This window comes from Bos javanicus, chromosome 1 (assembly GCF_032452875.1).
Source record: "Bos javanicus breed banteng chromosome 1, ARS-OSU_banteng_1.0, whole genome shotgun sequence".
In the NCBI taxonomy this organism is placed as follows: domain Eukaryota; kingdom Metazoa; phylum Chordata; class Mammalia; order Artiodactyla; family Bovidae; genus Bos; species Bos javanicus.
The window spans coordinates 35,683,770-35,755,858 of record NC_083868.1 but is presented as its reverse complement, the minus strand read 5'-3'; the positions used below and the strand labels follow the sequence as shown (position 1 = coordinate 35,755,858).

The window sequence follows — 72,089 nt, the reverse complement described above, 5'->3', positions numbered from 1 at the left end:
TTACCAAGTGAAAGAAGCCAATGTGAAAAATCTACATACTGTATGAATCCAAACACCTGTCATTCTGAAAAGACAGAACTATGCAGATCAGTGGGTCCAGGGGTTAGGAGGAAGGGAAGAATGATAGGCCGAGCAAGGGGAGGATTTTTAGAGCAGTGAAATTATTCTGTATTATTCTGCAATAGTTGATACACGTCATTAAACATTTGTTCAAGCTAGTAGAAGACACAGGGGTGAATGTTTGTATAAACTGTGGACTTTGGGTGATAATGGTGTATCATTATCAGTTGTAACAAATCAGTTACAATATATCAGTTCATCAGTTGTAACAAATACATCACTCTGGTGCAAGATATTGATATTGAGGAGGACTGTACATATGTGCAATGGCACCCCACTCCAGTACTTTTGCCTGGAAAATCCCATGGATGGAGGAGCCTGGTAGGCTGCAGTCCATGGGGTCTCGAAGAGTTGGACACGACTGAGCGACTTCACTTTCACTTTTCACTTTCATGCATTGGAGAAGGAAATGGCAACCCACTCCAGTGTTCTTGCCTGGAGAATCCTAGGGATGGGGAAGCCTGGTGGGCTGCCGTCTATGGGGTCGCACAGAGTCGGACACGACTGAAGCGACTTAGCAGCAGCAGCAGCAGCAGTACATATGTGGCTGCAGAGCGCATACAAGAACCTTTAGTACTTTCTGCTCCACTTTGCTGTGAACCTAAAAGTATCCTTTAAAAAATCTTTTGTCTTTATAGCAATTTGAGACTGTTTTCAAGAACTTTAAAAATATCATAAGGCAAACTCATAATTCCATTTCTAAGAACCCATCCTAAAGGAGGGATATTCAAAACAAGCCTACAGATAAATTATAAAAATGCATTGTGTAAAAAAAGTATTTTGGACAAAGAGTTAATTGCATTGTTATGTGTGTGTGTGTGTGTGTGTGTGTATATCACTAGTGGTAAAGACCTGCCTGCCAATGCAGGAGACATAAGAGATGTAGGTTCGATCCCTGGGTTGGGAATATCCCTTGGAGGAGGGCATGGCAGCCCACTCCAGTATTCTTGCCTGGAGAATCCCATGGACAGAGGAGCCTGATGGGCTACAGTCCATAGGATCGCAAAGAGTTGGACATGACTGAAGCGACTTGACACACACATATAGAAGTGAAAAGCAAAAAGCAATACAAACAACAAAGAAATAATAAAGATGTAGACAACTGGGCTAAATTGTAATAGATTTATACAGTTCAAGAATCAGCAAAAGGAAAACTATTTACAAAAGCTGATTTTAAAATCTGATAAATTAATAATTTACAGTGCTAAATAAAGATTACAACAGGAACATCTATATCTTGGCTATACACAATTTTAACTCTAACAGTGTGGTTCCACTTCACAGCACAAATAGTCAAAAATTAATAAATCATTATTAAATAAATGATGTGTAAAATTGCAATTTTAGAATATTAGGTAGCATGGCAAATACTGGTGAAGTTCTTTGTTGCTGTTCCAGGCAAGCTTTACAGTAACCCTCTTTATTATTGGGTTGATATAATTTACTAACATATTCCAATGACCTAAACTATAGAAAAATTGTTAGGAGAAATTTTGAAGTGCTATTCTTTCTAAATACCATTTACTTTAATTTTTTAACTAAATTTTCTTAGCAAATTCTCTTCATAAAATTTTTCTTAAATTTTTAAAAATTAAAATGTATTTCAAATACATTTTTGTAAGTGTGAAGTCTAAAAATTACAAGAATTCTGCAAGAGTAAAATAAATACTTGTAACCTTCAAGAAAATAAATACTTGATATTTATTTACTTAAATAAATCAAGTAAAATAAATACTTGATTACTTGTAACCTTCTTCTCTCATTAGTGAAGACTAATGGAACTTAAAAGAGAATTCAGAATGAAAAATATGTCATTTTTAGAATAAATATTTTTCACACAATATCTAATGAACTTTTTTTCTACAAAATAATTGGTTAATGACAAAGCATTCAAATTTCAATTTTTGAAAGCATATTCTCATCAACATTAATATAAATTTGGCACAAAGCAACCAATTCCAAGTTAAACATTCCATGATATAAAATTTCAAAAAAAGTCAAATGGAGCATAAGTTCCTGCTAATGTCAATAATATCTATGTTTGTCAGGTTACATCTCATCCCTATATCATCCCTAGTATACATTCTAAAGATAGTATTGCATTCATTTATTTATATGTAGAAACCATGATCATTGTGAAATTGTCATACAGATAATTATCATCAAAACAATTATTTATAGTATTTTTTTTTCCATAGTCTTATAATATCAATATATTTTGTGTGGAAAGTTTATGCCCAGTGAAGGTTCTGGAGCAGAATGGCTAAGATCAGAGTATCTGGCAGAATTAAGCTTAGTGAGAATGGTACAGATCTCACAAAGATGCTGTGAAATTTGCTGACATAACTGTGGAAAGTGACTAGAACAGTGTTGCCATCTAGTAAGCTCACTAAGTGGGTACATCCGGTTGAGCAAATTGAAATCAAGGAAGAGATACTGTCATTTATGTTCATCTTGTCTACAAATGACTCCAACTGTAATATTTTATCATTTCCTATTTATGATATAGGAAAAGTTCAATTGTTCTTACAGTTTTTCAGGATTGCACTGCCTATGAATCAGTAGTCAGTAATATAGTCATTCTCACATTTAGTCTTCTATGCTTCTTTTTAAAGAGTCTGCTTCTTAAAATTGTGTCCTGTACTTTTATATTATTTTTCAGATTTAATGAAGTTATCAGAAAAAAGGAAAAAAAAATCTCATACATATAAATTTGTCATTGTGTTCGTAGCAAAGAGGCACCCAGTATCTTTCAATTCATTGCAGCATTATTTCTTTGAGGGACAGTTTTTTATTAAGTTCTTGATTCCTTTCTAAAAGATCTGAATCACTGAAGTTGTCAAATTGAGTTTCAGATTTCTCCTTTGCCTTCATTCCCTACCCAAGAACCAGCTTCCCCTCTTGGGCATGGATTGTGTTTGGGTAAGAAGGAAGACTGTCCAGATTGATAAAGCAATACCCCTGGGAAAAGATGATTAACATGTATAAAGGGATTTCCCTGCAGTATAAATACCAGCATGCGCTCTCTTGGTGCTTCAGAGCCTCCCTGATGTATATATGCAGGTAGTGAGATTTGAAACGGCCCTTTGAGATTGTAATATAATAAAACTGACTTTGAGGAGTGGCACCTCTTCTCCGTTTCTATTCTTTTGTGGGAATGAGTTGCCAACCTTTTACTTCGACTGATACCTTTATACCTCTGAATTCTGAGTCTTCTGCAACTCTGCCTCTGATAATGCATCCCAGTGCTGCGGAGTGCCTACCGGTCTCCAACCACGCCACCAACGTGATGTCCACAGGTACTAACTTCAATAACAGTCTACATGCGGCTGCGCCTTAAGATGTCAGGATGGGTGCTTTGAATCTTGTTAGTTTAGAATCTCATTTTTAAAAAAATTTTAATGTGTATTAAGTTAAATATTCAGGATATTAAAGAAGACAAAATGCCTAAGAAAATATTCAAGAAATATTAGTAAGTGTAGTAATTTCAAGTATTGTTGATTTTATTATAAAACCTGTCTTCTATACAAGTAAACAGTGAGTCTGAAAACCACTCTATGCAAACATGTATGGATAAAGAGTAAAACTAAAGAAATAGTGTAAAATAATTTAAAAGGTGATTTTTTTTCCTCTTAGAGATTTATTTGGTTTTTAGATTACATTTACTACCATGTCTAAAAAATGCCGTACACCTCTGAGTAAACACAACTGAATGATTCCTGATACCAACAACAGTGGGTTTCAAAGAATAAAATAATTAGATGTTTAAATACACTTTATTCAGATGGTAAAGAATCTCCCTACAATGCAGGAGACCCAGGTCTGATCCCTGGGTCAGGAAGATCCCATGGAGAAGGGAATGGCAACCCACTCCACTATTTTTGCCTGGGGAAGTCCAAGGACAGAGGAGCCTGGCAGCTTACAGTCCATGGGGTTGCAAAGAGTCGGACACAACTGAACGACTAACACTTTCACTTTAAATACACTTAACTTCTTTAGAATAATTAAAAACTCAGAAACCAAGTCTAGAGGCAATATAATATTTATTTGTTTATTTTTAAAACTTTTTATTTTATATTGGAGTATAGCCGGTTAACAATGTTGTGATATTTTCAGATGGACAGCAGAGGAATTCAGCCATACATACACTATATCCTTTTTTACCCAAACTCCCCTCCCATCTAGGCTAGAGGCAATATAATATTTAGAATCCATGAACTGATTTGAATCTTTTCAAGATTTAGTTCTGAAGAGATTTCAACCTTTAATCAAGTTTTTATATTTTCTTATATAACTTTCTTAGATGAAAATTAAAATTAATTCAAATATATTGTCTCAAACACAACCAAGCAAATAAATATGTTTTGTTAATGTGTCTAATTTTTACTCAGTAACAAAGGGTTTTGATTAATAAACAATGTCTTGGGTAAATGTCTGTTTAATAGCACTTTTCACTTGTAAAGCAATCTAAATATGAGCTAAATTTTATAAATTTAAAAATCAATTTGAGTTGACACATTTATATGCCAATTTAAAATATTTTAGCCTTATATTTTGTTAAAATTAAGCAGCTTTGAAAGTTATATGTAAGTTTGGTATTAATCTTTAACAGAATTTTCAAATATCTAAAGATCATATTATCTAGATTTGGGGAAAATTATTAATGTAGAGATGTTTTTTATCTACTGAAGAGTCTCAGAATTTAATTAAACATATACTGATGCAAATATCCTCAAACATGGTTTTAAAAAAAAGTAATAAAGTATTTTTATGAAGAGGTGTGGTATAAATAAATTTAAACAATTATCACATATTGTTGTATTCTTCAGTCGCTAAGTCTGAACTCTGCAACTCTTTGCAACCCCATGGACTGCAGCATGCCAGACTTCCCTGTCCTTCACTATCTCCTGGACTCTTCCCATACAATTATCACATAGCTAATTGTGTATTTTAAATAATGGACATTTAAATAGATTGAGAATGAGAAGGATAATGCATTTTTGCATAATATACTGTATGTGGATAGTATTTGGCTAGAATAAAAATTGGAATTGAGGTTAAAATTAAGCAGGTTTAAGCTCAAAACCCTATTTATTTAAAAAAAATAAAAGTAAATAAATAATGTATCTAGTAAATTAGCTTGTCATTTATATGACTTCCCCAAATCAGCAAAACAAAAGGATTTAAACCTTGGAGGTAAAAAAATTCATAATTAGTAACAATGTCCTAAATGGCTATTGTTATTGTTTTAAATAGCAATAGCATTGATTTTATAATTTCTCCATCAAATTGTAACCGTATATATCTAATTGTCTAGGTAAAGAATTAGAAATGATTTTAATGAGAGGGAAATGGCAACCCACTCCAGTGTTTTTGCCTGGAGAATCCCAGGGACGGGGAGCCTGGTGGGCTGCTGTCTATGGGGTCACACAGAGTTGGACATGACTGAAGCGACTTAGCAGCAGCAGCAGCATAATGAGAGGAGCAGTTGGATATTCAATGCGTTTCATGTTTCTTTAATTTTGGAATGCATAGAAATTATTATAACACAAAATTATTTCAGTTCTATGTGTCAGTTGTAAAATGAAAATTTATACAGATACTTTAAAATATTAAAAATGAGTTATAGTTAGAGAAAATGTTTTACTTTATGTCTTTAATTGATAGACTATATATTTTCAAAAAGGACTATAAATCTCTTCTAATATCTCATATTATTCAAGAAGATACAATTATATTTTTGAAAATCCACCACTCTATTGAGGACATAATGGGAAAAAGTAGAAAATAAGATATAAAAGAAAACATTGATTAGTGATTTTATTGTTAGTAGTTCATTGTTATTCATGTTGAAAGCTTGATAGAAGTTAAGTAATTCAAATTTAATTTCAAAATACACCTTAATTCAATGATACTTGTAGCTATTTATAAATGAAGTTAAGTTATATGCTGGACTCAACCTTTATAAACCTCTAGTTACTCAGTGATCAATGAATTTATTTTTTGACCAGCTTCATCATTAGAATTGTTCAATTAATTGTGTGCATGCAGAAAATCTACAAGCTCATGGTTTCAATACCAGCCTAAATACATTGCACATTGTCACAGAGTTTTTGTAAGCCTCTGAATTTAATGGAGTTTTATGATCATACCCAATAAAAGGCTAGTGGCTCTGCCACTTCCTCTTTGATGGAAGAAATTTGTTAGGTGAATGAGCAGAAGTAAAAGTAAAGACCCATGAAGAGTTGATTTCTGTATTCATTGCTCCAGCAAAAGACAATTTTATAGTACCATGTTATACGAGAATTTTAAGAGACTATTCTCTGGTCAGTTCTTTGCAAAGTCTACATTGGGTGACACCTGCAAGAAAACTGCAGCTTCCAGTTGTGTGCGTGTGCTCAGTCACTCAGTCATGTCCGACACTTGGCAACCTCATGGACTGTAGCCCACCAAGGTTAAAACTGGTCAGTCACGCCAACCCAGAACACTGGATATAATTAATGAAGGCTCTAGTCCACTGTGATGATTCATGAACTCGTTACTTGGGAAAAATGTCAACCCCTAGTTTTAGCATACTCATCAGAGAACTGCCCCCAAATGAGAACAAATTATTGGCATATAACTTTAAGAATAGCATAAATGTGTACATTTGAAATGAAACGAATGTGTCTTGAATCCTCATACATTTTCTTACCAGTCCCGTCTATTTTGTCTTTGATCCAAACTCCTAAATGTTTGTGCACATGTTTTGTGGTGACAATGCTGGGAAACACAGCAACAGGACTTCATTATTCTGTTCCTTCCTGTCATTATGGAAACCAGTCATCGACCTATGGCGTGATGGCAGGTAAGAAAAATTGTCTTTACATGTAAGATTGAGTTTGGGGATGCTTGGATGCATTTTCTGGGTCGAAGGGAATCTTGACCAGAGTGTATCATGAAATTCAGATCTCCTAACCTTAGAAATTGCTGCTAAATCCACCACTTACTATAATGGTCCCTGATCTGTAACGCCTTCAGAGATCATAATAGTTATACCTGATCACTGCTGTTCTCCACATGCCTGAAATGAACTGCTATGCTTCTTAACGCCTGTGTTTGCTTTGTATGATTTTTATTCTAATTCTCTGTTGCCAAACTGCGAATTGTCACTTGGTTATGCCATTGGTGGGCTTGCCTCCAGTAATAATAAGGTAGCTGCTAGCCTTATGTAACTATTTAAATTTAAAAGTAAATTAACTAAAATAAGGTCAGATTTAAAATTCCTCAGTTGCCAACAGTGAGCAAGTCAGCAAAAGCTTTAAATGACTTCATTGCCCGCCTCCATACCAACAGGGTTAATGATTATGAGGTACGGAACTTAATAGTCATCATTTCCCTTGAGATTTTGGCTGTTCCTTCAGTTCCTGAATTTAAAATAAAACAGGAAAGTGCTTAATAATCTTTTGTGGCTACCAAAGCAGATAGACTAACTTATAGAGCATATTCCTCATCACAGTAGTTCTTTTGGCCATTTGGTCTGTAAAGATAAATAAGACATTGAAGGCTAAGAGAGATTTGCAGCAGCTTTAGCCTAGTTGAATCCTTGGCAGCCCTGTCTGAGATGCTCTGAGTCTTGGATAAGATTGAAATAGTATAAGTTACATACTTATTTCCCTCTGGATAAAGAAAGCATCACTATATCAAGATAAACTATCTTGTTTGCTGACACTTAAATGAAAGTATTGTTAGCAACTTTCTTAAGGGAAAGAAAATCTGACCTAAGAGATCCACTCATCACAAAATTTATGACTTAATTTTAGACCATGGCTATACAGTAATTTTTTTGTGCACAGAAATTATTTAGAAATCTCAATCTTTTATATTTATTTCTGCAGCAAGAAATAATTTCAGTGACAATAAACTACTACCAATGTTCTATGTGAAAAATATAAACATGTGTGTGTGCATGCTCGTGTAATAGTTGTTATCCAAGTAGGTAATTAAAAAATCAAACATATATTTATGCCTATAAATTTGAAATTAAATTGAACAAAGAATTTAGTTCACCAACCTTTAATTTCTAAAAATTTCTCAAATTTACACTAAATAAAACATTAAAACTTTAAAATAATATATTCTAGAACAAATTAGCTTTTCCTACATTCTGTTAGAGAGCATTCTGAATAAACTTATATCCTCACCTTTATGATGAAGTGAAAACTGATGTTCTTAATGGTTACCTTTAAATCTTAATGTCTCTCTTCAATAATTAAAAAATAAGGAAAGTCATATTTTTCTTCCTCTGCGAAAACGGACCGTTTATGATTCGTGTACTTAGCTGTTAATCAGTATCCATGGTTAATGAGAGGATCTCTCGTTGAAGATGAACTACTTTCATTATAGAAATAGTAGAACAATGTGCATTTAGCCACTAGCGGTGCCGCTCAAATGCTTTCTGTGGCCTCCACCACACTTGGATTACAGAGACAAGAAATGATGAGCTTATAGACATGTGCTGCTCTTTCTTGGAGGAGAGAGTCCTTGCTGTTCTTCACAGTAGTTCCCAGGAGCCCACATGCAACTTAAGTCATCTCTGCACCCAGCAAGGGGCAGCAATGAGTGGAGGTTAGTGCTCAGACCAAACACTGTGAGATGATTTTTACTACTACCTCCCTCCCACCAGATCTAGGTAGAAGCTGCTGAGTTCACAGCTGGCCTGAGAAACTTGACTTCCTTCCTGTTTCCAGGGTTGCAGGTAACAAGCCCAGGTTCACGCTGAGAGTCCACAGGCAACTCAGGTTGTGCTGGTCCAAGTTTCCTCAGCAGGCCCTCAGCAAACTTTCATCTCCATTAGAAGTTAAAAAGGAGAGGTCTTTGGAAAAACCTTTTAAAATGATTCAAAGCCCAGGTTGGTGATAATAATGAAAAAAATGGATGTCCTAAGCTTTGGAGGTATTGCTGTAGTCTTAAACCAAAATTACATATATTTTGTCGCTGAAAGAAAAATTCACCATGTCAAGCATAAAGATTATATTTGAATATTTTTGAGAGGGAGATCATTAAAATGTGATGTGCTTTGTAATTTGTTACAATGTCACTATTTTGACATATATTCAGTATTAGCCTTTGCATCATGGCAGATTTAATCTCAGAGAATCTGAACCTTTCTGCTGTCATCCCCAGAGAAGCTACACAAATTGAGTCATAAAACACAGGGATTCAGAATATTCAGGAATTCAGAAAAGGTTTAAAATACACAAGAGAAACCTGGTAATGTCATTTGAATTTTCTGAGAAGTCTCAGGCGTTCATCAAATCAGCCACTTCCACACAATCCACAGAAGCGTCTAATCACCAACAACGAAGGTTCATTGTCACATACTCCATATAAAAGTGAAGCTGCACAAAGAGCAATATTTCAAAGGGTGTGAAATTGCTTTATTTGAATATGGTTATTTTATCCCTATACTCTGATGCTTATATGTAGTCTGAGCATTTCATTAAATTAATAACTCACTGGAAAGCAAGAGCTACAGCTCGTATTTTAAGCTAAGGTTTGTAGGAAGGATTCTAATCATTAGATGAATCCTCTGTGCCTCATAGTCCAGGTGTGGGAATATCAAAGAGAATGATTGGTGTGGTGAAATGAATTAGCCACACCAGGAACTAATTACAAACCTCGTTCAAGTTAGCTTCTCAAAGTGTTAGTCTCTTCACATCCAAGTTGTGATGGGTACCATACATAGCTCTATCTGAGTTGAGTTGTGGCAGCTTTCCACCAACTTAGCCTGGTTTTCTCCTTGATCTTCTCTTCAGATACATTCATAGTTAAATTTCTTCTTCTGTTTCTTCTCTCCTAAGTACTTAAATAATTCAACAGCCTGCAGGATGGATAATAGGAAACAGAGAATTACAAATACTATTCAAAAATCTCTTCTAGATAAACACAAAAGAAAACTAATAACAAAAACCTTTCAAAATTCTGATTTCTGGGTATACAAGGTGGTGTCTGTTCTCATTTGTAAAGCTGGGTGAAAGTTGGAAAACAAACTTAATGAGCTGTGTACCTTGCCCACCGTCCTGTGTGAACTGGGCTAATCAGCTACATGGTAATGATTGCTAAACCCAGCAAGGTTATGTGTTTTAATGGCCACCCAAGGTGTGCAGTAAGAGTCCTTGATTAAAAATTGATCTTAAGAGGAAAGCAAAATAGCTGATGTTGGAAAATTATTCAAGGAGATGAATGCTCTTTTTTAATGAGATGTGGATAATAAGAATAAAAGATGAATATAGCTAAAAAGTGTCTTTTCCACCTGGGCTAGGACAAGAGGTACCAGAAATATGTTTCACATTTACATAGGAAAACAGTCTACTTTGGAGGCCATCTCTTCATTCTTAAATTGTCTTTTTTCTATTTCCTTTTTTGTTTTATTTAGTTTTATTTTTTGCCTCACTTATTCTGGATGTGTTGACACTAAGGGAAGGAGTAATTCTGACCATCTTTTGCCTCTGGATCATGAAAGGCGCCTGTAGTAGCATGGACACTGTGTATTATTCCTTAAATTATGTAGCATCTGTCTCAACTTCACAACTCAAAAGCAGCTACAGGCAATCTGTAAACAAATGGCCATGGCTGTGCTCCAAATCAACCTAATTTACAGAACTAGGCAGAAGACCTGTTTATATGTGGATAGGATGTAGCAATGCACAAAAGAGAAAAAAAATCACAATTCAAATTTATGATTTGTTTCACATTGTCATGCATGAACGTAAAAAAAGAAAATAAATGGAAATATTTAAATGAACTGTGCTGTGCATCTCTACAGCAAGGTGGGGGTATTTTACTATGTCCTTCTTCCCCTGTTTGTTCTTTTAAAGCTTCTAGCTCACAACCTCAGAGATGTTGTCAGTTAGCAGCTGTCTGAGCCACGTGCTGCAGAAAAGCAGTGTGCCCTGTATCATGGGACCTTGAACAGGTGCCCGTAAGGCATGCTGGACCTCAGCTCCCCATCTTCTGCTTTTAAAGACTTAATCTCTGTTCCTCTCCCTCCTCTGCCGTCCAGAAGTCCATGCAGAGCAGTTCAGAGAGGCTATGGTGGATTAATCTGCAGGGTGAAAATCCATCTTGGACTGTAAAGAATGTACAAACCTTTCCAAGCTATTTAGGTGTGCACTTGTTCTAGGCTTATAGACAAGTTTGGTTTATCAGTGTTTTGGAAAATATTCATGAAACTTCTGTGGCACACAACTTCCTGCATCTTTTCTCTCCGTGCTCAAACCCCGACTTCTTAATATTCCAGGCTTTAGAAAAACCTTTTAAAATACCTTGTCACATATACCATACCAATCAATCCCCATTTTCTCCCAAATACAGGATCATATAATAGAAATCAGTTTGTCTGACCATGCTTGTGACTGTCCCAAATTTCTGTTTAACATTAGTTTCAGGAAAACTGTGTCCCTGTGGATAATTGTGGATACTTTCAGTTAATGAAAAATAACGCAGCACACATCGTGTTTTCCTTCCTCCTCTAGATGCCAAACTTTTGAACATGGTATTTCTTGTGCACTCTTTATGGACTCATGTTCAAATTGATTTTCTAAATGTCCATTTCTCCAGAGTATTTATAATGTATACACTAGCTTTAAATTTTTCCATAAATAGAGATGGCACACTTCCAATATTTTTGTAAATATTTATAAAACTTTTGTTTGAAAGCATTTGTTTAATGTGGCCAAATATATTTAAGATGCAGAATCTTTGAGTCATCTGATTTCCCTGAGTACAGATTACCTGAAAAATGAACTGATTATTGATGTGGCTTATTGTGGTGTTCACAGGGCTTCACTTCTAGTTTCAATTGTATAGTGAATTCATCTTAGCACCCAAGGAACGTTATTTGTTTTTATATGAATTTTAAATTGTGGATAAAAAAATACACACTTTTTTCTCTGAAAATAAAACAAAAGTCCTTAGATAAATATTAAGTAAATGTTAACATAAAGGTGATAAATTTTTTTATATATTAGTATTTTACTTAACTAGTAGAAATCTAAAACTAACATTAGGCCAAAAATGAGCTTTGTTAAAATGTAACAAACATTAAAAAAATTGAATTTTGTAATAAATTAAAAATTGATAAAATTGCTTTTTAAAATGGTATCTGGTCTATTCAATGTACCACCCACTAAAGCAAAAAGTGGATGATTAACAATAACAACAAAAAACTGGATAGTTTTGATTTTTGAAAGTAATATGAATTGCTTTAGACAGAAATAGTTTCTTTTGTACATTTTTTATATCCATGAAACAGCTATACTTATTTTATGATATTTTGCTTAATTTCTCACTTGTATGTATTTTGTTTCAGAAAAATAATAGTCTACTGGATAGGGGTACACTTCAAAATTATATTTTCTCATATAAATAATATGAGCCAACAACTTACTGACTTGCAATATTCTTTGCTCATTACATATTGATATATTAATTTAAGATTTATATATTCTGGCAAAATACACTATTACTCATGTCTGATTTCTGACTGTATTTATAGAGAAATTATAAATAGCATAAAACTGATGTATTTTTTAGTAAGTTTCTAAGAATGATTACTGCCTATTTTCTATAGTCATTTATATTTAATTTATACTCATAAGAAAAATGATTAATTATTGAATATTTTATTTATATCAAAATGTCTTGGTTATACCCATGTCATTTAATATAAAGTGAAATCCTTATGAATAAAAATGTAATATACTGCTGAAGAAAACAGAAATAAAATGTGTGGGAATTTGGCTTATACCATCCTGTCACCAATACTCCCTGACTGAGATTCTCTCTTCTTTCCAAATGAAGAATGAAATCTAGAAGCAATTAAACAATTAAATCATGTAGTTTTTTGAGATTTCTCATTTAACTAACTCAATGGATTCAGTGCTTCATCATTTATGAGGGATTATGTATCATATCTCGGAGAAGGAAATGACAACTCCAGTATTCTTGCCTGGAGAATCCCAGGGACAGAGGAGCCTGTTGGGCTGCTGTCCGTGGGGTCGCACAGAGTCAGACACGACTGAAGCGACTTAGCAGCAGCAGCAGCAGCATGTATCATATCTAGAATTGCACCCTTCCTTTACACTTAACTTTTTCTTCTTAAATAGTAATCAAGAAATGATTCCATCATAGTATATTTTGCAAGAATCTTGTTGCTGACCTTCTAATAGATCTTTAAAAGTTACTTTTTGTCGACATCCATCATTACCATTAAATCTATTTAAACCTTATTAATGTATTTTTTGTTCTCATAATTTTCGTTTTACTTGCCTTTACTAAATTAAGCATTTACTGATAAAACATTGGATTTCTTAATGCTGTAAAATCAATTTTTCAATGCTATGAAAATTTCCCAGCATAGCACTTAACATACACCTTGATTATAATTAAGAAAATATACATTCTGGTAGAGTTGAACCTCAGATTCACAATAACAAATGAAAAGATTTTTGTTTGTTTGTTTTTGGGGAGCCATGCTGAATTCCATAACCAGGAATCAAACCCATGCCCTCTATACTGGAAGGATGAAGTCTTAACCACTGGACTGCTATGGAAGTCTTTTAAGAGAAAAACAATGATGGAAAACACACTTTTTTGAAATTTGCTTATTTCTATTTAAATTATTCGCAAGTCCCTGGTTCTTTCCTTTGGCTTTGCATTATCTTTGTTTCCGCTGCTCCCAGGAAGGTGGAAAAAAATGATCCCATTTATACTAAGCTACACTGACTTCTACTTCAGAAAAGCAAATGTCAGGTAACCTTTTAGAACTGAGACTGGCTGTCACAGAACAATCTGATGGGCCAAAATTTTCCATGTATCAAAATGAGGGATAATTACAAATGGTCCTTTTCTTGTTGTTACAGGGAGCTTAACCCCTTGTCTTTATAAGTTTCCTGACCACACGTTGAGTCATGGTTTTCCTCCCATGCATCAGCCTCTCCTTTCAGAGGACCCCACTGCCGCTGATTTCAAGCAGGAGCTCAGGCGGAAAAGCAAATTGGTTGAAGAGCCAATAGACATGGATTCTCCAGAAATCCGAGAACTTGAAAAGTTTGCCAATGAGTTTAAAGTGAGAAGAATTAAGCTAGGTAGGTGCTTGTTAACAGCTGTGGGACACACAACTCCGTCTGCAAAGTCTTACTCTATTACTGTTTAATCTCTTACATGCTGCTCAGAAGTCTAAGACAGTTCTCATTCTACATCTCTACTGTGGATGTAAGTTGAATTATGAAAACCTATAGCAACCTTCATTTCCTTGTAAATTCTTAGCAGCAAAAATATATAGATTTCTAAATTAATGGTCTCCTTTTCAAACATAAGTTTAGAAATACCTTTGTTTTATTTGAATTAATACCTTTGTGTGATTCAAAAGCTAAAAAGCTGTGCGAATTGTATCCCTCTGCTTATCCTTCCTGTTTATCAGTGTTATTAGTTTCTGTGAATCCTTCTATTCTATGCATATTCATATAAGCAAATTCATGTATTTCTTCATATAGACGTTTTTCATTTGACTATTTTGGAGAGCTTTCAGAATTAGTTTTTTAGAGAGCTCTTCTTTTTAATGCATCTCTCAATTCCATTTTATGAATATATTACCAGTCTCCTACTGATGGAATTTAGATGGTCTTCAATCTTATGTTACTGAAGACAATGATGCAATGATTAACTTCATAAATAGCATTTTGCACCGATAAAAATATATGTGCAGGGAAAGTGTTAAAAGCAAAATTGTTTGATTGAAGAGCATGTGTATTTGTAATTTCAGTAGATGTCAAATTGGTCTCTATGTAAGTTCTAACAAATCTTATTGCCACCATGAGTATCTCCTTTGCCACTCTTCAGAATATGAATTCTGTTAAGGCAGAAGTTTTTTGTTTTTTGTTTATTTCCTTTTGCTTTCTCCTTAATGGCATATCCTCAGCACTTGGAACAGTGACTGGCATGTAGAATAAAAAATAGTTATTGAAGGGAAAAGATGCTATTAATCTTTTGGACCTTTGCAAATCAGTTAGGTGAAAGTAGCAGTTTCATTTTAAATTTCCCTTATGAGTGAAGAGTGAAAGAAGTTTTTCATGTGTTGGACAGTCATTTGTAATTCCTTTTCTGTTAGCGATCTGTTCATAGCCTTTGCTCACTTTCTAGGGTGAAGTGTTTTTAATGTAAATAATCATAATAATTAACCTTGATTTAAATGCATGAAATATATTTTTAATGGACTGAACTGATAGTACAAACTTCTGCATTTGTGGACTGAGCCATTGGTAACTTTTAATGATATCAATTGATGGGCATCATATGTAATCATTTTATGCATACAGGTATATAGCCTTGGGCCCTGAATTAATATGTAGTTACTATTTGTCATAAACACAGCAGTAGGCATCTTTATGACATTCATTTTCAATTTACTTTTTATATGACTGTGAATGTTTCAAATTCTACATTGATGACATTTGTCAACTTATATTCTGAGAATGTTTGAGACAATCTATGAAAACTTTTTGCCTGGAGATAGAAGCATTACCAAATGATATAATAAATGCTTGGTGATATACATAAAATGTTGTGTGACCAAAGTCTCATAATAAGCATGCTTTTAGGGAAGGTAAACACAGTTCTTAGTTTTATTTGTTAACTTCAACATGTTGAATTTTTCACTCTTATAGCTGAGATAAAAATATTTGTGATATATCACCATATAGTTTACATATTATATTTTAATATCTATAGATTTTGAGCATATTTCAACAGATGCCTAATAATAATGATTAGAGAGAATTTTTAAATGTCTTCTAAAGTGTGTATTAAGGATTCCCCGGTAGAACAGCTGGTAAAGAATCCACCTGCAATGCAGGACACCCCAGTTCAATTCCTGGGTCAGGAAGATCGGTTGGAGAAGGGATAGGCTACCCATTCCAGTATTCTTCGGCTTCCCAGTGGCTCAGCTGGTAAAGAATCTGCCTGCTATGAGGGAGATCTGGATTCAGTCCCTGGGTTGGGAAGATCCCCTGGAGATGGGAACAGCTACCCACTCCAGTATTCTGGCCTGGAGAATTCCATGTACTGTATAGTCCATGGGGTTGCAAAGAATAGTCTGACTACACTTATATTAGGTTATAAAAATGGTTAATGTATAATTACTACAGTATATAGCCCAGTGGCAAAAAAATAAATCTGGATACATTAAAAAGCATTTCACTACTTTATACCTATGCTACATTGTCTAGAAACTTTTCTTATATATTTTTGCAAAGTGTGTTTAACACATTTATCCAGTTTGGCTAAATATGAATGGCAGATGTTCCTATCTGAATTCTTTTGGCTTCTAAAATATTAACTTATTAACTAGAAGGAATTTTTTAAAATACTAGACAATTCTACACTGCATAACCTTACTGTTATTCTAAATTGCTAACAAATATATCGTTAAAGCAATATTTAATAGTTGACAAAAATACTACACAAATTTATACAATAGTGGACCAAAATCAGTGTTTCTTGCAAAACTGAAGCTCATGGCCTTTGTTATTCTTTCACAGGATACACCCAGACAAATGTTGGGGAAGCTCTGGCAGCTGTGCATGGCTCTGAATTCAGTCAAACAACTATCTGCCGATTTGAAAACCTGCAGCTCAGCTTCAAAAATGCATGCAAACTAAAAGCAATATTATCCAAATGGCTGGAGGAAGCCGAGCAAGTAGGAGGTACAAAAGCTGTGTTTCTGGAAACAGTAATGTTTTAACCTAAAAACAATGGTTTCCCTCAGTTGAATTTGTACTAAAGCAAGAGGTTTGAAGTTTGGTTTGATTTTTCTCTTTGACATGAAAAATAAGTATCTTGTTTCATCACACTATGAAGAAAAGCAAGGCCAGTGAAAGTGTAGAAATAAATTTATTGAGAAGGTAAATAATGAGAGAATAAAATATATAGGGAAAGTTTCTACACAATGTGGCATAGGTGTGAAGTGGTGAAATGATTCTTTTTAATGTATCCAGATTTTTTCCTGCTGTGCTATATACTGTAGTAATTATTCATGAATCATTTTTACAACCTAATATAAGTGTAGCCAGAGCATTTGCACACACCGTTCTTTCTAGTGAATAGCAAGCAATTGCTAGATGAACAATTTAATGTGATAAAAATTATCTACTTATATTAATGTCAAGGCTGGCTAAAGAGCAAGATTTGATAGCATTTAGAGCAACTGTTTCAACAAAGATAGGGTATGATTTAAAGACAACTGTTAATATTTATAAAGTTAATATTTTTTTCTGTGTTAACATTTTAATCTAGGGCTTGTAATCTAAAATGATGTATACTGCAAATATTTAAAACAAAAATGTATGGTAATTCTATTTTGTATTGTTTTATAAAGAAACTTTAAATCCAAATCTGATAGTTAAAAAAAAAACCTGCTTTGTTTTTGTAATTATTCATTGTTTTCGCATCACAGCTTTATACAATGAGAAAGTTGGTGCAAATGAAAGAAAAAGGAAACGGAGAACAACAATCAGGTATACTTTTGAGATATTAAAAGTTAGTGGAGAAGAAAATGATATTTTACAAATGGAATGAACATTTGAGTATAATATAGTTTCAATATAACATAAAAATGAATAGAGCCAATTGAGAAAATAGGTGAAAAAGTACAACATTCAATAAATTACTGCTGAGAAACAGCTGGAAATTTAAAATTTGATGGAAAAATATGTATTGTTTGATTCAAGAACAGTTTTGCTATGCAAGTTTTGGATAAAACAGAAGCTGTACAATCACAGCTAAAAAGAATGACTGTTTCTACTGTCGGTTTAGACATAAATCTTGCTCCGGGAAAGACCCCATGGACTGTAGCCTACAGGTTCCTCCATCCATGGGATTTTCCAGGCAAGAATACTGGAGTGGGTTGCCATTTCCTTCTCCAGGAGATCTTCCTGACCCAGGGATTGAACCTGGGTCTCCCACATTGTAGGCAGATGCTTTACCATCTGAGCCACAAGGGAAGTCAGTATGTTATCTATATTATTTCAAATTAACAAAACTGGTCACTAGTATTTTAGTTGCTTAAAGTTCAAAATGACTTCTAGCATTTCAAGCCAGATTGTTCATTTATCTTTTTGTAGTTTCCGTGAGGCTCATGGAGAAATTGCTAATATACAGGTTTTGTTTTGGTTGGTTAGTTGTACACTAAACATTTCGATAACCTGAGTTCTGGGGGACATTTAGAAATGCATACAGAATTATTTTCTTCTCAGTAAGTCAGTGCCCTCTTGTGGCAGAAAGTGGATAAACAATGTCGGGGTTCCCTCCTTAATTTCTTCCTGTGACTCTGGTAAAAGGAGCCTACATGAGACAAGCATCTAAATGTTCAAAAAAACTTCACATTTATTATTGTTGAAGAGCTTTGCAGGTGTTTTCAGCGTCTTTAGGTTTCCTTTTTACGTTAATGTTAGTACTAATATTTAGGAAATGTAACCTAACTTGATTTTGATGGGCCTAAACCATCATCTCCCTTCTTTCCTGCCAACTCCCCACCTCCCAGTATTGCTGCTAAAGACGCCCTGGAGAGACACTTTGGAGAACAGAATAAGCCTTCCTCTCAGGAGATCCTCCGGATGGCTGAAGAACTAAACCTGGAGAAAGAAGTGGTGAGGGTTTGGTTTTGCAACCGAAGGCAGAGAGAAAAACGGGTGAAGACAAGCCTGAATCAGAGTTTATTTACTATTTCTAAGGAGCATCTCGAATGCAGATAGGCTCTCCTATTGTGTAACAGCGAGTGTTTCTACTTTTCATTCCTTTCTCTTCTCCAGCCAAAATAGAAATTAGTTATTTGGTTAGCTTCAAAAAATCACATCAGTAATTTTTGCAGAAGTGTTTCTTTTCTACTTTAAAAATAAATACAATTTAAATTATGTTGATGAATTATTCTCAGAAGGCACATTGTACATTTTAAGCCAAAGACTAATAGGATTAAAACAATGATTCTGTCCCTCTCACTATATCTTTCCCTCTATCTCTCCCTAACACACACACACACACACACACACACACACACACACACGAGTATGCACATGTGCTCTTTTAGTGTAAAGATTCTTTTCCCAAAGGCTGTATATCTGCTTTTTAATATTTTAGTCAGTATGTCCCATAAAGAATATCACCAGAGAAGATCCAGTTAGAAAATTCCTTACCTAATGCCCTGCTTGCCATCAGCTTTAATAGTTTGTTTGAACTAAAAGTTTTGCACTTAAGAACCAGAGGTGCCTTAGAATTTTATTACTGTATTTAGGAATAAATCTTAATCAGAAATGACACCTTTGAAGTAACAATTAGGGCACAGAGCCCAAAGAAGTGTTTCAAAAGAAATTTGTAGAAATATTAATTTATGATCTTTTTATTCTTCCCAGACATTAGCTTTTTGATGTTTAGCTATGGAAAATATGCTTTATGGATTCTTGAGCCCCACACTACTGTTTCTATAAGCTATAAAAGTACAAGGAAGATGTCTGGCTTACTTGCTATTTCCCCAGTGCCTGGGAAAGCCTTTGCTCACAGCGGAAAGAAATCTTTGTTAAATGAACAAGGGAGTTTATTCTTAACAGTGGCCACAAACTTGAAGAGAGTCAAATTTAATACCATAGCTCATTTTTGAAATCTCACAACCTAGAAAATCATCTGGGGTCCCATCAGAAAAGAGGATCATTTTTGGTTTAATTAGAATATGATTTATTGTTAATGAAAAAATTTGCTGTATTGAGCTTTTCAATTCAGGGAGTTGCACCTTAAGGAACATGTATTTAATTAATAAGACTGTGCACCACTGTACAGCATATGGAATATAGCCCATATTATATAGTACCTTTAAATGGAGGATAATCTATAGAAATATTGAATCACTGTTGTACACCTGAAATTAACATAATATTGTAAATCAACTATACTTCAATTTAAAAAAGAATGCACTTCTTTAAAACTTGTAGGTAGAAGCAAACTGTAATGTGTTACCACTATCAAATAGTAACTTTGTTTTGCGTTTTGAATGTCAATCTGCTGGCAATGTTTACCTAACTTATTTTATGTAACAAAAAATGGGAACAGTTAGACTAAATTTATTTAGAATACTTACTAAATAAACTATACTGTCCTGTCTCCTGCTTTTTGTAATATTAATAAAGACTAAGAATTATGCAGATCATAATCTATGTAGATTATATATATATATGTGTGTGCACACATAATCAACATCAATTGGATAGCTGGAAACATTGATATATTATTAAAAGCAAACAAAAAAAGATCAGTTTTCAGTGGCCTGATAATCCATGCTTAAGTACACATCTAGGACCCAGGAGGTGTTAAATACTATACAGATACATACACACACACACACACACACACACACATATATATATGTATGTATATATAAAGACTTTTCTTGAGAGTAAATTCCAAATTACTCAGCTGTGTGGATTTATAACTTTTCTCTTGATAATTCATTTGCTTAAAACATACATTAGTTAGGGAAGTGATTCATTAATTTGTAAAAGGCAGAGCAAATTTATACATACAGACCCTCCTAAAAATACATGTATGCGTGCTGTTGAAACTTGCAAATAAAAGCAAATGTAATGCATTATAATCTAGAATAGTGACTCTTTGCACTTAAATATGACTGGGAATGTTTAATCTGACTCTATATAGCAAAAACAAGCACGGATATGTGCCTCAGTCATCATTACAGATGTTAAATTTAGATTATCATCAGACATTCTTCTATAAGGTCATTCTTTCCAACTTTAGATAGTTAGCATTGGAAACCAGTTTTTCTCCCTAAAAAACATTTTGAGGCGGTATTTAATATTGAACTAGCAATCCCTTATTTACTATTTATTACTAGTAATAATACTATTACTAGTTATTTACTAGTTGTAAATGTACTGGTATTTGCTATTAACTCATTTGTATAAATGAGTTTTGAGACTTATTTTCTAATTATTTAGATAGTATTTTAATAGATATTGGCTTCCTTAAAAATAGAAAATGGTGAATGTTATTTAGAATTCTAAACTGCAATTAAACACGTGACAAATGTGATTTACTGTGCAGTGTCTATGTGTTTAACATTTGGGAATACATCCAAAGCTGACATTAGCCACACAGCCTTTCTCTTCAAGAATTCCGTAGAGTTCCATTAAAATGGAAGGATCTGTTTGTCACTTATACCTATTGGTACACTCAGTTTTACCCTGTAGAGGTGGCTGAGAAATTCATTTAACTTACCTTTCCATATCTAATGGTAAAAATAAAGAATCTGCCTGCAAAGCGAAGACCCAGTTTCAATCCGTGTCGGGAAGATCCCCTGAAGAATGAAATGGCAACCCATCCCAGTATTCTTGCCTGGAAAATCCCATAGCCAGAGGAGTCTGGCAAGCTATGGTCCACGGGGTTGCAGTCGGACACAACTGCACGGCTAACACTTTCACTTTCCATATCTAATGGTAAAAATAGTTAAAAAGAAATATTTTCAGTGTTTGGGACAGAGATGTGTGTATGTACCCATGCATATTTTCAGGTTCTTGGGAGGATGGCTTGTGGGGAGGGGGTGTGTATGCTGTTCCCATAGCTGGGTACCTGAAATCAGACTTCAGGATCCTCAGGCTTCCTTGAAGGGGAACTCAATCCAGTGACTCTTGAAAGAACTAAGTAATAGGAATTGTCTTAAACACATTTATGGACTCAGGTCCTATAGAAATTGAAAAGTTAATCTATTCTTCTGTAACTGCAAAACCCTATTCATGTAGGGTAGTGGCATCAAAAGAGAAAGTCATCACAGGTCTCTTTTTCAGATTTGCACATATACAGTTTAAACATGGGAATGTCTGAAACAGGGGTACAGATTTAAATTGGGCCAACCAGGACCAGGCTAGGAGTGTGGCTACTGGGCTGATAAGGAATGTCCATGGGGTGAGGGCGGGCTTCTTCTAAAGGCATTCATTACAAATTATACACCTCACTGTGCAGGTAACCTGAAGCTCACAGGTCACCAGATTTCCCACTCTGGTCTACATAAGCACAATTGCTTTAAAATTTATTTTATTGAAGTATAGTTGATTTACAAGGTTGTGTTAATTTCTTGAACTCATTTCCACTACCTCTGCCACAACCAGGCACTCCCCCTCCAAACATAGTCTGTGCAACACAATCAGCTGACGGATGGTCATTTTATGTTTTCTAAGATGAGTATTGATGGACATTTTTGTACCAAATTCTACTTCTCTCAAACTCAGTGATCTCCATCCATGACATTAACATTTAGTAACAGAATATGACATTGGGCTGCATTCTTCAGTAAGAGAAATTGCTATCCTCCTCCGCTCACGTTCTATTAGCAAACATGTCAGTTGCTAAAGAAATACTTTTGCCAAAAGTAGGAAATGAGGAAAATCAAGTAAACATATAAATCAGTTGTTTCATTAAACTCAGTGTGTGAGAATCCTTGTTTACTAATTTTAAGGGTCTAAAAGGAAGTTTTGTTTTTCGCTGACAAAGGTCCATATAGTCAAAGCTATGGTTTCTCCAGTAGTCAAGTACAGATGTGAGGTGGACCGTAAAGAAGGCTGAGCACCGAAGAATTGATGCTTTCCAACTGTGGTGCTGGAGAACACTCTTGAGAGTCCCTTGGACTGCAAGGAGATCAAATCAGTCAGTCAATCCTAAAGGAAACCAACCCTGAATATTCATTGGAAGGACTGATGCTGAAGGTGCTCCAATATTTTGGCCACCTGATGTGAACACCTGACTCACTGGAAAGGATCCTGATACTGGGAAAGATAGAGGGCAAAAAGAGAAGAGGGAAGCACAGGATGAGATGGTTAGAGAGCATTACTGACTCAATGGACATGAGTTTAAGCCAACTCTAAGAGATAGTGAAAGACAGGGAAGCCTGGCGTGCTGCAGTCCATGGGGTCGCAGAGTCAAACACAACTTACTGACTGAACAAGAAGCAGCATAACTTACAAATTTACAGACAATGCTCATGAAAACTAGAGCATTTTATAAATATGGCCAAATCAAAATGACTCTATTCTTTCCTTTGGGTCCCAAAGTCTTTTGTGGCATTCATGTTTGACTGAAATTGTTTTAAAAAATCTCTAAGACTTATCTGTTTAAAGATTTAAAAATGGTTATCCCCTGCAAGTTCCAGGAAAGAAATTATCAGATAAATTTCATGTGAAACCACCAATTATTAGACATTCCATTCACAAGCATCAGTTCTATACCAACTGCTAGTTCTTAAACAGACATATAAACAGCATCGTTATCTAATTTTTCCTTCCAAGAAAGTAATAAAAATCATTCTTTTGAAAAATTACCAGATATGCATATAACTTTAGCAGAAATCAAAAATAGAGTAAAAGAGATAAGGGGAAAAAAAAACGTAACAGCAATAAATCTTTATTGAGGTTTTTTTTAACAAAATAATTTAAAAAACAAAAACCCCCACATGTAAACAAGAAAGTAAATAAAGTTAGTTGGCATTATTATGTACATCCAAGAATCAAAACAAGTCCTGTGTTAACATTCCATAATCAAGTAAAATGTTTTGACCCATCAATGTTCCAAGGGTACCTATATTTAATGTCATCAATAATGAAATCTTATCTTTGAACATTATAAAATGGTTTATGGATTATAAAGTTTAGGTTTTCATTTTTCTCATCAATCCTTATGCCATATGTTCACTAGTCCTAAAATGTATTTATGTTGTTCATATTAGTCCAAAACATCCATTGTCCCAAATTAACCAGGTTACAGTTATTTGATCTCCTCCAGAAGAGTTTTTAAAGGGTGGGATGTACTAAAATCCATATATGACAACATCATTTTTCAAAGCTAACCTAATTCTAAATTCTATCTAACTAATCTGCCATGTCTTCATTTCTTCTCACTTTCTATACATACATTAAATACCATAGCAACTTTACCTTAAAAAATGCAGTTAATACATTAATACACATTCAGGCAGCAATTTCTGACAAAGTTGTAGTTTATTTACCAAGAAAAAAATGTTAATTTTTAAAATTTAGGTTGAGTACAGTCTTAGTAATGTTACTTAATTGAGAATGATGGCTTCATCAAACCCCAGTGAGGGTTTGATATACACATTAATACAATTCAAAACTAAAGAGATTAAATTATAATTCATATGGAGGAAATTTCCTCAGTTCTGGGAAGAAAGACCAAAATATATTGTTTTATTAATATAAAATGTTATTAATTCAGTGTCTGTTTTTGCTAATTGTATTTAATTCACTTTATAAGCTTAAAAAAAAAGTACCTGGCTAATTTTTGCAAGAGGCTTCAATTTGAGTTTAAAAGGTAGTTCTTTTCTGTCAGTTAAAATAATTTAAAGATGTGCACAATATGTTTGTACTGTTTAAGGCAGGTGCCAAGCACATTTTCAAAGGTAATAAACTTACCAAGCAGAATGTTCTCCCAAAGGAAAAGAAAAGAAAAGCTCATAACAGTTTTTGTTTAAGACAGATGTTCAAATAGCACTCTTCTTTTAGGTGATTTAAAAATAATTTGACAGCTGAACCACCTATGGTCATAATACATATCACTTACAAAGGACAAGTAACAGACACAAAATTAATGGTATACTTTTAATATTCTTACAAGTCTCTTTAAGTTGGTGCCTCGTGGCTTTAACAAGATTTGTATTCTGTGTAAAAAGATTCAGAACATAAATACACTAAGGAATGAATATAATTTCTCTATGCCATGCAGAAAAGAAGTCAACATTTTACACATCATCACTCTCAAAGAGTTCTAATTAAAATCCAAACTGTTCCCATTTTTGCATCATTGTCATTCTTTGGCAAAAGATTCAAAATAGCCATGGGTTAGGAAAAACTGTTTACTCATAGTCTTCATTTTTGCAAAATAAATGTGCTTTGTAAAAGGAATCTTCACTGTGCCTGGTTTATACTAAATAATTATAATAGGCAAAATATAATGGCTTTTTAAATTAATCTACTCCTAAAGCTTTGAGTTGCCGTTCAATCTCTTCATCGGAGATTGTAGACTTTGAAGTAGAGGCAGATGGTAAGCTTCGGGCAGCTGATGGAGCTTTGGCCATCTATATTAAAGAGAGAAAAAGAGGAAAAAAAAAATGTATTAACAAACTTTCGGGTTAGGACATAAAGGATATGCTGCAAGAGGTGTAATTTACTTTTCAAATAGATATTAAAAAACATACACCTAACATAAAGGAAAACTTAAAACAATGACATGAAGAGAAAGTACTTCCATCTGAGAGAATAGGACATTCGTTCATACCTTTCCAGAGATTTCAATTCCAATTTCATCAAGAACTTGATTCACAATATCTTGGCTTTCTTCTTCATCATCAGAGCCATCAAAGATGTCATCAAGTGTGTCATTGACTTGAGGGGAGAAGAGGAAACAAAGCAGTCACTTTCAAACAGATTTCAGGTTAGGTTTATATTTTCAGAAAAAGGCCCAGCAATGTAATTTACACAGTGCAAATAAAATCTATGAATAGATGGAGAAAAGTAAATACCTTAGTTTACACTTAAGAACAGGAAAAAAAAAAAAAAAAACAGACTCTGATAAATGGAAAGGTAAATGATTATAAAAGTTTCAAATGGAAGAGATGACACCCATCTGGAAGGAAGGAATACTTGAGATGGTCACTGAAGGACACATAGATATACAGTAGCATGAGCAAAGACACAGTGGGAAGCAGCAGGGATACATGTAAGGAAGAGGAAGCTCTTCTGTTTGACTATGTAAGATGTATAAATGGGAAGTGGTTGGGAAGGAAAGAATTTAAAAAACTGGCCTATGATTGTTATTAACATGATCACTGGGGAAGGTCCCAGAGGAAGAAAGACAAGTAACCTAGCCTGATCTCACTGTAAGTACCCTGCTAATTGGTTGTCTGATAAACAGACTAATACTTGCCAGCAAGAGAGTCCCTGTTTATGAACTTAGCAGGCTGTTTTCATTTTAGGATTGTTGTAGCTACAACCTATGGGTTTATATCTATAAGTCCCTTGAAAATAACACATAAGATAGGTGACCATCTGAGGTATAAATTTAATATATTTCCTACACTTTGTGAATGTTCTGTTCAACATGAAATAAGCAAACAGATTAGACATATCATCTATGATGCTTATGTCTGTTATGGGAAGAAAAAGATTTGGAGAGTCATTTCAGACGGCCCCGCCCCTCTCCCTGTTCTGCAGGAGTATCTTAATAGCTTGTATCCTTGACATTGCTAATAAAGCTTGATATTGGTTAAGATCTCTACTGAGCATTGTTTGATAATTTTGATTTTTTGTGTTAGTTTAATAGTATAAAATCAACTGGAAAAAGCTAAAGAGCTTAAGACCAAAAAAAAAAAAAAAAAAGGAACACCATCTCTGAAGAAGTAAAGTGAATGCTAAATTTTTATTTAGAATCTCAGTTCTTACACTTAGTAACTGGCCAACTTTACGGGAAGTCACTTTACCACTCTGGGCCTCAATATTTGCGTTGAGAAAAGAAAAGGGCTTGACCTGAAAATTGTGTTTGATTTATGATGTGGGACTTTATTTTTGTAGTCAGAAAAGTGCCACTATGGGAATCTGATCAGCATGCTCAGAAGTAAGCCTCCAGAAAAATTATTTATCAGTGATACTCAGATGGTAGTGAAGTAACAAGGGCTGCAGGGAGTCCAGGTTAGAGTTAATAAGGGCCTGAATGAAAAACTACTCACAGAAAAAAATGAAAGAAGAGGACAGAGAAGCAGCACCAGAATGGTGCAGTCAGGATTAGCAGAGAAAAATGTTTTCAGGAAAAGTGTTAACAAAATTAAAGATGTAATACAAATTTCCCAAAGATCTTGTTTCCAAAACCTGAATGTGAACAAGCATTGGAACAACACTGTAAAATATAAATTCTAATTTGAAAAAGATATGTCCATCTAAAGCTTGTATTTATCTTTGGATGAAAATACTAATGTTAATACACTTTACTGAAAAAACGAGTAACCACCAATAACTACTATTCTTTCAGACTTGCAAATTACTAAATTACAAATGAGAACAAGTGATAGATACGAATTTTAAATACAGGCTTACTGATTCTCTTCACTATGGCTTAATGGAATATTTAATTCCTCCACTAAGATCTGCTCACACCTGTGCCATCATTGGAATCCACATAAACATTTAGATACTATGATAATTATATAAATGGCAATTCTCTCAGTCACTAAAAATTCACTAATGATGTTTTTGAAAAATTATATTTTTAAAAGTAAAGGTTAAAATAAAAACTAAAGAGTTTTTGAAACTCTCAAAGACATATGCATGTGTGCTCAGTCATGACGGACACTTTGTATCCCCATGAAAGACAGCCCATGAGGTTCCTCTATCCAGAGAATTCTCCAGGTAAGAATACTGGAGTGGGTAGCCATCTCCCTCTTCTCCAGAGTCTTCCCAACCCAGGGATCAAACCCAGGTCGCCTGTATTGCAGGCAGATTAGATTCTTTACCATTTGAGCCATCATGGAAGCCCCAAGAATACTGGATAGGGTATCCATTCCCTTCTCCAGGGAATCTTACTGACCCAGGGATTGAACCCGGGTCTCCTGCATTGCAAGCAGATTCTTTACCATCTGACCCACCAAGGAAGCACAGTGTTGTTAAACCACAGAAAAAAAATCAGATCAGATCAGTCACTCAGTCGTGTCCGACTCTTTGCGACCCCATGAATCGCAGCATGCCAGGTCTCCCTGTCCATCACCAACTCCCGGAGTTCACTCAGACTCTCATGTCCATCGAGTCAGTGATGCCATCCAGCCATCTTATCCTCTGTCATCCCCTTCTCCTCCTGCCCCCAATCCCTCCCAGCATCAGAGTCTTTTCCAATGAGTCAACTCTTCGCATGAGGTGGCCAAAGTACTGGAGTTTCAGCTTTAGCATCATTCCTTCCAAAGAAATCCCAGGGCTGATCTCCTTCAGAATGGACTGGGTGGATCTCCTTACAGTCCAAGGGACTCTCAAGAGTCTTCTCCAACACCACAGGTCAAAAGCATCAATTCTTCGGCGCTCAGCCTTCTTCACAGTCCAACTCTCACATCCATACATGACCACAGGAAAAACTATAGCCTTGACTAGACGAACCTTTGTTGGCAAAGTAATGTCTCTGCTTTTGAATATGCTATCTAGGTTGGTCATAACTTTTGTTCCAAGGAGTAAGTGCCTTTTAATTTCATGGCTGCAGTAACCATCTGCAGTGATTTTGGAGCCCAGAAAAATAAAGTCTGACACTGTTGCCACTGTTTCCCCATCTATTTCCCATGAAGTGATGGGACCCAATGCCATGATCTTCATTTTCTAAATGTTGAGCTTTAAGCCAACTTTTTCACTCTCCACTTTCGCTTTCATCAAGAGGCTTTTGAGTTCCTTTTCACTTTCTGCCATAAGGGTAGTGTCATCTGCATATCTGAGGTGATTGATAATTCTCCCGGCAATCTTGATTCCAGTTTGTGTTTCTTCCAGTCCAGCGTTTTTCATGATGTACTCTGCATATAGGTTAAATAAACAGGGTGACAATATACAGCCTTGACAAACTCCTTTTCCTATTTGGAACCAGTCTGTTGTTCCATGTCCAATTCTAACTGTTGCTTCCTGACCTGCATACAAGTTTCTCAAGAGGCAGATCAGGTGGTCTGGTATTCCCATCTCTTTCAGAATATTCCAGTTTATTCTGATCCACACAGTCAAAGGCTTTGGCATAGTCAATAAAGCAGAAATAGATGTTTTTCTGGAACTCTCTTGCTTTTTCCATGATCCAGCGGATGTTGGCAATTTGATCTCTGGTTCCCCTGCCTTTTCTAAAACCAGCTTGAACATCAGGAAGTTCATGGTTCAAGTACTGCTGAAGCCCGGCTTGGAGATTTTGAGCATTACTTTACTAGCATGTGAGATGAGCACAATTGTGCGGTAGTTTGAGCATTCTTTGGCATTGCCTTTCTCTGGGATTGGAATGAAAACTGACCTTTTCCAGTCCTGTGGCCACTGCTGAGTTTTCCAAATTTGCTGGCATATTGAGTGCAGCACTTTCACGGCATCATCTTTCAGGATTTGAAATAGCTCAACTGGAATTCCATCACCTCCACTAGCTTTGTTCGTAGTGATGCTTTCTAAGGCCCACTTGACTTCACATTCCAGGATGTCTGGCTCTAGGTCAGTGATCACACCATCATGATTATCTGGGTCGTGAAGATCTTTTTTGTACAGTTCTTCTGTGTATTCTTGCCATCTCTTCTTAATATCTTCTGCTTCTGTTAGGTCTATACCATTTCTGTCCTTTATCGAGCTCATCTTTGCATGAAATGTTCCTTTGGTATCTCTGATTTTCTTGAAGAGATCCCTAGTCTTTCCCATTCTGTTGTTTTCCTCTATTTCTTTGCACTGATCGCTAAAGAAGGCTTTCTTATCTCTTCTTGCAATTCTTTGGAACTCTGCATTCAGATGTTTATATCTTTCCTTTTCTCCTTTGCTTTTCGCTTCTCTTCTTTTCACAGCTATTTGTAAGGCCTCCCCAGCCAGCCATTTTGATTTTTTGCATTTCTTTTCTATGGGAATGGTCTTGATCCCTGTCTCCTTTACAATGTCACTAACCTCATTGCATAGTTCATCAGAAGAAAAACAGATACTCTGAAATAAAATACTAGGACTTTCATGAATTTAGTAATCCTAGTAATTTAGATAGTGCTTTATACAATAAATGCTGTCAAATTAAAATGCTAGGAGATAAACAACAGCTAAACTGACATATCCCTATATAGTTGTAAAATAGTTAGACAATATCTTTGTGAAACAATGATGCCAGTTTTGACATATTATACAAGTAACAATTCAATGTATTTTACAAGTAAGAATGCAATGTTGACCAGGGTGCTGTGAAGGGTCACTCATTTGTTATCGATGAAATAAAGATTACATAGTCCTTCTGAAATAATCTGGTAGTTTGAACCAAATTGAGAGTCCCTTGGACAGCAAGGAAATCTAACCAGTCCATCCTAAAGGAAATCAGTCCTGAATATTCATTGGAAGGACTGATACTGAAGCTGAAACTCCAATACTTTGGCCACCTGATGTGAAGAACTGACTCATTTGAAAACACCCTGATGCTGGAAATGACTGACGGTGGGAGGAGAAGGGGACGACAGAGGACAAGATGTTTGGATGGCATCACTGACTCGATGGATTTAAGTTTGAGTAAACTCTGGGAGTTGGTGATGGACAGGGAGGCTTGGCATGCTGCAGTCCATGGGGTCACAAAGAGTCGGACATGACTGAGTGACTGAACTGAACTGATGAACCAAAAGTCTTATAAAAGTTAATAGTCTAAGAACACTGAAGAAATTCAGACAAAGATATTACAGAAACATATTTATCAAAGGACTGTCAAATAAACTGAACATTTTAAAACAATCTTGCTGTTGCTGCTGCTAAGTCACTTCAGTCGTGTCCGACTCTGTGCAACCCCATAGACGGCAGCCCACCAGGCTCCCCCGTCCCTGGGATTCTCCAGGCAAGAACACTGGAGTGGGTTGCCATTTCCGTCTCCAATGCATGAAAGTGAAAAGTGAAAGTGAAGTTGCTCAGTCATGTCTGACCCTCAGCGACCCCATGGACTACAGTCTACCAGGCTCCTCCATCCATGGGATTTTCCAGGCAAGAGTACTGGAGTGGGATGCCACTGCCTTCTCTGTTAAAACAATCTTACCAACCAATATAAGAATTGTTCAATAAATTAGGATATATTGATGTTATATAATATTAAAGCCATTAAAAAAAACAGAAAATTCAAGGTTATGAGGACATCTTTATGTTATACTACTATGTTTTTTAAAGGCAAGATAAGATTCAAAATCATCTATGTTATCTCATTTTATAAGATATAGAAAAATATAGGAAAGAAATAAATAATATTAACACTATAGGTGGTATAATGATAAATTTGTCTATAGCCTTATTCCTCTTATCCCTCATATTTCTACCACAGTATGTAGTTTATACTCAACAAGAAGAAAATTAAATATTAAATTTAGACTCTGGGAGGGGAAAAAGAAAAAAGAATGAAAGAGCTCCATTATCTCTACCTCTAATATAAATAGATCTTCTAGAGTATGAAATATATAAGATCTTCTATAATATGAAAAAATATAAATATATCTTCTGTATATTTACAGATCTTCTACAGTATGAAATAATCAACACGACTCTTAGATTATCTAACTTATACTAAGAAGCACTGTTTTATTCACAAGTTGGTTTTGATTCTCTAATCTATAAAGTAAAATTGCGAAGGCCAAATAGCACAGAAATAAGGCATCACATATTTTACAGTTTTCTTTCAGCTAAATGTTAATAGAATTTTGAGCCTTACACAAAAACTTGATAAAATTCCAATACAGTCATCTATTTAGAAGAGAGCTGCATTATTTCTCATTTGTGTCTTCATGGGTGAGAATATGAGGTTGTTAGTAAATAAACTTGCTAGTTGAAAGATGAAAGAACTGAAAATTTCATTACAAGTGATTAAACTTACTCATTTCTTCAGTCATTTCCATTTTCATGTTTTCCTTCTGGAAATTCTGCATTGTTTGTAATGTCTTTTGTGGATCCATCTTCTTGTTTACTGCCTGCATTGTCTTTAAACATATGAAAAGATTCATGTTACATACATAATTATGAAAATTTTACTATGGAATAAGTCCAAAGGGAACACATCAGTAAAGGTAGATTTTTTTAAAAGATAAACATTCTGCCATTATCAAACATGAAAGTGTTAATATTATAAAAAAAAATTAAACTACTCATTTGTAAACCATCTGCTTAACATCTACATAATAAAGGCCACTGTGAAAAAACTCATCTCAACAGTAGGCAAAACATTATGTAATAAAAAAATACTGCTAACAAAAAAATCCATTGCTACTCATATAGGAAAACTACATTTGCCTGTTATGTGGCAAGCAGGTAATGGCTAAATTTTTAAAAAAATATTAATTTTTTTCCAAAAATTTTCATGTCTGAATTACAGGACACTTATTTAACCTATTTATTTACTTAAAACCATGATTTCAAGAAATGATAAAAACACTTAGCTTCGCAAAAAATATGTGAATATTTTATATTCACAACTAATTTAATTAAAACAAATTAATGATATCAAGTATGGCCAAAATATTTTATATATTATCATATATGTATATGGGTATATGTGTTTATTGTATGTGTTATATAAAATATGTCAGTTCAAAGATAGGAAGCAAACACAGTCTTTTATGCATGCTGCAGCCAAAGTAATTTTTTCAAATACAACACTGTACTCTCCCATTCCCCACCAGCTCACACAAACCTAATTCTCTAGAGGCTTTGAGTTGTTCTTAGCACTGAAAATTCAATTCCATAAACTGACTTGTGAGACCAAACATCCTAACCCTGCCTAACAAGCCAGTCTCATTCTGCACCACTGCCCTCTGGGTACACTGATCTTCTATTTCCTTAAATGTTACTGTGTTCCCTCCCACCACAGGACCTCTGCATATACTGTCCCTCTGCTGGAATGCTCTTCTTTACTTGCTTTCACTATAAATACTTCAGATCTCAGTTTCTCACCTTAGGGCAGCAGTTTCTGACACCCTAGGTTAAAACAGATATTCCTGTTAAATCCTACTCAGTACAGATAAAAGTTTATGTATTGGTATAAATTATATGACTTTATTTGCAAATTACAGTACTGTTACAAAAATATACTAATAACAACTACAATGCCGACAGTGATAAAAGAGCAGCTAATGCTGATATATATTATTTCTGTGTGCCAGGCACTGTTCTAAGCACTATATGTATAAAATATAATAATATTTAAAGTTAAATACATTTAAACCTAACAAGTCTTTATGTGCTGCTGCTAAGTCGCTTCAGTTGTGTACAACTCTATGCGACCCCGTAGACGGCAGCCTACCAGGCTCCTCCATCCCTGGGATTCTCCAGGAGAGAACACTGGAGTGGGTTGCCATTTCCTTTTCCAATGCATGAAAGTGAAAAGTGAAAGTGTATTACCATTTCCTCTCTATTACAAATGAAGAATGAAGAACCTGTCGAGATCACACAGCTATCAAGCAAGATATGAACCTAAGTAATCTGACTCCAAAGCCCATGTTTCTAAGCACTGAATTAAAGGGAAAAAAGTAAAAGTGTTAGTCATTCAGTCATGTCTAACTCTTTACGATCCCATGGACTGTGGCCCGCCAGGCTCCTCTCTCCATTGAATTTTCCAGGCAAGAATACTGGAGTGGGTAGCCATTCCCTTCTCCAGGTAATCTTCTTGACCCAGGACTGAACCCGGGTCTCTTGCATTACAGACAGATTCTTTACCATCTGAACCACCAGGGAAGCCCAATCACTAAACTAAAACTACCTCTCAAATGGGCTGCTTTGTAAATAGACTTTAATCAGCACTTGCCTGGTTGTGTTTCCCATTTCATCCCCATCACTTATTATAGTTCCTACTTAGAGGACCTAAACAAATATTTCTTGAATCAACAAATTTTTAAGAAATTTAAGTGAAAATTCTAATTCGTACATTGCTATATGGCAGGACCACATTAGGTATGCTTTCTTCCCCTATCACTTGCAGAAAATTGCAAAATGAGTTGTCTTCTTCCTCAACATTATTGAAAGGTTATCCAGCTCTGGTGTGTGATCTTCAGATAGGACCTTATCTTAAAATTAGATAGATATTTAGTTCTATCGATTTGTAAAACCAAAAAAGGAAAACAAAGTTTTTTTGCTCTTACCCATGCATTTCCACTGTAAATGACTAAGATCCATCAAAAGTAAGTAAACTGACAGAATAACCTTTATTCAGAATAAACAGCTTTGAAACAATCTGTTTTTTAAGGAACACAATGTGCCACTGTACTTACTGTACATAAAATGGACACGTTCTATTTCATGTGTTCTGTGGTCTAAAAGGCAATTTTAGTTAATCCTCATTATTTCTGAATTCCTTATTTGTGAATTTGTCTACTCACTAAAATGTATTTGTAACCTCAAGTCAATACTTGCAGTACTTTTATGCTCGTTTGTGGACATGCACAGAGTAGCACAAAGTTTGAGTGGCCCAACAAGCACAATTCCAGCTTAGGTCTCCCAAGATGACACCCTGCCGTCTTGACTCAGCACTAATAATGTAAATTAGTGTCATCTTTGTGGACTATTTTTTTCCTTTTGGTTGGTGATATCACTGTTTAAAATGCTCCTCTAAGCATAGGACTGAATTATGGTCTAGACAAGTTAACAACAACTGTGATCAGAGGCTCACAGGCACCTAACCCTCCATTTCCCCTAGGAACAACGGTTCGATATTCCCTAATTCAGTGTTCCTCAAACTTTATAGAATGCAATTACTGCAAATAATGAGAATTAATGGTTATGGACTATTTTCCTAATATATATAATCCTGCACTTTCTCTCCTCTGTGGTTAATCTTTTCTTTTTGCTCTTTATATTCATACTCTTTCTTCCCTTTATTTAAAGCCTACTGATAATTTTGGTCTTCCAGAAAGTCTTTCACATCAATCTATTCAAGGATCTGTGCAGTTCACTGAAACATGGAGAACAGAATGTTGTAGAGTGTAAAGCTTCCTTTTTAGCACATCTCAACCTTCTCCCACCGCCAAAATGAACTATGTAATATATGTGAGAGCAGAGCCTTTGTCTTGAACTTCTGGTCTCTCACAGTTCTTAATACACAGCAAAGAGCTCACTATTTATTAAATGTCTGAAAGGCTCACAGTCTTTTAAGTTCTACAGTAAAATCAATAAGTTTTTTTAATATAGGAACTGTAAGTTAAACTTACATTCTTGATAAAATGAACTGATAAATTTTTCTGAAAATACTCATGCATCTTTCTGACACATTCATGAAAATGAATCAAGAGGAAACTATAATTCAAATTATTACATCAAAATATATAGCATATGAAATAAGAAGCCCCAAAATCTTTTTTAAAATTTAAGGAAAAAAAACTAAATAATGTTTTAAGTCAATTTAAAAAATTTGGAAGTTACATGTAATCCTGGAAGAGTGGAAGTGCCTAAAACAAAAATTTCATATTAAAACAAATTGATAAAAAGCCTAGAAATATTTATCTGAATTATGTTTAATTATAACTCATTTGATTAAAAATTACAAAGAATCTATACCATATATATGTGATCATACACATATACACACACACATATAAAAGAGGGAGCTTTAAATCTAATTTGAATGCTGATATTTAAACATCTCAGATGAAATCACAAAGCTATGGATATAAAGGTTTCCACTTACTTTTGCTGTAGTAGACATGGCTCCTGCCATCTTCATCTGAGAATTCATCACTTTTGTTTGTGTGGACATGGAAGTGACTTTTGAACTTACAGCAAAAGTTCTTGTTTTTTGTTTCCGTAGATGTACAAGCTGTTTGGCTAAAACTCTGCAAGCTTCTTTATTACCAATCTTGGCCATTTTCTTAATTTCTAATTCCTATCAGAGGAAATAAAAAGAAGGAGTAAGATCATTAAAGGGGGAGTCCTCAGTGATTTGAGAAGAATAGACTGAACATATACATTATATCCTTTCACCCTGATTATGAAGAAAGAGGCTTTAACAAAGTCATACAAATAGTCATTTGAGAGGGCAAACTGTTTTACATGTTTATATGGATAAGACGGAACTAGCACTGTGTTCTACACAAAGAAAGCAAGTCTACAAAACAGTACTCACATAAAGCCGAAAAGAAAATTTAAAAACTCAGTCCAAAAGTAGGTAGGAAAAAACAAAAAATCAAAGGAGGAATTGGTAGAAGATAGCAAAGAAAAAAAAAAAGAGTACAGTGGTAGATTTGAAGCTAGTAATACAGACAACTATCTTTAATGAAAAGGTCCATTTACTATCTTAAGTAAGAGACAGATTGGCAACTTAGATGTTGTTTAGTTGCTAAGTCATGTCTGATTCTTTGTGACCCTGTGGACTGTAGCCTGCCAGGCTCCTCTGTCCATGGGATTCTCCACGCAAGAATACTGGAGTGGGTTGCCATTTCCTTCTCAGAACATAAAAATATATGCTATCTCAAGAAAACAACTTTGATTAGCAAAACAAAGCTATATAAAGCTAAGTAAAAGGATAGAACAAATATATTCTATATAAATACTTAGTAAAATCTGGAAATTTGGAGTGGTTACATTAACTAGATTAAAAAAAAAAAAAGAAAAGGGAATATTACCAGAATAAAGGGGGCATTTCATAACAAAAGAATTAATACATAAAGATGTCAAACCAATCCTAAATGTGTATGCACCTAAAACCGTGCTTCCAGATTTATGAAGTGCAACTGATATAACTGAAAGGAGAAAGAGACAAAGCCACAAGTAGCATAAGGGACATCAGCAACTCCTTTCTTAAGTATATTGCTGTATTTTAGGACGAGTGGACAGATTTACAAAGGTGTAAATTTACAAATTTACAAAAGTGTATTTTAGGACGAGTGTACAGATTTACAAAAGCACTATCACCAACCTGACCTAACCAACATTCACTAAAAACTCCATCACCAAGAGCAGAATACTCTTTGCAAGTGCACATTAAAAAAAAAAAAGGAATTACCAAAAATATACCACATTCTGGATCAGAAAACAAGGTTCAACAAAAATAAAAAGATTGGAATCCTACAGGTATGATTTCTAACTGGAGTGAAATTAAACTTAGAAAGCAGTAAGAAAAATAAGAAAGGAAAATAACAAGCAGAAATTAGGCAACATGGTTCGAAATAAGTCATGCAAGAATTGATGCTTTCCAATTGTAGTACTGGAGAAGACTCTGGAGAGTCCCTTGGACAACAAGGAGATCAAACCACTTAATTCTAAAGGAAATCAACTCTGAACATTCATTGGAAGGACTGATGCTGAGGCTGAAGCTCCAATACTTTGGCCACATGATGCAGAGAGTCAACTCATTAGAAAAGACCTTGATGCTGGTAAAGATGGAGGGCATAAGAAGAAGGGGGAGACAGAGGATGAGTTGGTTGGATGGCATCACTGACTAAATGGACATAAGTTTGAGCCAACTCTGGGAGATAGTGGAGGACAGGCAAGCTTGGCGTGCTGCAGTACATGGGGTCGTGACAACAACAACATAGAAAAAAAAAAAATCACAGAGGAAATGAGATAATATTTTGAACTTAATAAAATAAAAATGCACATATCAAAATGTGTGAGTTGCAGTAAAAACAGTTCTTAGAAATTTAAAGTGTTAGAGCTTACATTTAGAAAAACTGAGTATCTAGTAGGCTTCAAAATAGAGAAAGTAGAAAAAAGCAGAGAAAACAAAACACAAAGTATATAGAAAGAAAGAAATATATAAAGAGAAGAAATCTATAAACTAGGGAGGAAAAAAATACAGAAAATTAATGAGATCAAAAGCTTTTTCTTTTATGAGAAATTGATCAAATTGATAAACCACTGCCAATTAGAAGAAAGAAAAAAACAGAGAATACACAAATGACAAATACTGAAAATGCAGAGGAGGGCATCACTTAACAACCAAAAGATGTTAAAGCATAGTAAGAAAATATTATAAACACAATGTTATTACATTTTAAAATTTAGTAGAGATGAACAAATTATTTAACAGATGTGCACTACCAAACCTCATTCAAAATGTAGAAAGCTTGATCCATTCTATACCTATTTTCTAAAAATTGCAAATTTTAGAATTTAAAAATCTAGCCACAAAGAGATTTTTGTTTAGTTCAAACATCTATCCACAGAGAAAACTTCATTTTACTGATGAAACCGATCAAACATTTAAAAAAGAAATACACAGACCCTTCCAGTAAATGAAATAGAAAGGGACACTAGCCAACTCATGCTTTAAGGTCAGTAGTACCCTGATGTTAAACTACATAAGGACACCACACAAAAAGATAACTACAAATTAACAGCTTTTATGATCAGAGATACTAATATTTTTATGAAAATTTCAACAAATTGAAATAAAATATTTTTTAAAAATTCATCATTATTAATGAAGTTATCCCAATAGCAAAAGTTTAATTCAACTTTGGAAAATCATCAATTATGTAATTCACTATACTAACAGACTAAAGAAGAAAAACTACATAATTATAATCTCAATAGATGCAAAAAAAGACAGCACTTGACAAAATTAGTTCCTGATAAAAGCTCTCAACAACTAGATAAAGGAACTTAAACCTGAGAAAGGGCTACAAAAAGCCTATAGCTAATATACTTAATGATAAAAGGATGAAAAATTTTATTTACACAGATAACATGATTGTCTATGTAGAAATCTAATAGAATCTACAAAAAGGCTACTAGACTGAGTTTAGGAAGGTTACAGAATAAAAGATCAATGTACAAAAAAAAAATGAATGTATTTCTATATACCAGCAACAAAAAGTATCAGAAATATGATGAAAGTAGCACAGGATCAGTATAACCCTGAAATGACCTGGGAAATGACCCTAATGTTCATTAGCTGGTAAACGGATAGTCAAATTTTGCAATGTCCACACATGGAATAACAGTTATCAGTAAAAATGATGATACATGTAATGACACTGATTAAGCTCAAAATAATTATGAATGAAAGAAGCCATATAAACATGAAATCACTTTACGATTTCATCTATATAAAATTCTTGCAAATGTAAAATCTACAATGACAGACCAGTGTTTGCCTAACTGAGGAGGAAATAGGGAGAAAGGGGATGGGTAGAAGCGATTATAAAGGGAATAAGAAAACTTTTGGGGATGATGGATATGTTCATTACCTTGACTGTAGTAATCGTTTCATGAGTTCATACGTATGTCAAAATGTGTCAAATTATTTGCTTTAAACATGGACAATCAATTGCATGTCAACTATACCTCAAGCATGTTTGTTTTTAAAAATGTTTTAAGCAATATACATTTAAAAACGTAACAGAAAAATACTTAAAGATAGCCAATCTATTTTAAAAGTATATTCATTATCACAGACATTGTCAATAACAGTTAAAATATAAAGTAAGACACCCCATTGGTTAACATAGTTATTTTCTTGCAACCCTCTCTTGTTTTGTTCTTTTTTAATTAATTTATTTATTTTCAACTGGAGGATAACTGCTTTACAATATTGTGAAGGGCTCTTGTTTTCTAGGACTATTTTATCTTTGCTGTTGATTGAGAAGAAGATGGCTGTTTTGAGCAATATTTCTTCCTAGGCATTTATGTCTTTCACAAACAGAAGAATAATTTGATTTTATATTCAGCAGAATAAAGACTCCTGATAAAAATCAAGAGAATGACACAGTAAACAAAGGTAACCAGAAATTGCAGGAAGGTATTAAATGCCATTTCTTAGTAAAGTAAATCACTTACCACCTGCCATGTGTCTTTTTCCTAGTTAGCTAATTACTCCAACACTGACTTCTAAATTTGTTAGAAAAGTTAAACTGAAATTTAATGTTCTACTTACCAGCTGTTTTTCTTGTTTCTCTAAAGCTGCCCGATCTCTGATTATAGCCCTCTGTGTACCTCGTAACTCTCGATTCTGTTCCTTTATTACATCTAAGAGAATCACAAAAGAAACCTAAATGTATGAATTGTAAGATCTTCTTTAATACCACTTAAAATACTGGAATTAGAAACCTCAATTAAAAAAATTTTACAAGATGTTAAATTTTTTTGTTTCAATATACTAAAAATTAATCAAATGTTAGAATGAATTATAAATATTGATTATATAAAAAAATACTGAAGTACAAATACACTATATAGTCTGAGGTTTAGTCAAAAGAATATATAAATCACACTAAAATACTCCCTTAGAGAACTGATTATTATACATTGCTTTTATGACATATATATTATATGTCACATATATGCGAGTGAGTGAGCAAACACACACACACACACACACACACAACCTTTTTCATCTCTTCCCTACTTCAATATTACACGAAATTCCAAAAAGGAAGACAGGCAATGTGTTTATTAAATCTTTTTTTTACACTAGGTCATCATCATTATAAAGAGTAAGAGAAGCATCCAGACTTCCAATGAAGCAGACAGGGATTTGAATCACACCTCTGCTACTGGATCATTATATGATGGTTTCTTGTAAAGTCAGTTAATACTCTAAACCTCAGTTTCTTATAAAATAAAAATTATCATGAAGGTGCAAATAACATTCACAATGACCTGATATATTGTAAGTGTCCATTCATTGTTAATGTCTTTCTCATTTATCTCAATTCATGAGGATCCATCAGTCTTACCTTTTGAAGAATTAAAGTATTAGTCTAACTGACTGACTATAATTTAGATTAATTGTTACTAAATAGTGATTACTTCAAAAGATCACAGATATGGATGGTAATGTTTGCCAAACTGTTTCCTCACTGTGAGGAAACTTGCGAAGTACTTTACATGTATGTGATCCCTTCATGGAACACAGCCTTGTCATGGCAAAGGGGCTTGTGTAACTCAATAAAGCTATGAACAATGCCATGCTGGGCTACCCAAGAGGGACAAGTCATAGTGAAGAGTTCTGACGAAATGTGGTCAGCTATTTAAAATCCTAAAAGGTGATGCTATTAAAGTGCTACAATCAACATGTCAGCAAAATTGGAAAACTCAGCAGTGGCCACAACTGGAAAACATGTCTTCATCCCAAAGCCAAAGAATGTTCAAACTACCACACAATCGCACTCACTTTACATCCTAGCAAGGTTGTGCTCAAAATCCTTCAAGCTAGGCTTCAACAGTATGTGAACCAAGAATTTCACATGTAAAAGCTGGACTTAGGAAAGGCAGAGGAACCAGAGATCAAATTCTCAACATTCTATTGGATCAGAGAAAACAAAGGGATTCCAGAAAAACATGTACTTCTGCTTAAATGACTAAACTAAAGCCTTTGACTGTGTGAATCCCAGCAAACTGTGGAAAATGGAGTACCACACCATCTTACCTGTCTCCTGAGAAACCTGTATGAAGGTCAAGAAGCAACCGTTAGAAACTTACATGGAACTGACTGGTTCAAAACTGAGAAAGAAGTATGACAAGGCTATGTATTGTCACCCTGCTTATTTAACTTCTATACAGAGTATCATCAATAGAAATGCTGGGCTGCATGAATCACAAGCTAGAATCAAGACTGCAAGAGGAAATAACAACCCCATATATGAGGACGATACTGAATGGCAGAAAGTGAAAAGGAACTAAAGAGCCTCTTGATAAGGGTGAAAGAAGAGTGAAAAAGCTGGCTTAAAACTCAACATTCAAAAAACTAAGGTCATGACATCTGGTCTCATCACTTCATGGCAAATAGAAGGGGAAAAAGTGGAAGCAGTGACTGCAACCATGAAATTAAAGACACTTGCTCCTTGAAAGGAAAACTATGACAAACATAGTCAGTGCATTAAAAAGCAGAGACATCACTTTGCTGACAAAGGTCTATATAGTCAAAGCTATGGTTTTTTCAGTAGTCATTTATGGATGTGAGAGTTGGACCATAATGAAGGCTGAGCACCGAAGAATTGATGCTTTTGAGTTGTGGTGCTGGAGAAGAGTCTTCAGATTCCCTTGCATTGCAAGAAGATCAAACCAGTCATCCTAAAGGAAATCAACTCTGAATATTCATTGGAAGGACTGTTGCCGAAGCTGAAGCTCCAATACTTTGGCCTCCTGAAATGAAGAGCCAACTCACTGGAAAAGACCCTGATGCTGGAAAAGATGGAAGGCAAAAGGAAAAGAGGGCGACAGAGGGTGAGATAGTTAGATAGCATCACAGATTCAATGGACATGAATTTGAGCAAAGTCTGGGAGATAGTGGAGTACAGAGGATCCTGGGGTGCTCCAGTCCATGGGGTCGCAAAAGTCAGACATGACTTAGCAACTGAAAAACAACAATTCAGTATAACGTTCGCAATAATGCCATGGAATTGGTTTTTCTATTATTTTATACGTATCCGAAAATATGTGTTAATAAGTTTAAATAACGTGCCCAAGGTCACAAGGTAGTAAGTAGTAATGCCAGATTTGGATGCAAGTTTTGTCTCCTGAATCAGTGGTCTTAATCATTTTACTAGAGTACCTTTTCAGTAAAGAGGTAGAATTTAAAACTACCACCACTACAACAGACAGAAGAGTCTCCTCATCAGATGGCACTGGGAAAACTAGTCAGCTACATGAGAAAAAAGAAAGAAAGAAAGAAATTGGACTCCTGCCTCACACCATATATAAAAATTAATTCAAAAGAGAAGAATGACTCAAATATAAGAGCTAAAATCATAAAAGACTTAGAAGAATACATAGGAGTAAATCTACATGATTTGGGTTTTGGCAATCGATTCTTAGATATAACACTAAAAGCACAAGCAACAAGAGAAAAAAATAGATAAAGCAGACTCCATGAAAACTAGAAACTGTGACTAAAGGGAATTATCAAGTGAAAAGACAATGTAGAAAATGGGAGAATATATTCGCCAATTACATATGAGTCAGAAGCCAGAATATATATATATATATATACATATATATATATATGTATGTATGTATGTATGTATAAACCTCTTACAATTCAAAAACAAAGGACAACTCAACAAATGAGTGAACACCTTGCACAGACATTTTGCCAAAGAAAATACATAAATGGCCAGCAAATATTTGGAAAAGATACAAAGTACTCATTAGGGAAATCAGAAACCATTTCTCATCTGCCAAAATGGCTATAACCAAGAGTCTTCTTCAACACCACAGCTCAAAAGCATCGATTCTTCAGTGCTCAGCTTTCTTTATAGTCCAACTCTCACATCCATACATGACTACTGGAAAAACCATAGCTTTGACTAGACGGACCTCTGTTGGTGAAGTAATGTGTCTGCTTTTTAATATGCTGTCTAGGTTGGTCATAACTTTTCTTCCAAGGAGCAAGCGTCTTTTAATTTCATGGCTGCAGTCACCATCTGCAGTGATTTTGGAGCCCCCCAAAATAAAGTCTGTCACTGTTTCCATTGTTTCCCCATCTATTTGCCATGAAGTGATGGGACTGGATGCCACGTTCTTAATTTTTTGAATGTTGAGTTTTAAGCCAACTTTTTCACTCTCCTCTTTCACTTTCATCAAGAGGCTCTTTAGTTCTTCTTGTGAGTAGGAATGTAAATTATTTCAGCCATTGTGGATAAAAGTTCAGTGGTTCCTCAAAAGTTGAACATAAAATTACCAACTCATCTCACAATTTCCCTCCTATTTACCCAAAAGAACTGAAAAAAAAAGTACCTAAACCATTACTCTACACAAATTCAGCACTATTTAAAATAGTCAAAAGGTGGAATCAACCCAAATGTCCATGAACTGGAGAGACAGGGGACTGGTGAGTCATTGCTTAATGGATACAGGGCTTTATTTTACGGTGATGAAAATGTTTTGGAACTAGAGATGGTGGTTATACACCATTGTGAATGTACTAAATGCTACTGACCTGTTCACTTTAAAGTGATTAATGTTAAGTGAATTTCAACTCCATTAAAATAACAGCAAAGCCAGCAACCATTATCTTTTGTAGTGATGGAGCATCACAACTTATATTCTACACATTTCTTATTATAATGAAACTTTACTCAGAATAAAAATAACTAATTATACTGAGTAATAGGTATATTAAGTGCTTCACAACAACCCCCAAAGGTAGGTACTATTATTTCACTTGTTTCAGAGGCCGGAATTGGTATTTGGTGAGGTAATCTGCGCAAGGGAGAAAAAAGTGCTAGGCTTCACCCCACAGGCACTCTGATTCAATAGCCTCTGACTGTGAAGCTTGTAGGAAAACAAAAAATAAAGCTATCAGAGACATAATCCTTACAAATAGAGACAGATATCAACAAATAGCACTGTTAAACAGAATGAACAACATTTCACGTCATTATATAAAATCAACTACAATGACTGAATAAAAGTTAAAAATAAGATGTCAGAGCTCCTATATCCTACTTACAAAACATCTATTTCTCCTCCTTTACTTACTCTGTTTCTCAATTAAGTTATATTGGTGGACATCTCACACTCAGGATTTACTAAAGATACATTCTATATGTTCCTTACACACAGGAATAGGAAACCATACAATATCTATATAGGAGATGAGAAGAGAGGGAGCTCTCTCCCCTCACTCACTTTCTTCTAGATGGGAAACATGTTTCACTTAAAAAAGAAGGGGATAGTCTGTAGGCAAATATATTTGGGAAATGTTCAAGTTGAAAAAATTTTAAACCAATTTATTTGCTTCAAGGCTTCTAAGAACATTTAATATACAAAAGTACATTGTTAACCTTTAAGGGAAGAATATGTGGTCGGTTATTCTCCGAAGTCATTAAACCAGGAATCGTTTTAAAGAAACCTCTATTAGCATTTCTTGGGTAGCAGTGTTTCATGGAGCACTGGCTGGGATCCTATTCTTAAAAAACATGACTTGTTAGTTTGCTAGGGCTATTACAACAAACACCATAGACTGGGTGGCAGAAACAACAGAATTTTAACGTGCTGGCAGGGTTGGTTTTTTCTGAGCCCTCTCCCTTGACATGAGATAGCCATCTTCTTCTTGTGTCCTCACATGGCCTTTTCTCTGGTATCTTTTCTTCTTCTTATGATAACACTGGTCCTATTGGATTAGGGCTCCACCCTCATGACCTCATTTAACCTGTTATCTCTGTAAAGACCCTGTCTCCAAATACAGTCACATTAGGGGTTGGGGCTTCTACATATGAATTTTAGGTGGACATAAATTTAATTAGGTCTACACACATGATGTTTTTCCTCTGAAATCTACAGACTGACACTAAACAAAAGAGCAAAGAAAGCTTTCATTTCCCCATCTTTCAAAACAATCATCAGCTTTTTCATCTTCACTACTTAAACCCTTTCAATTTCCATTTTTTGGACATAGTTCCCCTATCTTGCCCAAGACAATGGATTGGTATGAAAACACTGACCACTTATTCTACTATTTCAAAAGAAAATATGCCCTAAATTTAACACTATAGTATTACAAGTGAACTTTTGGAATACAATCCTTTTGCACACTAAAAACTCCCTGAATTCAACTAGGATAAGATGAAATATTAAGATAATGATGATGGTCTTCTAACGTTACAAAAGTACTGAGCTGAGAGAGAAGCCACCATATTGATAAGTTGAATTGTGACTAGGTAATTGACACAGTGTAAAGCAACTGCTGAAAGCACTGACTGTTGGATCTAAAATGTTATCAATATACATTTTTTCATTACTAAGGTCATGTAATGAAAAATTTATATTTGGTCTTTGTCTTGAGTTCCTGGCACAGAGCTCCCAAAACTCTTGGAATTTCCTGAGTGATAGATATGTCTTTTGATCTAAGGAAGTGTACCTCTGGAGAGTTCAGGATGAGGCTGCTTACCAGAAAGTCCAAATTCTTGATTAGAAGGTGAGGCCTTTCAGCCCCATCTCTCAGGGGAGGGGAGTAGAGCCAGAGACAGGGTTATAAATATTCTTAAAGAGACTGGGTTCAGGATGGGGAACGTGGGTATACCTGTGGTGGATTCATTTCGATATTTGGCAAAACTAATACAATATTGTAAGTTTAAAAATAAAATTAAATTAAAAATAAATAAATAAATAAAGAGACTGGAAGAGTTTCCAGGTTGGTGAACATACTGATATTCTGGGAAGGTAACATGTCCAGAGAGGGCATAGGTACTCTGAGCACCACCCCTCACCCCATCCCCCTGCACAGTACCTTGCTTCCACTTAGCTGTTCCTGAGTTGCATTCTTACAAATAAACTGGTAATACTAAGAACTTTCCTGAGTTCTGAGAGTTGTTCTAGTGTGTTTTCAGATCTGAAGAGGGAGTTGGGGTGACACTAGTGTTTACAGCCGGTCAGTCAGAAGTACTGGTGGCAATCTAAGACTTGTGACTGGCCTCTTAAGTGAGGACAGTTTTGTGGACAGAGCCCTTAACCTGTGGGGTCTGTACTGACTCCAAACAGTTGTTGCTTAGGATTGAACTAAAGTGCTGGAGACACCCACCTGGTGTCAGAGAATCAGAGTAAAGAATAGATAGAGCCATCTTTGTTGAAATACAAGTATTATGACATGATACTTTAATGACATGATACATTAATAAAACAATTTAATCGAAATTGTTTGACTTCACTTTTCTTAATTTTATGTAACTATGTGTACCATAACTGTCACTGTATATTAGAGAAGGAAAAATAAAGAAAATTAACTACCGCATATTTCACAGCCTGTTGTTAATGACCTATTAATATTTAAAGAGTTCTAAGCTATAATCCAAGAGCATCTAATGTTATACACTAGATTGTATAAAACAAAACTGTAACACTTTAAAATATATTAAGGTAAGAGGGAAAAGACAGTAAAATATTTTTTTCATATGAGATAATGGGTGTATCCTATAAAACAAATTTTCTTTAAAAACAATTCCTGTACTAAACTCATAGTTAATAATTTAATCTTCAAATAATTCAGAAGGAATAACATGAGAAAGGTTCGGAGACACTCTTAATGTTCTGAAGTCAAAGTTTATTTCCCATTAAATTTATTTCTTAGTAGGTCTGATTTCTTCCTAAGGTTACAAGCTCTTTAAGAGCAAGAAGTATATTTTATTTATTTACCTATTTGTATTCTCATTTTACTTCATATCAACAACTATACCAATATAGTAGTTAACTGTAATCTAAGGGAATACAAACATATATATACCAAAATGTGAAAGGATTTATCTTATAGCCATAATTCAACAGGTTCTTTAAAAATATGTAATAAAATTTATTGGTTATCAAGAAAGATGACTAATAATTTAACAATAAAATCTACTAGTTATCAAGAAAGATGGTTGACAATTTAACAATGGCAAAATCTGAGCTATGACAGATTTTATGACATTTTCTACAAAGGAAAAATGGAGTACTGAACTTCCAAACTGTGAATATGCAGGGATGTGCCTATGGTATGCTCTCTCAGTTAGTACTTGGACATGTCAGAAGGTTCCAGGGGCTGCCCCACCCACCATCTTCTCCTCACCCACATCCAGCACAACACTGAGAAAAGGCCACTCAGGCCAGCTCCACCCAGGGCATTAAAGCCTTTCAGGCTCTTCTTATTGAACAAAGTAACACATATGTATAAGAGTGATAAGATCACTGACTTAAATTTTGGACTTAAGAAGATACAAACAGACCTAAGGTCATTCTTTGGTTCCCAGTCAATAAGGTCTATCTGATTACCAAAGAAAAGAAAAACAGAGAGCGCCAAAATAAAAAGTGAAATATAAAAGGGTCTCCCATGTGATCTAGCTCACTAGAATTTTCTACTGGGTTTGAGGCTAAGCCTCAACTTGAATCATAGTTATTATTTCTAGACTCTGCTCATTTCCATACTGTTTGCACATCTGAGGATTAAATTACAAGCTGCAAATATGAAAAGTGAAAGTCGCTCATTACAAGCTGCAAATATGAAAAGTACAAGTCGCTCAGTCGTGTCCTACTCTTTGCGACCCCATGGACTGACTATACATGGACTATTCCAGTCCATGGAATTCTCTAGGCCAGAATACTGGAGTGGGTTGTCTTTCCCTTCTCCAGGGGATCTTCCGAACCTAGGGATCAAACCCAGATCTCCCGCATTGCAGGCGGATTCTTTACTTGCTGAGCCACAAGCGAAGCCCAAGAATACTGGAGGGGGTAGCCTATCCCTTCTCCAGCGAATCTTCCCCATCCAGGACTTGAGCCAGGGTCTCCTGCATTGTAGGCGGATTTTTTTTTACCAACTGAACTATCAGGAAAGCCCACTTTTTTCTTTTTTTTTTTTCATCCTTTCAAGTGCCTATGTTTTGAGAGAAGGGAGGGAGCTCAAGCTTGCAGTCAGGATTACTGTGCCTCAGGAGCACTAAAGCACAACTCACAGACTATACCACTCAGCTGTGTTTAAGCTGGTCTCCTAGACAGCACCGGCTCTACCATGTACTGGGTTTGCCACTTTACTGTAAGGTCATGATGGACTTTTTAACATTACCATATTGTCTGCTTTTAAATGTGTTTCTTCAGAGAAAAATCATTTTGATTTATGCAACTGTATTGCCTATCCTGAATCTGACGATCACATGGATTGAAAAAGGAGCACAAAATGCTTCCACATCCTGCTTTACCATCTCCATGAACTGGCTTTTGGGGATTAAGATCCAAGAGGAGAGCAAGTGTCCTCTTTGTATTTTATGTGCAAGGTCTGCAAGCTAGTATCAGAGGAAATAGTGGCACTGTGGCACTGCTAGAGTGGGTGAAGGAGTATTAGATAAACTCTGATCATGGCTATGAACAGAAGAGCTGGGAGCATGAGTTCAGCTAAAGCTGGCATGTGGAGCTCCACAATGAACAATAAAGGGGGATGGGGTACTGGCCATGTGAGGATATACCATCTCCTTAGGTTGATGAGGGAAAAAAAAAAAAAAAACTGCAAAAATGCTACAAACTCAAAGGTTAAGGGCTAAGAAAGAAATATTAATATTAGAGGTCAGTACCTAGAGAATACTGGCTTTGAAAATCAAATTTACAGAGGCAGAAGGACAATAACAGTGAGAGAGTGGGTGAGAAGAAATCAAAATTTGATAGGCAAAGCAAACTTGTTTCTCAGGCTTTGGACATAGTATATCAGAAATCTGAAAGAAAACGTATCACCTAAGTAACCAGTTTTAATACATGATGAAGAAAAAATAAAAACAAAAATAAACAACTATGGGAAACAGAAAGGAGAGTAGAGAATCATGCCACTCTGTACTTGGCCCAGACAGCCAGGGATTTGCTTAAAAACCAGGTTGAAGTTGAAAATCTCAGCGGGACTCACTTGATAGGAAAAGGTGGAACACTATGAAGAGACTAGGAGTCTAGCCCTATGGTAGCATAAAAAGAAGCAACAAGGAATGCTTTTCCCCCACCAGGAAAGTCTCAAAAGTAACTCAAGCCCTGAGGAACTCATTGAAATGAATTTGTTCATGATTGTTAAAATATCAGTGTTTTCAGGAATTTAAGGAAGGTTTTGAGATGTCACCTGTCAGCAGATCTTTGGGTCTCATGTGGGTCTCAAAGACACAGCCTTTAGCATGCTCATCAATAACAGCTTCAGAAAACTGCCAAGGGCGTTTTTCAGCTTAGATAAGTAAAGGAATGAGTGAAAGATCCTTTGAAAGAACAGTCTCACAGGATGGACTTGAAGGTAGAAAATGGTAGCATGAAAGGAAATACCAGCCTTTGGTATCATGTTTGGAATGGAGAAATGTAAAGGAAAGACATTTCATACAGAAATATCTGTTCCTGGGCTTCTGAAAGGGCTTCCTACTTTACTGTTCTCTATGCCTAGAAGGCTCAGGTACCTGGTCATCACATAACTATTTCTTTCTCAACACTGTGTTTTTCTCTCAAATGCCACATAAGTAGGAAAGTCTTTTCATCACCCAGGTAATCACTTCCCTCACAAACAACAGCAACAAAAACTGCAGTAATGAATTGGGGGGGAGGGTGGACAATTAAGGAAATTTGGAATTTCACTCCATATTAAATAATGCTATTGGGAGTTCCCAGGTGGTGCTAGTGGGAAAAAACACGCCTGCCAATGCAGGAGACATAAGAGACACAGTTTCAATCCCTGGGTCCGGAAGATCCCTTGGAGCAGGACGTGGCAGCCCACTCCAGTATTCTTGCCTGAAGAATCCCATGGACAGAGGAGCCAGGTGGGCTATAGTCCACGGGGTCGCAAACAGTCAGACACGACTGAGAGACTTACACTGTCACTTTCACTTCTGTACACTATTAACTTTTTTGAGAGTCATAATGGCATTGTGTTTGTACAGGTGAATATCCTATTCTGGGAAATATCTGCTGGATTGTCACAGTTGCATGATGTCTATAACTTACCCTAAATAATTCAACAACAGAAACCCACATATGCATACAAATGTACTCATAAAGACATACACACATAGAAAGGGAGAGAAAACAAATGTGGCATAATGTTAATAATTGGTACATTGAGGCAATGAGAAAATGGGTATTCACTGATATTCAGTGTCATTTCAACTTTTCTTCAGATCTGAAATTGTTCAAAAAAACAGAAAAGAAACAGTCTCTATTTCCTATAAATAAAATGTTGTAATACTTTTGCTCAGAAAAATGCTCAGAAGAGTACTGTGTTCGTGAATTCCTTATTCAATTATTTTTCTTTGGTGTGCCAAGAATTTAGGAACCAATCAGAAAGCAAAATTTGAGTTTTTAAATATTCAGGATAATAATCATTCTGGGAACACATACCATGCAAAGAAAGATCTGGGTACTGTAGGTAGCACCATGAGAATGCTGTAGTTTATCTGGAAGAAGGCACGGATATTTCTGAAAGGGATCTAATTTATGTAGATGATAAATTTTATCCCCTCTTGTGCTATCAAAAATGTGGCATCACAACTGACTCTTGACAGATTTATCCAACTTAGTCAAAATTTCACAAATTTTGAACTCTGGAAAATCAGCATACATAAACAGCACCCAGTAAGGCAAAGCCTAAGAAGCTTTGTTCCTCTACTGTCAGTAACAGTTCTCAAATTTTCTCTAAACTTGCACTAAGGTTCAGGGTTGGTGTGATAATATAGATGTAGACTACAGGATGCTCTGTATATGGATACTGGGAACACCGCTCTTGGTTAGTAAATGCCACTATTTTGGCATTTAGTCTCTAAACTCTAAACTGCTGTAGAGTCATTCTCATTAATGCTGAAGACTCTGCAACCATCCAAATGTGGAAAAACTTAAGAAAAGCATAATCCAACTTTGGAAGTTCGTGAAGATCTACTTTCATTCAGGAAAATACAAACAAGAAGATGTTAAAAAAAAAAAAAAAAGTGGGAAGGGGCACAAGGAGTGAGGTATTTAACACAGTTTGCAAGAGAGTTCCAGAAAAACATCTATTTCTGCTTTACTGACTATGCCAAACCCTTTGACTGTGTGGATCACAACAAACTGTGGAAAATTCTGAAAGAGATGGGAATAAGAGACCACATGACCTGCCTCTTGAGAAACCTGTATGAAGGTCAGGAAGCAACAGTTAGAGTTGGACATGGAACAACAGACTGGTTCCAAATAGGAAAAGGAGTACGTCAAGGCTGTATACTGTCACCCTACTTATTTAACTTCTATGCAGAGTACATCATGAGAAACTCTGGGCTGGAGGAAGCACAAGCTGGAATCAAGATTGCTGGTAGAAATATCAATAACCTCAGATATGCAGATGACACCACCCTTATGGAAGAAAGCAAGAAGAACTAAAGGGCCTCTTGATGAAAGTGAAAGAGGAGAGTGAAAAAGCTGGCTTAAAGCTCAACATTTAGAAAATGAAGATCATGGAATCTGGTCACATCACTTCATGGTAAATAGATGGGGAAACAGTGGAAACAGTGGCTGACTTTATTTTTCTGGGCTCCAAAATCACTGCAGATGGTGACTGCTGCCATGAAATTAAAAGACGCTTACTCCGTGGAAGGAAAGTTATGACCAACCTAGACAGCATATTCAAAAACAGAGACATTACTTTGCCAACAAAGGTCCATCTAGTCAAGGCTATGGTTTTTCCAGTGGTCATGTATGGATGTGAGAGTTGGACTATAAAGAAAGCTGAACACCGAAGAATTGATGCTTTTGAACTGTGGTGTTGGAGAAGACTCTTGAGAGTCCCTTGGACTGCAAGGAGATCCAACCAGTCCATCCTAAAGGAGATCAGTCCTGGATGTTCATTGGAAGGACTGATGTTGAAGCTGAAACTCCAATACTTTGGCCACCTGATATGAAGAGCTGACTCATTTGAAAAGACCTTGATGCTAGAAAAGATTGAGGGCAGGAGGAGAAGGGGACAACAGAGGATGAGATGGTTGGATTGCATCACCGACTCGATGGACATGGGTTTGAGTGAACTCCGGAGTTGGTGATGGACAGGGAGGCCTGGCGTGCTGTGGTTCATGGGGTCACAAAGAGTCGGACACGATTGAGTGACTGAACTGAATTGAACTGAGGTGGCACTGAAGAAGAATTTCTAGAGAAAGAAAAAAACCTGTTCAAATTAGCTACAGGAAGAAAAAAAGAGAACTCTACACATAAAGGTATCATAACTAAAAAAACATCAGAGTGAGAAAGAGTATGATATATACAGATGAATATGAGAAGGGTTCTTAGTGAAATGACATGGCTAGTAAGGAAGACAAGGAACAGATCAAGCATGGCACTCACTCGATCCTTTCATGCTAGAGACTCAAGAAATGGATTTACAGTGAGGAGCAGCATAGTGAGGAGTAGCATGGTAAGGGAGAAGGCAATGCCACCCCACTCCAGTACTCTTGCCTGGAAAATCCCATGGACGGAGGAGCCTGGTAGGCTGCAGTCCGTGGGGTCACTGAGGGTCAGGCACGACTGAGCAACTTCACTTTCACTTTTCACTTTCATGCACTGGAGAAGGAAATGGCAACCCACTCCAGTGTTCTTGCCTGGAGAATCCCAGGGACGGGGGAGCCTGGTGGGCTGCTGTCTATGGGGTCGCACAGAGTCAGACACGACTGAAGTGACTTAGCAGCAGCATAGTAAGATTTGGAGTTCATATATATATATCAATCACATAGGCAACTTTACAGATGAATGATTTACAGGCTATGAAGCTACAAGAAGGAAATGCAGAAAAATGATGTAAGAAAGTTTAAGATAAATGGGACCTGAATGAGAAAAAGAAAGATCATATGTGACAAACATTTAAGAGACAAAAGGAGGACTTGGTAATTAATTAAAGGTAGAGGGCAAAATCAAGGACTGCTACACATCGGAAGATGAAAACCCAGGAAAAGAACTGACTTGAAGGAGATGGTGATGAATTCTTTTTGGGACCTCTTTTAATTTGAGGTACTCTGGGACATCAAGGTGGAGATACTTAGGAAACTATTAGATATACTGATCTGAAACTCAGAAAAATATATCTAAAGATACACAATTGGGATACATCAGCACTTAGGTTATAACTAAAATAAGAGTTTAGATAAGATCATGTAGGGAGAAAATGTACGGTTAGAATAATGGTAATCCAAGATGGAACCAAGCAAAACACTAACATTTAAAGGCAAGGTTAAAATAAGAAAAGAAGGAAGAAAGAAAAGAAAAACATAAAAGGAAAAGGAGTAGTCAGAAGAATTTGTGGAAAATGAAGACAGTGTTATGTCATGCAAACCAAAAGAGAATTTCAAGGAAAAAATTATTATCAAAATCAAATGCAAAACATAGCCTAAGAGATGATCACTAAAAATGGGATTCAGTGATCTAGAAGTCACTGATGATCTTAGCAAGATCTCATTTATTACATGAGATGTAAATCAAACTGCTGTACAATGGTGGGTGGGGGGACGTCAGAGAAGTAGAGAAGTGGGGATAGGAGACATCACCACTCCTTTGAGAGATTTAGATGAAGAGTAAAATGAATTGGAAAATACTTCCTAAGAAAACGTTGGGTTAAGGGAAAATATTTCCACTAAGAAAATTTTGGCTTATAGACAAAAGGTATGCCTTACATGGTATCTACCAAATGCTGAGAATTCCTTGTACTTAGCAAGAACAGCAAAATTAAATTGTGCCGCAGGCTTTTCAATAAGAAACAAACAACAATGATAATGCTCAAAGAGAGAAAGTCATGTCTCTGTCACCTAGTAGCTGAATGATCCTGGGCAAGTTACTTAGTCCTTTGCGTCTCAGTTTCCTCATCTATAAAATGGAGATGACAATAGTGCTTATAGGTTTTGTTAAGAATTAAATAAGATACAGATACAATATGCTAACACAGTGTGCTGGCTTAGACTAGCACCTCAAATTTGTCTTTGTTGAGGATAACAGACAAAAAGTATATCGCACTTAAAGACCTTCACTTTTTAACAGGCATATTTAGCTGTGCATTCACAAGTCCTCATGGCATCTTGACTTACAGGTTCATAATTAGATTAAAAAAATAGGTCACCATTAGTCCACTTAGGGAAAAAATACAAAAGGAAAACAAAACAAAAACATATATGCATGTATATGTACATATATATACATATATATATACAAGTAGTTTCAGTTGTGTCTGACTCTTCATGACCCTATGGGCCATAGTCCGCCAGGCTCCTCTGTTGATGGAGTCTCTCCAGGCAAGAATACCAGAGTGGGTTGCCATGACCTCTTCCAGATGATCTTCCTGACCCAGGGATCGAACCCACATCTCTCACATCTTCTGCATTGCAGGCGGATTCTTTACCGCTGAGCTACTGGGGAAGGCCTATATAATGTGTGTGTGTGTGTGTGTGTGTGTGTGTGTGTGTATAATGTGTGTGTGTGTGTGTGTATACATATATATATATATATCTTATAAGTCAGTAAAAGGAAAACCAAGTAGTCAACTGTAATTTCAAATTCAAAAGAATCTTTCTCTTCCTCAGCACTGAGCTACAATTCTCATTAATTTCTGTAACAAAGTATACACTGCAGAGACTTGTTCATCTTTGTGTCAAAAATGAATTAAACATAACTCTGAATAGTAATAAGTGCTGTAATGTTTTCTCCCCTTTTAATTTACATATGCAGTATTCTTTAATGATATTGTATGCAACTCTTCTAGCCAATCCAAAGAGACAAGAAAGATTCAATTATTCTCCAGCTCTATAAGTAGTTACATATTTTTCTTATATATCAGAATTTCATTACTGCCGAAACAGGTAAAAAGACAGCATGTAGTAAAAGATCTTATGATCAATAATCAACGATTCTGAGGATCTGGCAGATATGCATAAGAATACGTTCACTTTCAAAATATATAGCCTCATTACTGCTAAGATGAATGCTGTCACCTTTTAAACAAAACATCTTTTTTTTTTTTCTGAGAAAATAAAGAATAAAAGCATCAGCAAATCTCCAGATCAAAATAATGAAAGTACAGATCTACAATTAAGATGTCATTAAGTGATCTCAATTGACATGATAATTTAAGAAAACATCAAGTATGCAGTTTGCTGGTTATAGTGAAATGTACATAGTGGTCAAATTTATATTCAGAAATTTCACACTCAGATCTTTAAGTCAGTAGATAGTTCCTTCCAAAAGTCCTTAAGATTTTTTTCTTGCAAGTAAGTCTATTTAGCAAAAACATCATTTCTTGGATGAATTAACTCAGCTGCAAATAAGTATACAGTTAAACATGCTCACTGCACATCCTCATTGTCTTTTTTTTTTTTCTGCTCTATACTTCAAGTACAATTGTCACTGGATTGCCAAAAGCACCAGGAAGCACAGCACTGAGAATATAGAACTGATTTTTATGTCTTTGTAATTTGACAGACATCAAGCAATTAGAGCTAGGACGTTTCGCTTTTAATGTTAATTTAAAAATTTTAATTTGTAATATCATAGTAAGAAGATGCAACCCTTTACCTCTGTACAATTCTCACTCTATGAGACTTAAATAACCAAAAAAAAAAAAAAACCTCCCCCCCCCCGGAGTACTATACAATAACTGAAAACCATAATGTTGGTACTGAACACTGAAAAAATAAAGTGTCATGTTAAAGATTAACATTCTCAGGTAAAATACACACAAAACTCATTTCACATAATTGTATTACTTCCTATCCAAACTTGATAGTTATTGCAAGTATTTTAAGTGGTATTTCTCAGTTAATAAAAAGTCAATTTCACCCACTCAGAATAACCAAAAATTATTATTATGTATCACACAGTATTATGCTGTGTGACAAATTAGGGGTAAAAAGACATGTGCTGAAGTAAAAGGCAGTGCGGAGGGTAAAGATCCTCTCTCTGTCATCCTCCAAAAAATAACTGTGGCAGCACTGCAACAGTCAATACAAAGGAACGAAGGAGTTACCCCACGTCTGGATTGAGCACCCTGTTTGTACCAATCACTGTCTAGCTACCACTGCTCCTTTTGTGGCAGTTAGACCCTTACAAAGAAGTGATTCTTTGAACCAGCAACAACCTAGACTCAACATGTAATGAGAAACACGATTTCTAAATAATTTGAATCAATTTGATTCCTGGTAAAGTCAATGAAAATATCAAGGCTAACTAAACAGCTATATAAGCATTTATGATAATCATTGCTTACAAACACCAATTTGTATATTCCTGTATTCACTTTTTCCCCTTAAAATGACATTGAGTTAAATGTCTGAGGCAATGCAAGCATATTAAAACGTAAGTGTCTATGCAGATAATGCAAACCACATTTCTTACTTTAGACAGCAAGATATTTATACGAGACAGAAGTCAACTATGAAAACGAAATCCAGGTACCTCCCTTGGATTTCTTTTATTTTTCTACTGGTGTCAGTCAAGAAGCATTTATTTCACATCTCTGTTGATGGTGTGTTCCCAGGGCAAGACTGGTCCAGACCAAGTTCATTTGGTAACTGGAGCCTATTACACCCTCCCCCCACGTCAACACAGGTTTCCGGTTTGGATGCTCCCAAGTAGTACAGCTCCAAACTGAAGGAGCAGTAAACACTCAGAGGAAACCAACAAGAAATTCATCAAATCACCAAATCTAATGACACTCAAGGGTCAACCGCATCCTGCCTCCAGGAAATGCTCAGGATACAGCTGAAGGAGAAACCTGGGGACGGGGCGGGGCTGTTAAGGATCGTGTTATCAGAGAGAGGAAGCCAGACTGCCCAGGTGAGACTGAGGTAGGGCGAGTCCGAAGAGACAGGGAAGTGGAAAAGTGACGCACGAAGGCGGTCACCTGTGGGGCCACTTGATCCAGCCCCGCCCCCAGGGACAGCAACAAGAGTCAAGGCCGGAAGTCCCCCAAATAAGCCTGGGAAACGCAGAGCTAGGCCTTTTCAGCCAGGCACGGAACTCACCATCCACGGTTTTCTTCTTGAAGAGGGACGCCATGGTCAGGGACCGCACCCGGGCAGCCCGGCTCGGCCCAATCCGGCCCGCGAGTGAGAAAGAACAAGGAGGGATATGACAGACCCTCGAAAGGTTCGGGATGGCGGAGCGGATGGACAATTGAAGAGGGCGGGGTCTGCAGTCAGGACCCGCGGAGAGCGGGTATCCGCGAAGCCTGCCGCAGCCGAGTTGCCCGGAGCTCAGGTGACCGCGAACTAAGACACTTTTTGGAGAAGTCACTTCTAGGCGGCGCCTGCGCGGTTTGCGCATGCGCCTGCGCACTGCGGCGCCTGAAGCCGCGGCCGCTGCCCTCACTTCAGCGGCTGCCCACTCTCCAGCTTGCTGGGGTCCTGGCGCCAGGAGTGATGCGCCGCTAGCGATGTTAGCAGTACTTGGGGGATCGCGGGCAGGGTCAGGTGGCTTCTAGGTCCGGGTTCCACGCTGAATGCAGACAGAGATGATCCTTAACGCTCTCCGTGCCCACCAAGAAGCTGGAAGTAGGGGTCCCCAGAATCCTAGGACAAGCGTGGGTCGTCCTGGAACCAGTTGATTAATGACCATCCCCTTGCTGTCTGTATCAAGCCTTTCATAAGTGCAGGGGCTGATGATAATGCTGAGGTCCGTGCCCTGGTGGTGTTTGTCTTGGGAGTTTTCCGCGGTGACTGGCTCAGCAATCTCCCCGACGCCCACCCGCGCAGCCCCCTGCCGGACCCAAGGCGCTCACTGCGGCCCTGGGCCCGGGGCTCCTATCACCCGGTGTGGGTCTCCAGGGATCCGGTTTCTAGGCTTGGAAGTGGCCGGGAGAAGGGTGGGGAGCAGCCTTCTTAATGCAGTGTTTTTTGTTTAGTGCTCTTGACTGGAAACAAAAAGAAATCCACACACATTTGTTGTACACCGGTTTAAATGTCTCCAACTCTGTTTTTTAATATCTCAGTTTCTTGCAGTTGATCAAGAAAAATTTATGGCTACACTGTGAACCTATTAGAATGTTTCATACCTGTATATTGGTGTTCACTGTGGAACAAAAGCTTTATATTATGTACAAGGAAAAGCATAAAGAATTATTTAAAGAATCCTTCTGTGTATAAGCATAAATATGGGAAATATTATGTTTGGATCGAGATCTTAAATTCATTGTTCATTTTTGTGTGTGTATGTGTCCCTCTCCCTCCTTCCCTCCTTTCCCCGCTTTCAGTCTCTGTGTGTTTGTATTTGTACACATCTCTGTTTAATATATTACTTTGCTATTTATAATTTTAATTTTGCATTGAACACTTTTTCTCCCAATCTGTTAGTGCTTTAAGTAACACTGCCTTCCACAGGATGAAAATAATAGTACTTTTTTCCAAAGATGTGATTTCTGATAGGAAGACACCTCAATAACAGTATCAGTATTATCAATCACCTCTGGTTTTATGAATTATGTCTCAAGGATTTTTAAGTATTTGAGGTAGTCAGATTTCCCCGACTCTTTGCAACCCCATGGTCTATACAGTCCATGGAATTCTCTAGGCCAGAATACTGGAGTGGGTAGCCTTTCCCTTCTCCAGGGGATCTTCCCAACCCAGGGATTGAACCCAGGCCTCCTGCATTGAAGGCAGATTCTTTACTAGCTGAGTCACAAGGGAAGCCCTCCTCATTTATTCCCCTGTAGAATCCCAGGGATGGGGGAGGCAGGTGGGCTGCCATCTATGGGGTTGCACAGAGTCGGACATGACTGAAGCGACTTAGCAGCAGCAGCAGCAGCAGATACATCAAAGCCCTCAGGGCTAACTGTTCTTCCTGCCGTTGCTACTAAAATTTAGCTGAGAATCTGCTCAGGAAAACTTTCTTTTCTCAGGAAAAGCATAATTGTAAAGAAATGGGAAAAAAGGTAAGCAGGACACAGTCTGTGCATCCAAGGCCTGGCCTTTCCTGGAGTAAGCTCTATGGCAAAGAGGCAGTTTACCCTGGGTGCCTGTTGTAATGAATGGCATTGAGTAGTGCTTGAATGCCTGAGAGGCAATAAGCTGTTATGTGTGTAGTGATCCTGTTCTTCCCTGCTGCAGTCACCCTTGTTTTATTACTCCTACACAATCCCCCCCACTGACCCAATTGTAACAGTTGGGAAAATGCCAAAATACTTAGCAGCAACCATATGGAAGACCTTCCAAAAGTGCACAGCAGGAGCTCAAGATGGGGTTTCTTCATTACAATAAAGACAAAATAGAGATGTGTAGTATTTAAACCCAGCACTGGAATAGCGTCATTCTCCCCTAGTTTGAAGCAAGCTGATAGCTGGATAAGCAAACTGGAATCTATTCTGATTAGTTGGTGGCCAAACTGTACCTGGTTATATTTTATAGATCACTCAGAGAAGGAAATGGCAACCCACTCCAGTATTCTTGCCTGGAGAATCCCATGGACAGAGGAGCCTGGCAGGCTACAGTCCATGGGGCTGCAAGAGTCAGACACGACTTAGAGACTAAACCACCACCACCACCTTATTGAAGGGCATGTATGCTTAAATATAACTTAGATTTAGGACACCGAGGAGTCATAGAGGCTTCCCTGATAGCTCAGTTGGTAAAGAATCCTCCTGCAATGCAGGAGACCCCAGTTCGATTCCTGGATCGGGAACATCCACTGAAGAAGGGATAGGCTACCCACTCCAGTATTCTTAGGCTTCCCTTGTGGCTCAGCTACCCACTCCCAGTATTCTGGCCTGGAGAATTCCATGGACTTCATAGTCCATAGGGTCGAAAAGAGTGGGACATGACTGAGAGACTTTCACTTTCAAGGAGTCATAAAGTAGAACACTAGGTATTTTTCATTTCTTTAAAACCAACATTATCACATACAAACTCACTGAATTAACAAGAAACATGCATAGTGGACAGAGAAAACTTTCTAATGTTACTTTTAAATCTTAAGAAATAATGATTTATTATCCTATGGTGATTATGACCCAATACTAGTCTTCCAAATTATTCATTGAAAAATATTTGTTATATTCCTAATGACACGTACCATGTTATGTGTTGGGGACATACTATGAAGAAACAAGTTGTGTTCCTCCACCATTTTCTCTTCCACCTTCCTACCAGGTATTTCATCTCTTATCGTTCACTTATTACACTCCAACTCCAATTCCCATATGTGGAATTTTTTTTTCCACACGAAGCAGTTCTCCAACATCATCTGGGTGTCCTACAATTCAACTCAGTTCCAACAATTCCAACACTATTTACTCAGAGATAGCATCAGATCCCAAAAGATTCCACCACCCACCCCCCTTAGGTGCCAGTTGCAAGTCCAGATTGTTAACTGTGCCTCTAAACAACCAGCTATAAACTAGATGTTCCTATAACCCACCCACCCCCACCTTTGAATGCATGCTAAGTCGCTTCAGTAGTGTCCAACTCTTTGCAACTCTATGGACTGTAGCCCACTAGGCTCCTCTATCCATGGGATTCTCCAGGCAAGAATACTGGAGTGGGTTGCCATCTCTCCCTCCAGAGGATCGTCCCACCCCAGGAATCGATCCCACATCTCTTACATCTCCTATATTGACAGGCAGGTTCTTTGCCACTAGGGCTACCTGAGAAGCACCCCCTTTGGGTTTAGTTAGTTTGTTCGATTGTCTCAACAGAACTCAGGAAACCAGTTTACTCACTAGACCAGTGGTCTCCAACCTTTTGGCACCAAGGACAAATTTTGTGGAAGACAGATTTTCCACAAACCTGGCAGGCAAGGAGGGGGTTTGAGATGATTTAAGAATATTATATTTATTATTCATTTCCAATCTAATGCTGCTGCTGATTTGATAGGAGGTCCCAGCCAGCCTCCCCAGAGATTGGAGATACCTGCATTAGGCTACCAGTTTATTACAAAGGATATTAAAGAATATGAATCAACAGTCAGATGAAGGGATACCTAGGGCCAAATTCTGAATGCAGGATCTTGTGTCCCCATGGAGTTTTGAGCTCAAACAAGGTGGCATGTGGATGTGTTCTGGCTCACCAACCTGGAAGTTCCCAAAACCCCAACCTTTTGGATTTTTAATGCCTTATAAGGCAGGACTGATTAAATCATTGATCAGTGATGACTGAACTAAATTTTCAGCCTTCTCCCCCCTCCAGAGGTTGGAGGAAGGAGACTCAAAATTCCAACCCTCTAACACATAGCTCGTTCCTCTCATGACCAGCCCCCATTCTTAGAAGCTTTACAAAAGTCACTTTATTATCATAAACTCGGTGTGTTTGAAAGGGGTTTGTTATGGATGTCAACACATATTTATTGCTTTTATCACTTATGAATTTTCAAGGGTTTTAGGAGCTTTATGTCAGAAATGAGGGTGAAGACCAAGTATGTATTTCTTTTTATATGTGATGATAGCATACGTGTCCATCACAGAACAAGCTTTGGCTCAGAATAAAGAAAAGAGCAGAACTCTTCAAAAACAGGATGCGTGCTGGATGAGATAGTGAGTGTTTTGTCACAGAAGTGCTCAAGCAGGAGCAAGCTGTGGTAGAAAGAATTCTTTTGAAGAATCAAAGGCTTGACTGTAAGGTTTCTAAGTTTCTTTTAAATTTTGAAATTCTTTTATGAATAGAATATAGCTCAGGCCAAATCTTGGGATAGGGTGTTCCATTCCTTCCAAGTAATGCCATCAAATCTTATTGGCTTCACCTTTAAAGATATGGTAAAGCCAAGAGGATAATTGTATTTTATAGTTTTTGAATCATCCTGATTCAGGTAATCTTCATTTTCCTCCAGCTTATAACCATCTATGTAATTAATATTTCCCTGCTTTCATCTTCAGCTCACACTTCTTTTGTATCAGTATAGAGACAGAGTGGTCCTGTCAAAATGTGAATCAGAGCAGAGCATGCTATTCTATTTCTCAGAAGGAGATCAACATAAACTCAATACTTATGTCTGGACCACACATACAAGTGTGAATGTGCACGTGCATGTGCACACACACACACACACGTAACTGTTCCACAGATTGAACTTCTGTTATTTCATCATATGTCCAAACTTGTACCATCCAGGTTGCTTTCCTATTCATTTCTCTTCATTGTGCATCACTCACATGGAACATAATTATTTACATGCGATCCTAAAATTATGCCGTTCGTTATCTACATGGAATTTCTGATAGAACTCCTTTTAATTATATTACTGTTTTTGAATTACATCAAGATTTTAGTCAAGTAAAAGTTTTAGTGTTTTTAAAAAATATAAATTCCTATTCAGTCTTCCCACCCTATTCTTGATTATGGATAATTGTAGCCCAAATATAAACGTTTTCATGCATCACTGGAGATATTCATGTTTGTATTGATTCACTTATAAGTACTTTAGAAACTTAGGGCAGAAAGAGTTGGAAAAATCCAAAAATCTCTTGTTTCTTAAAACACATAACAGTTAAGAGAGAAATCAAAAAGGCTTTTCAAAGCTGTACAGCTAGAAGGTGTTGAGTCAGAATAAGTGGGGACAGGCTCCTTCGCTGAGTTCGTGCTTCATAGTCAATTATGTTGGCTCGTGTTTGTCAGTTACCGTGTGACTGTGAATGGGTAAGTGTGTGCACTCAGGGGACAGGACAGCAGAGAGTGTGGGCTGTCTAAGGTTGCTATTTCCCACATTTGCTCACAGAGGAAGCCAAGGTTTGATTTAAAGGAAAGGTACATTGGAGAAGGACCTCCTGTTTTACCTTCATTTCCTGGCTTCCATCTCTTGTCAGGGCTCAGTATCTATACATGGATCCCCCTCTTTCAGCTTCTCCAAATTCAAAACAGAGAGACATCACTTATTCCATCAGGCTAAATAAAGGACAGACACTCAAACGGCATTATCTCAAACACATGTATATCCATTTCAAGCCCAATAATGTATGCAACATTTATGCAACAAATAATGTGTGCAAACCAAATGCAACATTTTCCCACATTTTAGCATGGTCACCATGTTTTTGCATTAAAATTTCAAATATTCCCTATAATTTCTGCCTCCATGCTTTTATAGTTCCCGAAATTCACCTCATTTTTCTCTTTGTCAAATCTTGCTTTATAAAATATCTGCTATAAAAAATGAGTTGGACAAGTCAGACATTTAGTCAATGAAAAGCTAAATGAATACCCTAAATGTGTATGGCTGCACATCATTGGTTTTATAGTCACAAAGTGTTCTTGTGTTATTTGGAATATGTAACAGTGTTATCCTTTTTGAAAAATAAACTAAACTTTGCCCTGAATTTCTCAGTGTTAATAGGAGTTGCACATGAGTAAATCAAGACTGAATTTGTGCCCCCTGGCACAACACAGCATATGTGTATATTTGCTCTTCAATCCAATAAGAACACTACAATACAGAACTACTACCATACAAATAGAAATGAACTTCAACATAGGGGTAATGGCTTTGCTTCTTCAATAAAATAAACCTTAATAGCTATCTCACTTTGTATTTCACATGAATAGAAATTAAGAAAGGCTCTGGATATTAGATCTTGGTAAATTAGTAAGTATGAATAATTTACTAAAATAATGGCATTGAACTTTCTATACAAATAAGTTGACCTTTTAGAGTAGTACTCATTTCAAGCTACATTTATGTGGCTTTCTTGTCATTGCTTATTCAGTAACAAATAGTGAAAGAACACATGTGTTATGAAATATATAGTGCTAGTTAGTAACTCTGGAAGTGAAAATCACTCAGTCATGTCTGACTCTTTGTGACCCCATGGACTATACAGTCCATGGAATTCTCTAGGCCAGAATGCTGGAGTGGGTAGCCTTTCCCTTCTCCAGGGGATCTTCCCAACCTAGGGACTGAACCCAGGTTTCCCCCATGGCAGGTGGATTCCTCACTAGCTGAGTCACAAAGGAAGTAACTCTGAGGGATCTAAAAATGAGTTAGACATGAAGATTGTTCTAGAGAAGTAAAAAGTTTATTACAGTTACTAGTGGTACGTCAAAAATTAAACAATTTAAAAAGATAAATGTAACCCTGGCTTTCCTGGTGGCTCAGTGGTAAAGAATCCACCTGTCAATGCAGGGGGTGTGGGTTCGACCCCTGGGTCAGGAAGATACCCTGGGGGAGGAAATGGCAATCCACCTCAGTATTCTTGCTGGGGAAATTCCATAGACAGAGGAGCCTGGCAGGCTACAGTCCATGGGGTCGCAAAACAACTGGACATGACATGAGCATTCACACATGCACTCAAGAATTAAATGTCACAGTATATGGTCTCTCAAGGCCACTAACAAAATTGCATCTTTAATTGAATGTAAGACTATAAATTTTAAGTTTGGAGATCTTTCAGACTGTTGGACTATAATTAATGTATTGTATTTAGTGATGTAACCTCATTTTTAAACCTCATTTTAAGCCTCATTTCTTCCTAAATATGTTATATTCAAAAAATTGGCTCAGAATCTCAAAGATGCCCAAGAGTAGATGAAAAATTAAAATAATTTTGAAAATAATTGTAGTTATTTTTGATGCAAAAAATGTAAGAATGTCTAAAGTTCATAAACTGGACCTTGTTGATAGACACAATTGCAGTGATAAGTGATATCTATGTACAATGTTCATATGCTGGAGGAATGCTGTATCATATTTTCACAGTTTAATATGAGAATTTCATATCTTCTCTCTCTACTTTATATGTGAAAATTACAATTTAGGCTACAAACTAGCCTTTTCAAAACATATAATTAAAAATTTAGTATTTCTATATTATAAAAATTTAAGACAATCCCTCATAAAAGAGGTCTGGGCATTCAGTTTATTGAAATCTTGTTAATATGTATTTAGACTCAGTTGTGGAATTCTTTCTAGCTGAATCTAACTTTTACATGGTCTTTACAATAGTACAAACAATAATCATATTTAGTGATTATCTGCTCCATGTACAGCATAAAGAAGTATAAAGAAATATTAGATAAGTTAATCACCAAATTAAGAATAACATATTTTAGTGATGACAAGTAACCCTACAAGAAAAGTTATTGTATTAGGAGGGCTAAATTTGTAGTCAAGAATAGCAAGTTGATTTGACATATCAGAACAGTCTTCATAGTTTAAAATCATTTTTATGATAACAGCTACTGCATTTGGAGATGTGGAGAGTCTAAGTACAAGCCTGAGATCAGCTGGAATAGGATACTGACTTATAAAGAAGGCTGTACAGAAGTTGTTTACTCTCAACTTTTCCCCTGAATGGCTACCCTTGACTTTATTACCAGAAGGATGATGTATGAGTTTCCTACTGCTGCTGTAACAAATTATCACAACCTTAGTGACTTAACTCAAATGTAATATTTTAGTTATTGATCCTGGGAATCTAAAATGGGTCTTAATGGACTAAAATGAAGGTTTCATCAGGAATGTATTCCTTCTACAGGCTGCCTGAATTCTTTGGGCCCTTGCTCCTTTCTTCATCGTCAAGTCTTGCAGGTTAGCATATTCAAATCTGTCTCTGACCCTGTCTTCTAACCTTCTTCTACATGGAAGGTAACTTGTGATTACATTGGACGCAGTCAGACACTCAAGGAAAATTCCCTTGTTTTAAAGTCAGCTGATTAGCAACTTGAATTCCATCTAGACACTAATTTCCTTCTGCCATGTAACAAAGCATATTCATAGGTTTCAGGCTTTAGGAGGCAAACATCTTTGAGGAAGAGGATTCTGCCTGCCAGAAGTGAGGCTATGTTTTTACAAAAAGCATGAATCATTGGGCTGCTTGGCATTCTTTGGGATATTTGAGTTGTAGATTGTTTCCCCAGTCGTTTGCAACACCACCCATGTGGTTCTAAAGAGCACTGTTGACCCCATGACGTGAATAGACTGCTCTTTTCTACTACTATACACCATAGTCAGCTGTGCTCAAAATATTAACCTATCTTTTTTTCATTTTGGTGGGAGTATTCCTGATGCTTTCTCACATCAGCTCTAGCAGATTTCTATGAAAGGGAGTAAAAGACCTTTGGACAAAGGTTTGTCCAAAAGATCAGATCTTGTGTGTACAAAAGATCAGGATCCATCAGGATGGGACATGGAATTTTTCATTGAAACAGACTTGGCTTAATGCTTTGTTCTAAATTCTTTCTTATGGATATAGTATGTTTGTATTTAACGACAGTTTTATTTAATTGATATTTAATTTTGGACTCAAGCTGCATTCATAGTGTTGACAATCAACATATTTAAATGTTTAGATGACTGACTTCCTTTTTCTTTTATTCTCCACATGTTTGACAACTAAGGTTTCAATAAACTTTATATCAAGTCAACAATATTCAACCGTCATTTAGCATATAATTTAAATACTTTTCAAAAATGCACATTGGATTAATGCCACTCGATTTTATTGTAAGAAATAAATACATTTCCTGGGGAAGGAAATGGCAACCCACTCCAGTATTCTTGCCTAGAAAGTGCCATGGACAGAGGAACCTGATGAGATCCATGATGAGTCCATGAGATCACAGAGTTGGACGTGACTGAGATACTGAGCACAGACCAGAATGCTCAATAATTTATTCAGTCATTTATTTCTTCATTTTTTCATTCACTTATGCTAGAATTTTAGAGGTGAAGGGGATTTTAAAAGTTGTCTATTACAAGTTCTTCATTTTACAAATAACTATCATGACCCATAACAAAGAATTGCCGAAGCTCACTGTCGTTCAGTGGGGGTTCTACAAGGAACCCCAGTGACTCAGATCTCAAGTCAGTGCTTGTCCTGTCCTATAGATCTGTTTTAATAAAGAAGCAAATAATAAAGAAGAATAAAGAAAGGATCTGGAAGGCAGTCTTTGAGAAATGTGCAGGCATTGAGACATTTTGCTTTATGAAGAAATGATGGTATGTTCCTACGACTTTCAGTGCCCAGGATATAATTCATGTAGCTCATTGAGGTCAGTTGTGTAAATATGAGAGGTCAGCCCTTTGGAAAACTCCCCATTCTCTTGGATACATTTCAGGATACATTTGAGCTAGGAAATTTTTTCTTTCAACAAGTGATTTCTGCCATCAATACGGAGATTCAGAACACTAATATTTTTATAAGTATATTCTGATTTTAATGAAGACAGAAAGTTATTTTAGGTCAGAAGCATAAATGGCAAAGCTGAACTCAGCCCCTGAAAGGAATGATCCAGAAAAGAGTTTGGGAACATGAGGGTGGGATTGGGAACATGAGGGTGGGAAGCCTTTATCCACAATCTGCTAATTTAGAAAGTGATGAAGGCACTTCTCGTGAACAAGTCAGAATATACACATGCACTCAGCTCATCATTCAATTTCTTAAACATTAGAAACAGTTCTTAAGTCTCACAGTTCCCTCAAATTCAGTGTAAGGTTATTCAGGTTAGAATGGTGAAATAGAGACTGACAGAAAATACTAGTATTTCTTTGGGACACATTCTGCATTTAAGAAGCAAAAGGCACAAAAATAGACAGGGCAAGCATTTTACCTAAATTAAAATCATGAAGATGCAGTATCCTCCAGAATATGATTTAAAAATTGAAAAATAAACTACAAAAAAATTTTATGTCAAAATAATGCTTAATGACAAGGAAGACTTTCCAAAATTGAGTCAGAAATGTTGGTGAAATAAGTCATATGAATACAAGTGTAAATTATGGTTAACCATCATTTTAGTAATACCTGATGTTACAAAAGTGGGCGGTTGCTTTTTCTACATTTTGCACATAACGCGCATTACGTAGAAAAGCAGATCTAAGCACAGAGTTCTGCTACCAAGGGAGGATGGGGACTTTCTCCTTGGGGGTCATAAATATAGTTTTCCATCTGCTGGAAACTGTTTAGGTGAAACATGCCTGAAGTCAGGGCCTGGATCAGATGATCTCTGGGGGTCTCTTCCAGCCTTTTGAGTCTTTGAGAGAAATTTCTAATCAGCATGTTAATGACTACTTTAAATTTGTATTCTGGTTTCCTTGAAGATAATTACCAGAAACTCTAAGCAGAGAATAGCATTTCTAAATGCCTGTTTAAGAGATGAAGAGAAAGAAGAAAGAAAGAAAGGAAAAAAAAAAAAGATTCTGTTTAAAAAGAAAAAAAAAAATAGAGGTAAGAAAATGTGACCCACTCGATATCAGAGAAAGCAATTACCTGAGAAGATGGTATGGTTCGGCGGTCTTGGTAACGTCTGAGAAAGTCCAAGGATGCTGGATCTTTTCCTTGTTCTTAGATGTCTTGCTGTGTGACACAGGGCAAGTCACTTGACCTTGGTTTCTTCATCTGAAAATGCAAGACCCCAGGAGTTGTGCTTGATTACCTGACTAATATCAAGGTACAGGAACTAAATGAAGAATGGAATTTCATTTTGGGCTTCATCACTGCTGCAGCGATGACAGATGGGAATAACATGAATTAGGTTACTCCTGCGCTTCATTAACTGACAGGAAAAAAGTCTCAACAACATGGATGGTAAACTAAACTTTGAAAACACTTTAAAAAATCTTAATTTGGATATTATAGGATGATAAATATGGCAAAGATGTATTTAATTTCTACATAATAGAAAATCAACTTTAATATTATTCTATATGTTCAATTAATTTAGTTTCTCCAAAATTAACCAGAGAAGAAAAGGAGTGGGGTAAATATATGCTATAGGCCAATAAGTTCCCTTTCTATACCTAGTCTTTAGAGGGGGAAAGGCCTTTATATTAATGTTGATGTATAGCTGCTTTATAAATAACAAAAATGTATCAGTCCAAATTATTTTTCTCCCTATATCCTCCTTTTCTTTACCAGTAGTAAAATAAGTTTAGTCTAAATTTTCATATGTTTTTGACACAAAATGTCATTTACCCTAGGTGACTAAGCTGACAAGTTTCCACATAGGGTTAAGAGCTTAGCTCCATGCTATTTCCAACACATTTTTCCCACCAGAGAGTTTTGTTTGTTTTAGTAAATATGTCCTATATGTGTATGTATAACTGAATCACTTCGTTGAACAACTAAAACTAAAACCAAATTGTAAATCAGCTATACTCCATTATAAAATAAAAATTTTTTAAATGTCCTAAATAAGAAATCAAATGAGGAAGGAATTAAGCTTATACCTAACACAGAAGATAATACTTTCCAATAATCAGCTAAAACTTATCTCTGAGTACTACTAATAATCATTACCTATGTTTTAATGAATAATATATTCTACTTACAGTGAAAGAGCCAAACTCATTCTGGAAAAGTAGTTGGCATTTTGATTAAAGATTGCAATTATCTGCAGCTTTTTGTTCATGAATGCTAAGGGGAGGGCAGAGATATCACAGGAAATACTGCTCCACGTGAGGTTTGGGGAATCATAAATTCTGGTTCCGACTCTGCTATTCAGGTTGTGGATGGCATTATACCTTAGTCCCACCATCTGTACAGTATGAATAATCATATTTCTCTAACTCACAGGTGTGTTGTAAAGAGCAGACAATAAAAAGTAACGGAACATACAAGCATCCTCAGAGCCCAGATGATAAGGAAAACAAATGGTTAAGAGATACAAAGTAAGTGAGTTGAACTTTCTAATAAAACTCTGAGAATCACATTTAATCTGATAACAAAAAATCTTTTCTGACAATGTTCTCCGACCAAGATTTTCATAAGGCTCAATTTTATTTACAAAACGTGCATGATTTGGACTTTTGGTTTTATTCCAGAGTCTGTGAGGGGCAACAAAAGAGAAACACACTTCCCAACCTTGCAGCATTTGGTATGTCTTATGTGAGGGATCAGCAAATGGTACATTCTCACTGTGAATCTATGCAGTATTTAATATTGAATTACAACTTTAATTGAAATAGTGAAAAGTATACTTTAGTTAAATAAGAGGGACTAGGATAACTGTTAGGAGCTGAATAAATGTCTTTTTATTCCAGGTATTGACATTTATTAACATGACACAGGTAAAATGCCCAGCAAGCCTTTGTGTTTCTTCCTTCAAAATTTGGGATTCCAAGGATACCAAGTCAATATGCCTAATTTAGATAAAATATTTACCCCTGGATATTCAGATACACTCACAATAGGCAGGTTAGAGTATAATATAATCATGTTTAATATAATCAAGCTTCCCTAGTGGCTCAGACAGGAAAGAATGTACCTGCAATGCAGGAGATAGAGGTTCAGTTCCTGGATCAGGAAGAAGCAGCCCAGGTCAGATTCAATTCCTGGGCTGGAGAAGGGAATGGCTACCTACTTCAGTATTCTTGCCTGGAGAATTCCATGGAAAGAGGAGCCTCGTAGGCTACAGTCCATGGGGTTGTAAAGAGTCAGACATGACTGAGCAACTAACACTTAGCCTATTATTGGGTTGTTCGCAGATACAGGAAAATCTTTGTGAACCAAGAAATCACCCCCTTGACTTCTATAAGCATATTACTAAATGTTATTAAAAGCAAGTTATATCCTTTGGTATATGGGAGACAGATAAATGTCTTCTCTTCATGCTTAAAAGAACATTTCCTGTTTCTGCTGCTGCATAAACACCTTTTTGCTTTAACTCCTTTACCCACCATTATCGAAAACCAGAGTTTTGAAATGTGGGGTTAAAAGTTGTGAAGTTGTGTGTCTCCACTTCCTTTCTTTATATGACTTTCTGTGAAGACTTTGTTCTCAACATTCCAGCTTTTTTTTTTTTTTAAAGAAAGCAATCTCATTCAGCTTCTTTAAATAAACAACACAAATAAATAAGTTGAGGATCTCTGGTTTAGTGTTAGGAAAATCAGAAGGAAAGAGAATTTCAAGGGTGGGTAGTCAAAATTGTGAAAATCATGAATAGTGGATGAAAAGTATGAGTGAGAGAAAAAGGAAGTGCAGTTTCATTGGCGCAGGAGCAGAAGATCAAAATGCTTTAAGATACAGAGCAAATGATGGTGAGAAAGAAAGTGGGGTCATCGACTAAAGAATATACTTCAAAATTTTTAGAATTAAAAAGTAGATTTTTTTTTCAAGATAATTGAGATATAACCTCATAACATCTTGTGGGCTGAGTGTATGGGTCTGGGAAAACTCTTTCAGTTTGTGGACCAAGCATACTTAGGGGAAATGTGAGAAATGCCTTCAAGTTTTGTACAGGACTCTCAGTAATCCACACATTGTCAACCTTGAATGGGTGCCCATGAGTATTTTTACCTTTTTAAAAAATTTATTCATAATTTTTATCTTTTTCATCCTTCTGATTTTCCTTACTCCCAAAGGACCAAGGTCAACAGTGTACCTTGCTGTCAGGGCAACTAATATTGGTTTTGGATTTCATCCTGTCCTGAGTTTGGAATAGTTTAGAGCATCTGGATTCCTTTGAGTATAACATGCAAAAGGTAAACATTTCTCTACTAATCTTGACAACCTTAAAGGAAGAAAGGGCACAAAAGGAACAAGAAACTTCTATTCCCCCATGAGTGCTTTTATAATATCGTGAAAGCTCCTAGTGAAGGCAAAGACTGAAACTGGTGGTACCATTGATTTTCAAACTGAGGTGAAGACTACCTACATCACCATCAATGCCATATTTATCTATATCATAGGTGTGCCAGGCAAAGAGCATGGGAAAGTTAAGCTTCAGAAAGGAAAATTAATCTCTTTGCCTCTGAGATTTAAGCAAATAAAGAAAGAGAGGAGAGAAAGAGATTGGATGAGCTTTATGGAAGAGTAAACATGTTATCACATAAATAGCTTACAATATCTGAATTCTCTAAGTGATGTAGGAGGTAAAGCCCTCTATTAAGAAATAAGTAAATGGGTTGGATTGTGAC

At 36.1% G+C, this 72,089-nt stretch overlaps 2 protein-coding genes across 2 annotated transcripts; one reads left to right on the top strand and one right to left on the bottom strand.

The window, feature by feature from the left end:
• Positions 1-3,157: 3,157 nt before the first annotated feature.
• On the top strand, positions 3,158-19,070 carry POU1F1 (POU class 1 homeobox 1). Its single transcript, XM_061433061.1, has 6 exons — positions 3,158-3,419; positions 6,896-6,967; positions 14,025-14,249; positions 16,701-16,865; positions 17,615-17,675; positions 18,701-19,070. Exons 1-6 carry the CDS (start codon positions 3,278-3,280, stop codon positions 18,909-18,911), a joined length of 876 nt encoding a protein of 291 aa, XP_061289045.1. The 5' UTR covers positions 3,158-3,277; the 3' UTR covers positions 18,912-19,070.
• A 4,527-nt stretch (positions 19,071-23,597) lies between these two features.
• CHMP2B (charged multivesicular body protein 2B) lies at positions 23,598-57,725 on the bottom strand. The gene is made up of 6 exons (XM_061432925.1): positions 57,284-57,725; positions 39,784-39,875; positions 35,596-35,790; positions 31,798-31,900; positions 25,501-25,607; positions 23,598-25,300 (listed from the first exon to the last, which is right to left on the bottom strand). The coding sequence occupies exons 1-6, from the start codon at positions 57,582-57,584 to the stop codon at positions 25,190-25,192; spliced, it is 909 nt and encodes a 302-aa protein (XP_061288909.1). The 5' UTR covers positions 57,585-57,725; the 3' UTR covers positions 23,598-25,189.
• Positions 57,726-72,089: the final 14,364 nt, after the last annotated feature.

Coding starts and splice junctions, on each gene's coding strand:
- POU1F1 (XM_061433061.1), top strand. CDS start 3,278: ATGAGTTGCCAACCTTTTACTTCGACTGATACCTTTATACCTCTGAAT. Junction 3,420..6,895: donor CACCAACGTGATGTCCACAG/GTACTAACTTCA, acceptor TGGGAAACACAG/CAACAGGACTTCATTATTCT. Junction 17,676..18,700: donor AAACGGAGAACAACAATCAG/GTATACTTTTGA, acceptor CCCACCTCCCAG/TATTGCTGCTAAAGACGCCC.
- CHMP2B (XM_061432925.1), bottom strand. CDS start 57,584: ATGCGCAAACCGCGCAGGCGCCGCCTAGAAGTGACTTCTCCAAAAAGT. Junction 31,901..35,595: donor CCATGTCTACTACAGCAAAA/GTAAGTGGAAAC, acceptor ATATGTTTAAAG/ACAATGCAGGCAGTAAACAA. Junction 25,608..31,797: donor GGAAATGACTGAAGAAATGA/GTAAGTTTAATC, acceptor TCTCCCCTCAAG/TCAATGACACACTTGATGAC.